This window comes from Desmodus rotundus, chromosome Y (genome assembly GCF_022682495.2).
Source record: "Desmodus rotundus isolate HL8 chromosome Y, HLdesRot8A.1, whole genome shotgun sequence".
NCBI classification, from domain to species: domain Eukaryota; kingdom Metazoa; phylum Chordata; class Mammalia; order Chiroptera; family Phyllostomidae; genus Desmodus; species Desmodus rotundus.
Genome location: NC_092332.1, coordinates 5,289,436 through 5,350,383, shown reverse-complemented (window position 1 = coordinate 5,350,383; position 60,948 = coordinate 5,289,436). Strand labels below are relative to the sequence as shown.

Sequence of the window (60,948 nt, the reverse complement as noted above, 5' to 3'; positions counted from 1 at the left end):
AGATCATGCACCAGCTGGGAGAAAGAACGCTGTGGCTCAGTGTCTTTCAAAATCTCTGCTAATGTTTGAAAAGTGTCAAAATCCCAAAGTTCACTCATCACCCCATTATTCCAGTTTGGGTGTGAATGAAGCCCCTTTATCTGCCAACTTGAACACAGTTGCCTTTCTCTCCTGAAGTGACAGGTTGAGTTCGTTGAGCAGGTTGAACATGTCACACAAGTAAGCAAGTTTTTCGACCCATTCTGTGTCACTGAAATGTGCTGCCAGTGGTGACTGTTCTCAAAGAACTCTCTGGAGTAGCTTTCGTAACTCAGAAGCTCTGGCCAGTGATCCACCTTTAGAAAGCTGCCTCACTTCTCTGTGTAGGAGATGTGTGTGCTCTGTGTCCACCTCCTCACAGAGCTGCATGAACAGACATGAGTTAAGGGCATGTACTTTAATACGGTTGATAATTTTAATCATACCCTGCAAAACGCTGTTAAGTTCCAGTGACAATTTTCGGGTAGCCACACTCTTTGTGGATGACACAGTGCATACACTCACATTCAGAAATGACCTCTGTGACCCGAGTGGTGAAACCACAAAACCATCCAGTCATGGCAGCCACACCATCCCTGCATATACCAACACAAAATGACCAATTCAGTTTTCCTGGTATGTAATCGTTCAAGGACTTGTACAGTTCTGTGGCTGCGCTGAGTTGCCAACAAAAGTGCACATTAACACATCCTCATGCACATCTTCCTGAAAAACGTATTACACATAAACAAGCATCATTGTCTTTCTGTCAACATGAATAGACTGGTCAACCTGGATTGCACACCAGTTACCCATTAATCCTCTCTAACAACTGTGCCTCAATATCCTCTGCTATTTCACCAATTCATCTAGTTACAGTGCAAGCCCAAAGAGGAACACATGCCATCTTTTGAACTGTAGCCCCTCCTGAAAGTTCATGACAAATGTCCTTACCAGAAGGCAGGATAAACACTTCCTCAAGAGTAAAGGGCTTCTTTGCTTTAGCAATGCGGTTAGGCATGAAGAATGATGCATTCAGTGCAGACACACCTGATGAAGTGGTGGCCTCCACTAATTGCTTCTGTTCTTCGCGTTCACGTTTTTTTCTTTTGCAAAAGTCCAAAGGCTTGTCTTTTAGTACAAGGTGCTTGGTCTCCATGTGGTAAAGCACTTTTGAAGGTTAGCTGGCTTGGAGAATGTGAATCACCTGTTGCAAAGAGCCCATAATTTTAAGTAGGACTCTCGGTATTTTCTTTTAAATGCAGCTCTCTTTTGGTTGGCAGTCTTACAGTCTCTTGCTAAGTCATCCTTGCAGAGACAAGAGTGCATTGCAGGAAAGAGGCATGCATGGAAGTGGTAAATAAAATAATGGGCAGGGCATGTGCAGACTGAAATAAGTGTCGGGTTCTAACTTTAAGCCTGCCACCATATAGAAGCTGTGCAATTGAAGTACATCAACTCACCACTATAAAGCCTGGTACCAGATGCAGCTTAATTATCACCTGCCACTCAAAGATAGGGATTCGATAATGAGTCTGCAAGCACCTGATTTATTATAGTCTCTGTGCAGTGAAACCACTCTGCTAATGATAATCTGTATGTGCAGCACTCCCCAGTGCTAACATCACTGCCTCAGCTCTACCTCAGACCATCAGGCATTAGACTGCCCTAAGAAGTGTGGAACCCAGATCCCTCACATGTGCAGTTCACAGTACGGTTTGCACTCCTATGAGGATCTAATGATGCTGCTGATCTGACAGCCGGTGGAGCTCAGGAGGTAATGTGAATGATGGGGGCAACTGTAAATACAAAGTTTCGCTCGCTCACCTACTGCTCACATCCTGCTGTGTGGCCCAGCTCTGGATGTTGTGGAGTTTTCTACACAAAAAAGAAACTTTCAAGAAAGTAGAAATGATGATACCATGAAAAAAAAAAAACCTTCCTGAACTACCGTACAAACTACATTAGTTTCAATTTATGGTTGTCAAATAATTGTTTGATATGGCAGGAGACCCTGCACAGTTTTTGAGCAGGCTGGACAGGTTGACTGTTGGGAGGAAAAAAACCTTTCTATCCCTTTCTAGAACATGGCAACAGGGAGGTGCAGACCTGCCAGTCTAATCTAAAAAAGGAGGGATGGCTCAAGACTAGAAGCTTCAATGCATGAAATTTTGTGGCCACGAGATTAATTTTTAAAGATTGGATTTATTTTTACAGAGCAGGGAAGGGAAAAAGAGAGGAAGAGAAACATTAATGTACAAGAAAAATTTTTATCAGTTGCCTCTCACACACCAGTTGGAGACTTGGCACACAACCCCATCATGTGCCCTGACCAGGCAATCTTTCAGTTCACAAGCCAGTGCTTAATCCACTGAGCCACACCAGCCAGGATGGACTGGGAAGGGAGAGTTGTCCCTTCTTCCCTTCACTTACCTAGGTGGGAACCAGCTCTCCCCATGGCTGAGTCCTGCATGCGACGCTGCATCCTGGGGATGTGTGCCTGGTTGCAGTCTATGACATGCTATGGTGGGTAACAATGACCAAGCAATTCCTCTCCTAATTACATTATCTAAGAGAAATTAAAACATGCCTACTCAAAACATGTATGTTAATATGCCTACCAGTATTATTTAAAATGGTCAAATGTGAAAACAGTCCAAATATCTAACACCTGTCAAATAGATAAACATAATGTGTTGTATCTATATCATGGATTATTCATCTTAAAAATAAAGAATGAATTAGTGGCTATGCTACAAAATGGATGAAGGGTAAAAATATGCTGAGTAAAGACACCAAACAGAAATCACATGTTTTATGATTCCATTCATATGTAATACCCAGATCAGGAAAAATCTAGTCAGAAAGTAGACTAGCTTGGGCTGGGGGGAAAAAGCAGAAAACTACTTGAACAACAATAAAATGAAAATAAATTTTTTTAAAAAGTAAGTAGACTAGCAGTGGTTAAGAAGAGGCAGGGCTGCAGGATACAGAGAAATGAGTTAGAATGGTACAAATGAGATAATATATAGATTCTTTGTTAAGATGGTAAATGTTCTAAAATTGACTGTGATTGTTCCACATAGCTATGAAAATACTAAATACCATTAGATTATATAATTTAAGTGAATGATTGTATAATTATATTTCAATAAATCTGATTGTTAAAAAAGCCTAATATATCTTGAAGTAGAACTAGGCAAATGTGCAACTGTGTAAACGGAGACTTCAATACTCCTTAATAACTGATAATAAATATAGGGACGATACCTGTGAAACTTTAGATGGCCTAAACAGTACTCTCAATCAATGTGACTTCACTGACAGTCAATAATACAGATATCATTTATTGAGAATATATAGCTTAAATCTCCTTGCTCTGGGAGCTAAGGAACAGAGACCCAATCAATGTCACTTCTGCCAGCTAAAGGACAGCTGGTCAGGAACAAACAACAAAAATCCTGATGACAGTCAGCTACACCCAAGATGAAACAAGAGTATCACACCAAAGTATAATCCCAAAACTCCCCTAAAATTCTCACTTGCAGAAAACGGATAAAAAGCCCTCAACACAAACTCAGGGCTGGCTTACTTTACAGCTTGCTTGTTCCTTCCCAGCATGAACTTTTTGCTTCGTTCTTAACACCAAGGGTCCCAAGGAAATTTGCAGTTAGGGGAGCATCAGGCAGCAGCCACTTGACCTGGGCTAATCCCAATTCTGTCTCCAGAGCCCCTTTTTCTTACTTCCCAGTGAGCTAAGAGCTGCTCGAGTTAACCTACTTCTTTCTTATGTTTCTAGGAAGCCAAAATGGAGGCGGCCTACCTACCCTCTCTCCCATACTTCTTCTACCTTAAATCCTTCTTTCGTTTCACTCTCCCCAGCTTTAAAAAACATACTCTCAAAATCACCTGGACTTCTGTTGTGAAATCTTTCCTGCAACAAATCAAATCAAATCTGCCACACTAGTGAAGCAGACCCACTCTTAAGAACAGATTCAGTCATTCAATATATGAGGGCTAACGAAAACTTGTATTAAGTAGAATTATAATTTACTTCTCTTGGTTAATGTTTATATTATCAGTGCACTGTTTTCTTCAAGTTCCTATTTTCTCCAGATGCAGATTAAAATCCTCAATATGCCAATAATGATAACTATTAACTTCAAGTATTTAAGAAAAAATACAAAAGTTCTTGAAACTTAATAGCAGAAAAAAAAATTCATATTAGAATTTACATTATAACCATATCAATGAACAGTTAAGATAAAACATAAAATGAGACCCAGAATATTATTTGGTAACACTCTATTTTCCAAAGAGAAAACTGTTGGGTTTCAGGAATAACTGGTGAAAAATAAGTACAGGGAATCATTGGGAGAGGATAAGTTAAAATCCTCTGTTCTCAGCTTCATGTGCTCCATCTAAGAACAAAGGGGAAAGGAAAGGTTTGTACACTCATGTTCTAAAGGTTTAATTTGAAACTACTATTTGCGTAGAATTTAAAGAGAAGGCAACATAACATAGGAGGTTAAAGGGAGCTGGTTTTCAAAGAGATTTTGTGTCAAGTTTTTATAGGTTCATCAGCCCTTCAAGTTTTGAAAAATTCAAAGACAAATTGTGAAAAAGTATGAAGAAAAACTTTATTTCAAACAGGTTCAATGGTACATGTATTATAAGCAAAGGCTGCGTGTAATTCAAAAACAAATTATGAAAAATATAAGAAAAACTTTAAACAGGTTCAACTGTATGTGTGCTACAAGCAAAGGCTTGTTCTAACAGTTTTATTTCAAAACTGATCTGACACTGTTTAGCAACGATCAATTTTTGCTACAATGTGGATTGAATTCATCTACATACTAATTTTGATATTTATTGTAAATCCTATTTGTTATTCTAGTAGTAGGAACTAACTTTTCTTCACACACACTAAAAAATTAGAATAACCTTACATCCTCTAAGCTGTGAAATGTATTCTCCAGGACTACTTTGAAATTACACCCTCAGGTTTGCAAGAGAAATCTGAATTCATCCAAATGTATTTTTTTAACTGACATTCTTTAGTCATCATCTACTGTTGGCTTGATTGTTACTCCTCTTCTTATCTGACCCCAACCAATTAAACTGGAAAATAAAAATAAAAGAAATCATGAATTATTATTATTTCCCCCCTTTTAAAATCTCACCTGATTACATGTTTATTGGGTTTATTTAGAAAGAGGGAAACATCCATGGGTTGCCTCCCATACATTCCCTGACTAGGGGCAACATGGGTATATGCCCTTTCTGGAGATCAAACCTGCAAACTTTTGGTGTGTGGGGTGAAACAATGGTCCAACTAACTGAGCCACCTGGCCAAAGCAGAAATCATGAATTTTAAATCCTTCTGATTAGTATTACCACACAATGTTGACACAATTGGTTTCACTTCTACATTCTTTAAATTGAAACTTTTTACATAACCTGTTCCTTAATAAAGACAAATCCATATTATCTCCTGCTTTCTTAATTATGTTTTTAGAGACAGAGAAGGGGGAGAGATGGAGAGTTGAGAGAAAAAGAGAGAGAGAGAAGGACATCAATTTGTTGTCCCACTTACTTATTCATTCATTGGTTGATTCTCGTATGTGCCACGACTGGGGACAGAACCCATAAGCAGGCAAATCAGTAGGGCACTCTAACCAAATAAGCAACCCAGCCAGGACAGAGATGCCCATAGCCTTGTACATAAGTTTTGGGGAACATGAACGACAGGAAAAACAAACAAAATCTGCCACCATAAATATGCTCATCTTTGTCAAAAAAAGAATATACCTACCCATTCAGAATTAACAAATAAAGAGTATTTTTGGTCCCCCTAAGAAACCATGACAAAAAACAAAATACATCAACTTAATTAAAAAAGAAACTTACTGTCAACCTTTTTTCCCTTGGTATCCCTTGGTAAATACCTCTTCCATGGTATCTGAGCAGATTATACAACTTTGAAGTGAAATAAGTGAAGAACTAGAATATATAACCTATAAGCAGGTTACTCTCAGTAAGGGATAATAATATCCAGTTTAGTAAAGGAGAGTAAATTGCTAGTTCACCTCAATTTTAGCTTCTATAACAAAGCCCACCTAATGAAAAACAAGAATTACATTTCTAGTAATTATAGTATATAGAGGAAAAGTAGCAAAAATGAGGGAATTGAAGGTTATAGGCCCTTCCTTGTTCTTCCACAGAAATATCAAATAAGATATTGACAAAATCTTTTTTGATCTTCAATCAAAAGCTTTGACTGATCTGATCAACTAAGCAAATGCCACCCAAGAGAAAGCATCACTCGAAAGAGAAGGAAATGTGTGGTGTTTTGCATCTCCAATGCAGCATAAGCAAGAGGAAGCCAGTACATGCCCGATTTTTTGTGTAGAATAGAGAGATAAAATACAACTAATTTTCAAGGTTTTTGGCTTTTCTAGAGCTGCGTAAGAGACTAGTTTCTATCGTGCCTGACTTGAAGTGCCAAGAAAGCCTGGCGTAGTTGCGTATCAGACTGGAGAACTTTGACAGCACAAGTGTAGTACCATAGTGAGTGAAACCTTCAGAGATTGAAGACCACACTATTCTGGGAAAAGAGATGGATTATGAACGGAGGAATGCAGCACAATAAGTACAAAAAGAACCAAAAGGGAGATTTGAAGAAATTAAGACATTTAAAGCACATGTGTATATGCTTTATATACATGTGTATATGTATATATGGGAAAAGCAACACAATTCTAAGGAAGACACATGCACAGAAGTGGCCTGAAAAAGACGATAAGCCTTCATACAGTGTTGATTAGTGAAGATCTATTCCTGCATGAAGTCAATCTACAAAGAAATATGCCTGGGAATTCAACAAAAGAAATCTTTAAAAATAAATCAACGGGCCAAAGAGAACACTACAAAATAAATTAGTATCTTAACATAAATAAAAACTCAACACACCAAAATTTTTTAGTAGCTGCTATGAAAAAGTTGTATGTGTGATACCTTATAAATTATAAACAAGAGTTATACTATGATCCAGTGATACCAATTCTGGATATATATCCCACCACCCAAAACTGAAAACAGGGACATGAACAGATATAAATTTCACACACATAGCAGCATCAAGCAAAAGAGCCAGAAACTGGAAGCAACCAAGTGTCCCTACAACCTAAAAAATGAAGAAGAAATCTGCTGTATACTATAACAGGCATGAAACTTGTGAATATTACAGCAAGGGAAATATGCCAGTGATAGGAAAAATGGAGTTCTTGTTTCATGGGTACAGAGAGTCAGTTTTTCAAGACAAAGAATGGTGAAGATAGATGACAGTAATGGTTGCACAACAACGTAATACAGTTAGTATCAATAAATGATAACCTTCATGTTATATGTATTTTAGAATTAAAAGGAATGTAAGAGAATAATTTAGATGATCTCTTATTTTTTCTAAGTAACATATTTACAAATTTTGAAGCAAAGTGTCAAGTTTTATTTAGATATTTCACTTGGATTATAATTCTGTTATAGTGGGCACATCTAAAAAGATCCTTATTTTTAGAACCTATGCTCATTTAGGCAATGTGCCACTCATACTAAATGTAATGTTCCCTGAGAAAGGTCTTGAAAAGTTTTATATTATTTCTACTTATTTTATGACCATGGCACTCATTTCACATTAGAGGAAGTAGTAAAATCAAATGAGGGTAAACTGCCACAAGGCAGAAGTTACTTAAAAGTTAATAAACATTCATGTGTTTAAAATATTAGGACAGACCAACACTGGACTTCTAGCCAAGACACAGGCAGAGGTACACTTTGCCTCCTGACACAACCAAACCAAGGACAGCAACATATTTAAAAACAACAACCAACCAGATATGCCAGAAAATCGAATTGTATGGAGGTCCAACAACTGAGTAGTTAAAGAAGAAACATTCATCCAGACTGATAGGAGTAGTGCAGATGGGCAGCCAGGGCAGAGAGGACACGTGGCAGGGAGGTGGCTAGAGGACTAGATGACCAGGTGGCAGCTGACAGACTGGAGCATCCCACATTTGTGTGCAGATAACAGGGAAGAACAACTGGGGAGCAACACAGACCGCACAATCCATGGTTCCAGCACAGAGAAATAAAGCCTCAAAACCTCTGACTATAAAAACCAGTGGGGGTTGAGGCAACAGGAGAACCTCCCACCTCACAGGAGAGTTTGTTGGAGAGACCCACAGGGTCCTAGAATGTACACAAACCCACCCACATGGGAATCAGCACCAAAAGGGCCCAATTTGCCTGTGGGTATTACCGGAAGTAACTGAAAGCCAGCAGAGAGCTGAGCAAGCGGTACTGTTTCCTCTCAGGCCCCTCCCCCGCATACAGTGCCAGAAGGCAGAGTCGTCAGTTGGCCCACCCTGCCAAATACCTAAAGCTCTGCCCTTTACTATGTAACAGCTGTGCCAAAACAAAAACAAATGAACAAAAAACAGCCCAAATGAAAGAACAGATCAAAGCTCCAAAAATACAAGTAAGCAATGATGAGATAGCCAACCTATCAGATTCAGACTTCAAAACACTGGTAATCAGGATGCTCACAGAATTGGTAGAGTATGGTTGCAAAATAGAGGAAAAAGTGAAGGCTATGGTAAGTTAACTAAAGGAAAATGTACAGGGAACCAACAATGACAGGAAGGGACCCAAAACTCATTATCAATGATTTGGAGCAGAAGGAAGAAATAAACATTCAATCAGAACTGAATGAAGAAAAAAGAATTCAAAAATTGAGGAGAGGCTTAGGAATTTCTGGAACAACTTTAAATGTTCCAATATCTGCACCATAGGGGTCCCAGAAGGAGAAGAGGAAGACCAAGAAATTGAAAACTTGTTTCAAAAAATAATGAAGGAGAACTTCCGAAATGGCAAAGGAAATGGACTTCCAGGAAATCAGGAAAGCTCAGAAAGTCCCAAAGAGGCACACACTAAAGCGCGCCATAATTACATTACCTGAGAATCTTAAAAGGAACAAGAGAAAAGGAGATAGTTACCTACAAAGGAATGCCCATAAGACTATCAGCTAATTTCTCAATACAAACCTTGCAGGCAAGAAGGGGCTGGGAAGAAGTGTTCAAAGTCATGAAAGCCAAGGACCTACAAGCTAGATTACACTACTCAGCGAAGCTATCATTGAGAATGGAAAGGCAGATAAAAGTGTGTCCCAGATCATCACCAAGCCTATGTATTATATGAAATACAGTATGAAATACTATATGAAATATATGAAATTATATTTTATTATATTGCTACATATAACACATATATTATATGTTAAAGTGATTTATCTAAGAAATAGAAGATCAAAAACTAGTAACAGTAAAATGACAACTAACTCACAACTACCATCAACTGAACCTAAAAAGCAAAAACATACTAAGTAAACAAGAAGGAACAGAATCACAGACATGGAGATTATAGGAGGGTTAACAGGAGAGAGTGGGAGGGTGAAGAATGGGGGAAATGGTACAGTGAATAAGAAGCACAAATAGTACATACAAAATAGACAGGGGGAGGTTTAAAACAGTACAGGAATTGGACAAGCCAAAGAATTTATACACATAGCACATGGACTAGGCAAAGGGAATAATGCTGATGGGAGGAGGAGCACGGCAGAGGGGACTAATGGGGGCAAAAATGGGATAAGTGTAATAGTATAACAATAAAAATATTTTTTAAAAATTGCCAAACAATTAATAAAAATATTAGGAACAAGTTAGATAAATCTAGATGATAAATGCTTAGATATCATCACGGGCATGGTATTCAGGGAAGACTCAATAATAAAGTTAGGAACAGAGAGCCAATTGTGACTTGAATGTTATGGGGACAATGAGAATACATAAGATCATAGTTTAGAGGCTTTGTATGCAAGAAGCAGGAGAAAATATTAGACAGAAGAAGCAAGCTCTTTAAGGATTTAAAAATTGGTGTGACGTTACTACTATAAATTACTGAGGATAAACAGTATGATAACACGTTTTAGAAAAATTAAGTTTGATAAGGCTTATTAATGTCATTAAAAAAAGAAAAACAGAGAGAACCAAGATGGCGGCATAGGTAGACACACTGTGCCTCCTCACACAACCAGAACTGAGAGAAAATCGAAGGGCAACGAAATCCGACACCAAGTAGACAAAAAGGGAACATACATCCAGACCGGAAGGAGGGGTGGAGACAGCACCGGGGCAGAAAGGACTCGCGTGGCCCCAGTGGAACCGAGACTGGCGGAGTGTGGGACCAACGGGGCAGGCAGTCTGACCACTAGCAGACCCTGCGGCCCCACATTCGCACAGATAAACCGAGAGGGCCAGACTCAGAGTGGTGGAGACGGGGCAGGTAGAGAGGCAGGTAATAACCCGCAACCCCACACTCGTGCACAGATAAACCAGGACTAACGGCTGGGAAAGAAGGCGGGGAAAGAAGCAGACCCAGTGACCCAGGGCAGGGAAATAAAGCCTCAGACCTCTGATTGAAAGAGCCCGTGGGGGTTGGGGCAGCAGCAGGAGAGACTCCCAGCCTCATAGGAGAGGTCGTTGGAGAGACCCACAGGGGCCCAGAGCGTGCACAAGCCCACCCACTTGGGAACCAGCACCAGAGGGACCCAATTTGATTGTGGGAAGCAGAGGGAGTGGCTGAAACCCGGTGGAGAGTGGAGCGGGCGCCATTGCTCCCTCTCGGCCCCTCCCCCAAGTACAGCGTCACAGCGCAGCTTCACAGCACAGCGACCAGGGTTACCCCGCCCGGTGAACACCTAAGGCTCCACCCCTTAAAGTAACAGACGCATCAAGACAAAAAAGAAAAAAAAGGCCCAATGACAGAACACTTCAAAGCTCCAGAAAAAATACAACTAAGCGAGGAAGAGATAGCCAACCTATCAGATGCACAGTTCAAAACACTGGTAATCAGGATGCTCACAGAATTGGTTAAATTTGGTCGCAAATTAGTTGAAAAGATGAAGGCTATGCTAGGAGAAACAAAGGAAGAAAATATACAGGGAACCAATAGTGATGCGAAGGAAACTGGGACTCAAGTAAATGGTGTGGACCAGAAGGAAGAAAGAAACATCCAACCAGAAAAGAATGAAGAAACAAGAATTCGGAAAAATGAGGAAAGTCTTAGGAACCTTGAGGACACCTTGAAACGTTCCAACATCCGAATTATAGGTGTGCCAGAAGGAGAAGAGAAAGAACAAAAAATTGAAAACTTATTTGAACAAATAATCAAGGAGAACTTCCTTCATCTGGCAAAGGAAACAGACTTGCAGGAAGTCCAGGAAGCTCAGAGAGTCCCAAAGAAGCTGGACCCAAGGAGGAACACACCAAGGCACATCATCATTACATTACCCAAGATTAAACGCAAGGACCTACATCCAAGATTACTGTATCCAGCAAAGCTATCATTTAGAATGGAAGGGAAGATAAAGTGCTTCTCAGATAAGGTCAAGTTAAAGGAGTTCATCATCACCAAGCCCTTATTATATGAAATGTTAAAGGGACTTACCTAAGAAAAAGAAGATAAAAAATATGATCAGTAAAAATGACAGCAAACTCAGTTATAAACAACCACACCTAAAACCCAAACAAAAGAAAACTAAGCAAACAACTAGAACAGAAACAGAACCACAGAAATGGAGATCACATGGAGGGTTATCAATAGGGGAGTGGGAGGGGGAGAGAGGGGGGAAAGGTATAGAGAGTAAGTAGCATAAATGGTAGGTAGAAAATAGACAAGGGGAGGGTAAGAATAGTATAGGTAATGTAGAAGCCAAAGAACTTGTCTGTATGACCCGTGGACATGAACTATAGGGGAGGAATGTGGGAGGGAAGGGGTGGGCAGGATGGAGTTGAGTGAAGGGGCGGAAATGGGACAACTGTAATAGCATAATCAATAAATGTATCAAAAAAAAGGAAAAACATAAACCAGGTGTCTATCAATAACTAAGTGTAGACTAATGACTGTGGCTTACAATAACATCATTCAGAAGGAAAAGGATAAATTCCGTAACTTATCTGAAAAGCAGTAAAGGGACAAACAGAAATCAAGGATTTACATGAGTGCACATATTTCCCAGTTCAATCTGCTGAAAGGATTTAGAGGCCCAGGGATAATGGTTTCTAAACATAGAAAAATAAATGAGCAAAATCTAGGCATAGGGCAAGTCTAGGAACAGGGCAATGTGAGTGTAAGATGAGATCAGACCTTTTGTGTCAGACAAATAAAGCCATGCTCAAAAATGATGTCATTTCAAAAGTATATAGGAATAAGCTAGGAGAGAATCATAACCCAATAGTAAACATCCATGAATCCATACTTAACAGTATCTCACTAAGTGAATAATGGGGAAAAGGAAGTATCAAATGATAAATGTAGAGAAGTGGCTGAGTTAGAAATAATTTGGCTATCCTGAGGTAAGAATAACCAAGTAGAAAAGAGGGAGGCAGTTTGATGAAGAGCAGTCTACCTACTGAGTATCAAGAGTTGTCCACAGAGATTGTTTTGTTCCAAGTATAAGAAGAGAAACTTTACAACAGAGAAATAAGACAGACTGCTCTGTTGGAAACAAAGCCTAAATGATTAGGAGCGGCCAGATATTCAATGTCTCTGAATGTGATTCTGGGTAAGAACATAACATCCATCATCAAGACAGCATTTTGTCCTAGAATACATAACCTACATTTAATAAGAGAAAATATCAGACAAATTCAAATTGAGGAACATTCCACAAATTAACTGGCTTGCATTATTTAAATTCATATTAAGACAAAGGCTGTAAGAGTCACATACTAAAAGAGACCACAGAAATATAAAAAGGATCAAGGATTGGGGCAAGGAAAACCAATAAAGGACAATATGGAGATAAGTGGCAACGCTGGAATATTATGGAGTGCAGTTTTTACTATTTTATCAATGTTAACGCAACCTACTCAGAGTTTTAGAAAAACCTGTATGTTTATATATGTGCATATCTATGAATAAGAACATATTATAAGTCAAAGAAAACTAAAACTGATTTGGAATAAAATGTGTCTGAGATTAAACAATGAACAACTGTAATAGCTAGAGTAAAAAAGTAAACTGTAGCTTAATCAGGGTTGGACACACAGGTTTCAATCATCCAAATATACAACTGAGAGTTAAACCATGAAAATTATTACAATCAGGGAAAAGTGTGTGTGAGAGTGCACACATGCACATACACCACAAAGATCAAACATACTACAAATATGCTTTTTCTTGCTTAAAAAGTGCAAAGCTGACAAACTTACCGCCAGTGTTTCTCAACTCTTCGGCTAAGGGCAATTTTTTCTCCTACTTCTGTGCACACAGGATTAGTGAGAACTATTTTGCCCAAATCAGCCTTGACTGCACTAACTCTTCCTCCTGTAGACAGGGATCCTATGTTTACCATAAGCACTTCATTCTTAGACAGCTTTTGCACCTAGGGAAGTTAATTTAAAAAAAATGAAGGCTAATATCAAGAAAATGCTTTCCAACATAAAGTGAGAATTTAACAACTACTACTGGATATAAACTATAAGAACATAAAAAAATTCTGCACAAATTACATAGTGACAATATTGGAAGAATAAATATATCGCGGGTGTTAAAACAGAAGTCTCATTTAGCACTGAATGAACATATTCAAGGTCTTACTCTAAAACAAGCTACTAAGTATAGCATAGATTAATCAATGATACTTAAAATTTTGATGAAAGGTTTACAAAATTGGGGGGGGGGGGAAGGTTTATAAAATTTCCTGAAAGGAACAGTTACTCAGTAATTCAATAATTAAATGGGTTCTACAGATCTAATTCCACTCATGTGACATAAACTTTCTGATGTCTGTAAAATAGGGTAACACCTACTACTCGATAATTATTAACTGCTATACTGCTTATACCTCTTGCCTACACTTACAGCCTACTTCTCAAATACAGATCAGTGTTTTTAAGGGATTCAGGTTTCACTAAAAGTCAGAATAAAACAAATAAATCTTTCTTAAAGGAAATCCAAAAAACTGACAAATGTCAGTTTTATGAGCACATGAGTCATACTCAGAACAATCTTTTCTATTGCTTTCTCATGCCTATAATTTCTTCCTAATTTGTAAAGGACTCTATGATCATATACTTAGGATTTAGAGCACTGGAATGTAAAGAATATACATATATTAATATACATTAATATACACACATATCAATATGTATACGCGTGTATACATACATGTGCACACATGTATACACATATACATATATGTATACTTATATACACATATATCTAAGATTGCATATCTGAAAAGGTACAATTTTTAGTACCACATGAATCATCAGTAAAACCTAAAGAAAAACTAGAGAATATAATTTGATGGTGGTAAAGGAGACTTTTTGTTACTATAAAAAGCCCACTGTTAAAGTTAATATAACTTTTGGTACTTAAGACAAAAATGACGATGGAGACACAGACACAAAGACACACACACACACACACAGACATCACTCAGCTGCCTCCTGTACACATCCCAACCAGGGATCAAACCTAGGTTGCATCCTAGGTATGTGCCCTGACTAGATACTGAACCCACAACTTTTTACTATAGGATGGAGCTCCAACTAACTTAGGCAAATGGCCAAAAGTCATTCTTTTCTAAGTGGAATTTTTCTGTTGCTGTTTAATAAAACTACTCTTAAGTAAAATTGCTAGGACAATGACTGCACATTTAAATTTTGGTTAACTGGCACCAAACTGATTTTTAAAAATAAATTATAAATTTATACTTTGTCAGAAGTATGAGTGCTGTCCCTTTGCCAACAAAATCTTGTTTATTAAAGGCACATAGATGCTAGACATAGTGTTAATAATTCTTGCCATAAGTTTTTATCAATTCATTCTTCACAAATTCTCAAATTTGTATGTAACCACAAAATACTATGAATAGCCAAACAATCCTGAAAAAAAGAATGAAGCTAAAGTATGATTCAGTATCATACTTCCTGACTACAGATTATATCACAAAGAGATAAAATCAAAATAGCATGTACTGGCAGAGAAACAGACACACTAACCACTGTAATCAAATTGAAAGCCCATAAATAAAACTACAAGTATTATATACTGGCAAATAATTTTTCATAAAGGAGCAAAAAAAATACAATGTAGAAAAGAAAACCTCTTTAATAAATGATACTGGGAAAGCCTCTGAAGCCAAGGGGGCCAGGCCTGGGGATTTTCCTGGGGGCTCTCTCGGGGCCCAGGTGCCCTCTCTCGCCCAGGGAGTGCCCACGCCATACCTTGACCCCCACACAACACCTGTATCCCACGATAAGCGGCCCTCTGCCTCCATGGGGCTTGGACATATGAGACCAGTGTGCGAGGAACTGGCCTACGTGGCGGAAAACCCGCAGACCCCTCCATCTAGTCACCATCACTGTGAAGATCCCCCTGTTCTTCCATCCGTAAAGGGGTCCCCTTTACGGATGGAAGAACAGGGGGGAGGCCCCCAGGAGATGGCTTTTGTCCAGGCCGGGGCTGGCTGGTTTCAGGCCAAGACACGGAGCCCAGCATGCGCACCCAGGCCCCCCCACCACAAGCCTCCCTTCGGGCAAGCTGCCCACCCTTGAGATATCAGGCCAGGTTCCCAGGGTCCCTGGGCTCGTGACCCGGGAAATGGAAACCCTCCATGACACCCAGAGGACCGCGCAAAAGGATGCAAAAGGATGAAACCAGATCACAGTTTGCCCCCATGTATAAAAATTAACTCAAATCCTAAATATAAGACCCGAAACAATTAATTACGCAGAAGAAAATATATGTAGTAACTTTGTGGATATTGGTCTTAGAGGGGATTTAACAAATTTGAGCACAAAGGCAAAGAAATTAAGAAGAAAAGTTAATAAACAAGTATACATAAAAAAATGGCACTCAACCTTATGGGAGAAAATATTTGCAAATGATAACTTCAGTAAGGTGTCTGAGACATGTGAACAACTGAAGTATCCTTCAATAGAGGGTTACTCTATTTAAGATAAAGAAGATTTGGTACACATATACAATGGAGTATTATTCAACCACGAGAAAAGATGAAATACTGCTATTTGCAACAACATGGATGCGTCTTGAAAGCAGTATGCTAAGTGAAATAAGTCAGATGAAAAAGAGCAAAAACTGATTTCACTCATGTGTCGGATACTAAAAAAGGGCAAGAAATGAACAAACAAAACAAAGAGACAAACGAACTTACAGGTACAGACAACAAAATGGAGGTTACCAAAGCAACAAGGGAAGGGGGTTAAATGATTTCAAATATATGGTGACTGAAAGAAATTACACTTTGTGTGGTGGGCATACAATATAGTACAGAGATTTTGTATAATAAAGTTGTACCACCTAAAATTTGTGTTATTCCAATAAACTTACTAAGAAATTGACTTTATAGCTGGTTGCCATATGAAAAGTTCAAAATTTTCATGTCCTTTTTTGTAATTTTAATTATAAAAGAATGAAACAAAACTGGTTGAAACATTATCCTCTGTGTTTCTGCATTACAAAAAGCACTTACCTTTGCTGCTTTTTTGTCTCCTTCTGTGCGTACACCAAGAAGACGTCTAAGTAGAAAATAGGAGATTTCCAATTCTGTGAATATCTCTGGTAATGCTCCCACTGCACCAACCACCTGCCCCACCATTCTGTCAGCACGGCACAAAGTGGGGTCAATTTTTGTTCCAACTCCTGATTATAAATAAGATATATATTTCCAACTTTTTATTTCTTAAAATATTTACAAAGGTAAAGTCAGTCAAACCAGTACAACATGTATCCATACATTTTAATCTTGGTATATAATGCTTATGCCATATCTATCATACTACATAACCCAAATCATGTACCATTCCATATAAAATCCTTGCCTTACCTCAAAAAACAAGAGCACTGGAAACTAGTGTTGAAAATTTAAAAAAATAAAAGATTTTTTATTAGATTATAAAGGAAAAATGAGGTATCTGCATAATTCAAAATGGAAAGTTATTTGTAAGATATTGTCTTAAAGATCAAAATACACACATTTCACAATAATTAACTTATGGAAATAAAATAATTGTTAATCTTTGTTAACAAGATAAAGTAATACAATTTTAAATAAAATAAAATAAAATAAATCTGTATATAGGTATTGACTCTGAGGAGAATACCTACCAAGAAGGACTCCTGGTGGCTCACTAGACAAAGATTTAAACATGAAACCTAGCAACTGTTCTAAAGAGGGGCATCTCATGCAAATTGCAAATCAGGAAGAAGCCTGAACCAAACTGCCTGCCTATACTGTTTCTACCATCTGAGTCACCCTTACAAAGCAGTTCTTGGACCTATTTCAACCAATAGGATTGAGGCTTTCCCCTTCCCATCAGAGATGGACAAGTTACAGCCCTCCTAGCATTTTCAATGACCAATCAAAACTGCCTACTGGACCAATAAAACTGTAAGGATTTGAAATCCTCATTTACATAAGAATAAACCCAGGGTCAGGAACATATCTTTACACAAGTCACCTCTCTGTTGTTCAGAGAATGTAATTTTCCTTTCCGCGGAAAACTGAAGACCATGTTTCCCCACAGTACAGCTGATACAATAAAGATGTGTCACCACAGTAGAGCAGAGCAAGATAGAACTATCTAGATAGAAAGGAGCCTTGCATGTGGGTAGCGAGGACCAGCCATGCACAATTGAGCTATATCACAACTGATCTGTTTGAACTGAGTAAAGTTTCCTTCTTCACCTCATCCCAAATTGGGGTTCCTGTTGGTGTGGAATTGGTATTAACAGCTGTCAGTTAATTTGACACAGGCTTGTTACATTATTTTACTTACATATTTGTACAATGATATAATAAACAGTTATATGAAAATAATTCCTGAATTTGTTTAAAAAATACAAGGTCATATACAGAAAGCTATTATTGATACAATGCAGAATGTAAATCAAGCAAATAGATAATGTCACTGAAATGGCAGAATAAAATCCCTCCACAACTCTCAAAAACTATTTATTCATTTAAAGGGAAGGCCAGCTTTTATTAGATTTTAGGAGGAAACTGGGGTGGGTTTTTTAAAAGATTTTATTTATTTACTTTTAGAGAGAGGGAAAGGGAAGGAGAAAGAGAGGGACAGAAACGTCAATGTATGGTTGCCTGTCCAGCACCTGCTACTGGGCCCACAACCCAGGCATGTGCCCGCACTGGTGATCGAACTCATAAACCTTTGGTTTGCCAGCCCATAGTCAATCCACTGAGCCACACCAGCCAGGGCAAAACAATTTTTTTAAAAAGCTGCCAAAATGTGTAAATCATTTTCCAAACCCTGAAATTCACACAAAGGCTTGAAGCAATTTGTGGAGAATAGGAAGGAAAGAAGGAAGGGAGCAAGGAAAATCTCTGATTAAAGACCAGCAAACTTTATAACATTTTAACTGGTCCTAGTCCCAGCCCTGTTCACCAGCTCTGTGGCAATATTGTAAACAACATGACTTTGTGGTAAAAACCAATAGGCTGGCAGTCCTCTAGTGAGCAGGACAGGACTAGAGCTCCTTTAAAATCTCATTCCTGAGGATTAGCATTTGTCTGTTATTTCCCTGTAAGATTCCAGTTTGAGGGCTGTCTGCATGCTAAGTGTGAAAAGTCTTTCCACCAAAGAACTAAAGGATACTAACTGGGCAAATAATACATTAACCAAAGCACTTAAAAGAAAGAAGTCTGGATGTTCATGGGAGCTTTGAAAAGCCTGACACATTCCTACAAATCTAAAAGATAGTATGCATGTGTATGTCTGTGAATATGCCCAGGAAACAATTTACAAGGCCTTAAGCTCTCACTTCTACCTCACTTCTACCTTAAGCTAGAAGAGAAGGTAAAGTTGTTAACTTCCTGGATGAATATTGAAGGCAAGAGCCAACTTACACACAGAATAATAATTGTGAAACATTGTTTCTAGGCTCTGAAGAAATCACTCCTTGTTCAATCACTAGTCTAACACCAAACCAAGTATACACTTTATGGGCACACACACAAAAAAGAGAGATTATTCTATTGTTCACAAGCTCACTAAATAAACAAGCAACAACTAGTAGAACCAGCAGCAATAAAGCTTTAGGGGAGGGGAAAATCTAGTTTCCAGAGTTGCCACACTGTATTACTTAAAATGTTTTCAACAAAAAATCATGAGACATGGAAAGTACTAAGTATGGCTCTTATACAGAAGAAAAGTAATTGAAAAACTATTGTCCACAGGTATTAAGAGATCTGAGACGTACTAAACAAATCCTTTATGGCAGCATATTTTAAATGTGTTCTAAGGACTGAAAAAAAACTATGACTCAAAAATCAAAAGTATGAGAATGATTTCTCACCATGTACACATCATCAACAATATTTTATAAGATAATCAAATAAACATTCCAGAGCCAAATAGAATTAAATCACCAAAAAAGCTCAAAAGCAGATTTAAGCAGCAACAATCACCAAATTTGAATATAGTGCAATTGAGATAATTCATTCTAACAGAAATAAAAAACAAAAATGAATAGTCTGAGGATCTATGAGACAACATTGAAAAGAGAAAGTGACAAAAGAAGAAAGAAACAATGGCTGAAAACATCTCAGATTTAATTCAAAAACAGCAGGAAAAAACATTAATCTATACATCCAAAAAGCTCAACAAACTCTAGATAGGATAAACTTGAAGCAATTCACACTAAGAAACATCACAACCAAATTGTTTAAAACAGGAGAAATATAACTCAAAATGCACAAGGGATCCTAAATATTTACAACTGACTTTTAATTGGAAACCACGGCCTCACATAATGAGATGACATTTCAAAGTGCTCTAACATAGCTAAAACATACAACAGAAAGACAAAATCTCTTTATCCAACATTTTCTTCTTTAATGCTAACAGAATCTCTCATGAAATCTTAACTTTTCTTGGCTGTTGGCAGTAAACTTAATATTAAGAAACTAGCCAGAAACAGTCCTTGAAAATGAAAAGTTACTTTTATTGTCAGCCTCAGTGTAAATACAATCTCATGATATGTGATATTTGTAATAAAATTGTAAAAATTCACAAAAAAAGCAAACAAAATAGTGTAAGTGAGAGTACAATGACATACAAGGTCTGACAAAAGTAGATTTATAGTAGTGAGTACATGAAACAGATTATTCTTATATTATTATTTACTATTTATTGTATTACTTTCCATACGAACAACTATAATCCCACTTTTGCCCCATCCTGTGTTAAATGCTACATGATAAAAGTTTGTTATTGTTGAACTTACCCTATACATAAAACCTAAATATTTTTATGTATAAAAGTGTGTTTTTTACAAATGTATAAAGTTATTCTATAATGAAAAATTAAAAACTATGTGTATCTGCCCACTATACCCCTCCATTTTGAGTTAAAATTTCTCACTAGAGACAGTCTTAGGTAATTCATTTCACACAAAAAGTAACATGACTAGGCAGTAAAGAAGCTTATGGATGAAAGTAAGTTTCATACCAATAAGACCCCCTGGAGCAGCATATTGAAGATCATTGTGTTCTGCAAAAAGTGATACAATTTTGGAAAAGATTGGTTTACACATAAGTTTTCCTTCACTATCTTTGGAAACAATACCAGGTCTGACTTCTATCTCCTGGCCCACCTGAAACATATAAGTGAGAAATTAAAATATTTGGAACAACACAATTACCATGTGTGGGTAAATAATCCTTACTGGTAGATTGTTAAACTAAAATGACACTCCTATTTGGGAGAATAATTTCAAAAATTAATTTAAAAAAATTAATAAATCAAGAAGACAGTTATAAAGTAATAACCACAAGCAATCACCTATAAGAAATATACAACTTAAATAAGATTTAAAATACAAAATAGTAAACTAAATATATACATATATTCACATATATAAACTGTATAGGACTGTACTTAATTTTTAATTTTTTTTTGTTCTGGTTAAAAAGAGTTTAAAATTCAGTTTACCTTTAATACTCCTTTTAAAATACTACCACCTGCCACACCACCTTTGAGGTCATCGACCTCACAGCCAGGTTTATTGACATCAAAGGACCTAATAACTGGGGAAAGAGTAGGGAAGGGAAGAAAGAATAAAGCTCTTCCTGTTATTTTAATTAAAAGAAATATTTATTCAAGTGACATATTCTTCAAGAGTAGCCACTTGAGATCTACACCTCAGAGTTGAATTTTGGGGAAGGTATTATTCCCATGTTCTTATAGTCGTATTTTTAGTGAAAAAATGAAAATAGTAATCAGTAAGTGACATGGTTATGTTTTACTGATAATACGGGATACAATGTAACTATTATAAAGAATATAAATATGTATGAATATAATTATGTTAAGGTATGCCTGTTCTGGGTGAAACTATTCCTTCCCCATTCATTCTGAGCCTTAACCAGTGCACACAGGTACTTCAGAATGTGACAATTTGAAGACTGGGCCTTTAGGGGGAAATTCAGGTCAACTGAGACCAATGGGTGGGCCCTACTTGACTGACTATTATGTTTGCAACAGGAAATGTGGACACACCAAAAGATAACAGGGGTGCACACACACATGAAGAAGAAAGATTACGTGATGACAAAGCAATGTGTTGTTGGATACCTACAAGCTAAAGAGAGGTCTCAGAAGAAACCAAATCTGCCAGACTTCCAGTCAAGTTGGAGGTATAGGTAAACATGGCTTGCCTCTTCACATAACCACATCAAAGAATACAACTTAACTATAGAACAACAATCACTCAGAACCATCAGATATCACATTGAATATATTGAGTGGAAGTCAATATGGAATTAAAGAAACCACACCCACCAAGACTGGTTAGAGAGGCAGAGATGCAGTGGCATTGAATGGTCTGGTCCCACATCCCATTTGAGAGGGATATCTTGGGAGCAAAGGGCCCCAGCATCATACCAGCTCCCTAGCCCAGGGTTCCAGTGCTAGGATGATAAACACTGTAATATCTAGCTGTAAACACCAGCGGGGGCTGAGTCAGTAAAGAAATTGCTGGATTCCCAAGGAGTTCCTCTCAAAGAACCCAACTACAGACTCACCTATCCAGACTCTGGGCTCTAGCATAGGATAGCAGCTTGAAAGGCACCAGTGGCATATGGGGAGGAACAGAAGTGTCTGGCATCAAGGCAAGAGCGGGGGACAGCTTTCTCCCAAACAGGAATGCAGGTAGATGCCACTGTTCCTCTTCTGAACCCTCCTCCCACAGAGCCACTGAGCCACAGAGCCAGCAGGTGGGTGCCATAACTTAGACTCCATCAACATGGCTAACACTGTTGGACCCAGGGATTCCACGAGGCTTCACCCCACCCAACTTTACAGGCCCACCCTGCTGGTAACGGTGGCTTTTCCATACGCACACCTGGTCTTGGCTCATGTTCCACATCTTCCTAAATCTTCATAAATAAGAAACAGCTGGTTTCAGCAAGCCCCTAACCCCCATACCACTTGCTAGGTAGCCCCAGGTACGGCACCAGCAGCAGCCATCCTAGGTTCAAAGCTGGCTTCATCTGGGAACCTCCAAGCCCAGCACAAGTAGCAGCCATTTCAGACTGCTTTATAGCTCAGGCAGGGTGGCCCCAGGCAAAACACAGGTAGGGGTGGACCTTGGCCTGCACCTCCAAGGAAACCCCAGGGCCAATGTACTGAGTGGACAGCTACAGACCATGTTAGAGCACTACCACCCTGACCCTGCACAGCTGATCCACCATGAGGGCGGAGGTAGGTGATCAGAGGTCATGGCCAGTCTTTGCAGCTGACTGGCCTGGGTAAATTGCTCCCATTGACTTGCCAACAGCAACTAAGGCTCAACTACAAGGGAAAGTATACTCAGCCCACATGGAGGGTATACCTCAAGTACCCAGCCTGAATGATAGAGGAGGCTGTGCCACTGGACACTTCAGGACACCTACATTTGGGCACACGACCAAAACAGAGTCAAAGCAGCTCTACCTAATACATAGAAAGAAACGTCAAAATGAGGAGACAAAGAAACATGGCCTAAATGAAAGAACAGATAAACACTCCAGAAAAAGAGCTAAACAAAATGGAAATAAGGGATCTACCCTTAAAACACTAGTTATAGGGATGCTGAAGGAACTTAGTGTGGACCTCAACAGCATAAAAAGATCCAGTCAGAAACAAAGGATACACTAACTGACATAAAGAACAATTTATAGGAATGTAAAAGTAGAGAGTGAATGAAGCCAAGAATCAAACCAATTATTTGAAACATAAGAAAACAAAAACAAGGAAATAGAACAAGAAATAAAAATGAATCCAAAAAACTGAGGATAGTATAAGTGTTCCAACATTCGCATCCCGGGGATGCTAGCAGAACAACAGGAAGCAACTGTAAATTTCTTTGAAACAATAATGAAAGAAAACTTCCCTAAGTTGGTGATGGAAATAGACATGCAAGTCCAGGAAGCATAGAGTCCCAAACAAGATGGATGCAAAGAGGTCCACTTCAAGATACATCATAATCAAAATGTAAAAAGTTAAAGACAAAAGAGAGAATCTTAAAAGTAGCAAGAGAGAAGTTAGTTACCTACAGAGGTGCTCCCATAAAACCGTCTGCTGATTTCTCAAAAGAAACTTTGCAGGCTAGAGGGGTGGTAAGTAATATTGAAAGTCATGAAAAGTGAGGACCTACAGCCAAGATTGCTTTACCCAGCAAAGCTGTCAGTTAGAATTGGAGGTAGAGGGCCAAGATGGGGGCGCAGGAAGAACTGCTTTGCTTGCTCAAACAACCAAAAGAAGGAAAACAACCAACTTAAAAACAAAGAACAACCAGAACTGCTAGAAAAACATCTGCATAGAATTCCAACAACAAAACAGTTGAAGAAACATTAAACCAGAGGTAGGAGGGGCAGAGACAGGGAGCGGGGTGGAGAGAATGAAGCAAGGTGGTGACTGGTGACAAGAAGACAGAGGACCCGGCAGGCAAAGAGGCAGCTGGAGGATCGCAAAGGGAATCCCACATTCACACAGAGAGAAGCCTGGGGGAGAGGGCAGAGTGAGATGGACCTCAAAACCCTGGGTTTCAGCATGACAAACTAAAGACTCAAAACCACAGGTGAGGAAAAGATCTGTTGGGATTGTGGCTGCGGGAGACACTCCCAGTCTCACAGGAAAGTATGTTGAAAAGATCCAAAGGGTCCTAAAATGAACACAAACACAACCCACCTGCAAATCAGCACATAAAGGCCACAAACCACTTGTGGTAAGCAATGGAAGTAATGGTAAGTGGGACAAGAACAGAGCAAGTGTCAATGTTCCTTTGCTGACCCTTCCTTCACAGACAGCACCACAATGCACCAAAACGGGTTGCCCAGTCATGGCAAATACCTAAGGCTCCTCCCCTTACAGGTACCAGGTACATTGAAACAAAGAAATTGGTTTCATATGGCCCAAAAGAACAGGTTCAGTAAAAGAACTAAGTGATGAGGGGAGAGTCAACCTATCAGAGGCAAAGTTCAAAACACTGGTAATCAGGATGCTCATGGAACTGGTTTAGTGTGGCTGCAAAATGAAGAGAGAAATGAAGGCTACAACAAGTGAAATAAAGGATAATATACAGGGAACCAACAGTGAAGGGAAGGAAACTGGAACTCAAATCAACGATTTGGAACCAAGGGAAAAATAAGCAACCAACTGGAACAGAATGAATAAAGAAGAATGAAAAAAAATTAGCAAGGTTTAGGAACCTCTGGGACAACTTTAAACATTCCAACGTCTGAAGCACAGGGGTACCAGATGGAGAAGAGGAAAAGCAACAAGTTGAAAACTTATTTGAACAAAAAATGAAAGAGATTTCCCCAATCTGGCAAAGGAAATAGACTTTCAGAAGTCCAGGAACCCCAGAGAGTCCCAAAGAAGTTGGACCCAAGCAAGCACACACCAAGGCACATCATAATTACATTACCCAAGAAGGAAAAGAGGGAATCTTAAAAGCAGCAAGAAGAAAGGAGAGAGTTACCTACAAAGAGTTCCCATAAGACTACTGGGTAATTTCTCAAAAGAAACCTTACAGGTAAGAAGGGGCTGGAAAGAAGTATTTGAAGTCATTAAAGGCCAAGGACCTACATCCAAGATGACTCTATCTAACAAAGCTATTATTTTGAGTGGAAAGGCAGATAAAGTGTTTCCCAGATAAGGGAAAGTTAAAGGAGTTCATCATCACCAAGCCCTTATTATATGAGATGTTAAAGGGGTTTATCTGAAAAATAGAAGAGAGTCAAGAACTATGACCAGTAAAATGATAACAAACACACAACTATCAACAACTGAACCTAAAAAAAAAAAAAAAAAAAAAAGACAAAAACAAAGTAAACAGCTAGAACAGTAAGAGAATCACAGAAATGGAGATCACATGGAGGGTTATCAGTGGGAAAGGGGAGGGCGGAGAATGGGGGAAAGGGTACAGGGAATAAGAAGCATAAATGGTAGGCAGAAAATAGACAGGGGGAGGTTAAGAATAGTATAGGAAATACAGAAGCCAAAGAACTTATATGTACAATGCATGGACATGAAGTAAGGGGGGGAGGGGGGAATGCCAGTGGGAGGGTGTTTGCAGGGGGAGGAGCATAAGGGGGGAAAATGGAACAACTCTAATAGCATAATCAAATATATTCTAAAAAAGTTAAAATTCATATTTTATTCACTATTCTGTTACTCATTCAATCTTGCACTGCCAATACAACCTTGGAATTAATCTATATCAATATAATATAATCACTTTCTTTTTACCCCACTAAGTTCAAATAACAAGTTGCCCTTGGTTCCCATAACTTATTCCATATTTTAAAATTCCAAGAAGTATATGAAGACTGTATATATTATCACCTCTATCCAAAGAACAAATTAATAATATATGTCTCTATAAGTAAATCAACAATGTGAAAAAATTGAGTCAAAAATTAAAAGTTAACAGGTTAAAAACTTACCAATAAGTCGGGGTTCTGATATAAAGTCTCTTACAGGTACTGGAATTTTCTTTACAATATACTCACAGACAACTTCAATATTATATTTTAGCTGAGCAGATATTGGAATAATAGGAGCTCCTTCTGCTACTGTACCTATACGACAAAATTAAGAATAATCAAAATGCTACAAATTGTTCTGCCCATCTATTACATAATATAATTGCTATTATTTAAAAAGCAATATACAAAAGTGTTCATTCTGTTTAGAAAAACTATAATATTTTGTTTTTCCATCTAAATCTGAACTTTGTGAGGTTAGATTAATACCCATAATAAAAGAAAGGAATAAATACTTGTGCTACTGGCAAAGAATCTGCTTAAAAGACTTCCATTAAAATGTAATTTAGGCCCAGATATATGTCAAGAGAAAATTACAGACCCATTGGTAATCAGAAATTGTTGGTGCACAGCATTTGCTGCATATTTATTAAATGTCAAAGAAGCTGATCAGTGAAATGAACCAAATAGATAAAAAATTTTACAGGTACGCTCTTTCTTTTCTATATGATGTGTGCCCAATACAGTTCGTATTTCTAACAACTAAAAAAGACAAGATATTGAACATCAAAAAATATGCACCATGTTTTTCCCAAAATAAAAATAGTACCTTTTAAAAAAAGGGACACTACAAAGATTAAAGAACTCATTGTCAGGTTCAGTTCTGGGAATAGGCAGTCATTGAGAAGAAAAGAAGTCAGAATAATTAGAGAGCAAACCAACAAAAAAGATGCTTCATTTACTTCACTATGCCTGGGAAAATTTTAAAAACATGCATTAGGTGCTCCATTTGGCATTTCCTCTACACAAGGATGACATGACATACTTGTAAAATCTTCCATGCTACTATCTATAAAGATGTTTTATTCATATACATATATGAATACATATTTTAAAGAATTGTATTTACCTTTGGCAAAAAAAACCCTCAATTGGTAACATTTAAAAAATACAACCTTTCCAGGTAAAATGTAGTTTCAGCACACCAAATTCAAAAACAAATTTCATTTTTATCAGATGGCTAAAATAAAAAAGTTATTAAGTAGTTTTACAACTGATACGATTTACTAGTTTTGATGATTACATTAAAATATATGGATTAAATACCTCTAAAAGTAATTCAGATTTTATTAAAAACTAGACCTTACCTTGTACAAATGCAAGGATTTGTTCATATTGTTCTTTAGCCTGACTTTCTTTTACCAAATCAATTTTATTTTGTAGAATCAAAATATGTTTCAGTTTCATAATTTCTATGGCAGCCAGATGTTCAGAAGTCTGAGGTTGAGGACAAGATTCATTACCAGCTAAATTGATAATAAAGGATAAAATGAAATCAAGGAAAATGAGTAATAAGAACTAGTTGGCACCTAAATAAATACTTTTACATATTCTACTCAAAGCAAATTCCTGGACACCAATGTCAAGTGTCTTTATATCCTTTTGTTTAAACTCCATGACTGATTTCCCTGGATTCTCCCAGGCTTTTAACTACTATTTTGTACCCTTAAGCACAATGTTTAGAATCAAGAAATTTGGACTGTGAGGAGTCTACTCATAGCTTTTCCTCAGGCATAACATGTACCCTTCTGGTTCTATCCACTCTTTAAGAAATTCCAGCCCTGTCTAGCTTCAAAATAATTCAGACATAATAGTGCTTCATATAATCTATAAATTATAATTACTAAATTTTAAGAGTAGATAGCCACAAATATGGACCCTAATATCCTTATGAAATCCTTCCCTTTAATGTGGAATAGATCTAATTAGTTAACACCAAAGTATTGCAAAAGTGATGAGATGTCATTTGTCAAGTTAAGTTCCAGAGACTCTGGCTTCCAACTTGAAAGCAGTTTGTCTCTTTCAAAATGTCATGTCATAAAACAGTTGGGCACTTTATGGACCAGCCCATGTGAGGGGAAAGCAAGGTTTGAGTGAACTTATACATCCAAAGTAGCAGTATTTTTGCTGATACATATCTAGACCAAGGGAAATAAAGGAAAAAATAAACAAATGGGACTATATCAAACTAAAAAGCTTCTACATGGCTAAAGAAACCATCACCAAATAAAAAGAAATTGTCTGTATAGGAGAACATATTTGCCAATAATCATCAGAACAGAATTTGACCTCCAACATATATAAAGAAGTCATAAAACCCAATACCAGGAAGACAAAAAAACTTAATTAAAAATGGGCAAAGGACCAGAATAGACACTTCTCCAAGGAGAACATACAGATGCCCATAGACGTATCAAGATATGCTTAGCATTACTAGCGATCAGATAGATGCAAATTAAAACCACAATGAATGAGCAAAGGACCTGAACAGACACTTCTCCAAAGAGGACACACAGAGGGTCCAGAGACATATGAAAAGATGCTCAGCATCACTAGCCATCAGAGAGATGCAAATTAAAACCACAATGAGGTACCATCTCACACAGGTCAGAGTGGCCAGCATAAACAAATCAACAAACAAGTGTTGGAGAGGATGTGGAGAAAAGGGAACCCTCGTGCACTGTTGGTGGGAATGCAGACTGGTGAGGCCACTGTGGAAAACAGTATGGAGTTTCCTCAGAAAGCTAAAAATGGAACTCCTTTTGACTCAGCAATTCCACTGTTATACACTAAGGATCCTGAAACACCAATCCGTAACAACCTATGCACCCCAATGTTCCTAGCAGCACATTTTACAATAGCCAAGTGCTGGAAGCAACCTAAGTGCCCATAAGTAAGTAAATGAAAGTGGAATACTACACAGCAGAAAGAGAGAATGAGCCCCTCCCCTTTGCGACAGCATGAATGGAACTGAAGAGCATTATGCTAACTAAAACAAGCCAAGCTGTGAAAGACAAATACGATATCATCTCACCTATAACTGAAACCTAATTAACAAAACAAGCAAGCAAAATAGAAGCAAAGACATTGAAATAAATAACAATTGACAGTAACCAGATAGGAGGGGACAGAGGGATAATAGGGGAAAATAGAGAACATGTATGAAGGACACATGAACAAAGCCAAAGGGGATGACTTGATGGTGGGAGGCAGGGATGGTGGGAGCCATGGTGGGGTGAAAATGGAGACAAATGTACCTGAACAACAATTTAAAAAAAAATGAAAAGAAAAAAAAGAAACAAATGAGATATCAGCTCAGAAGTACCACAGTGACCTTCATTAATAAATAACAAGTGCTGGCTAGGATGTGGCAAGAAGGGGGCCCTAATGCACTCTTGGGAATGCAGACTGGGCAGCAACTGTGGAAAAAGGTATGGAATTTGCCTGTAAAAATTAAAAATGGAACTTCCTTTAGCCTGGTGATTCCACAGCTGGGATTATATCCAAAAACTTCTGTGTCATCAAAAGAATCTACATACCGAATGTTCACAGTAGTGTTATTTACAATAGCCAAGTGCTACAAACAGTATTAAGTGCCCATCAGTAAATGAGTGGATCAAAAAGCTACGGCACATTTACACAATGGAAAGCTACACAGCAGAAAGAACTCCTATGTTGTGCAACAGCATGATGGAACTGGAGACTATGGAACTGGAGACTATTAAACTAATTGAAATAAGCCAGTCAGTGAAAAACAAATACCATATGATCGGACCTATAAGGGGACTCTAATGAATAAAACTAACTAACAAGCAAAATAGAACCATAAGAAAAAGTATAGCTTGTATAGTGAGGCATCTGGCCTTGCTTAAAAAGCAGTCTTGGCAGTTGTCTTGGGCTTCTTAAACATAGTCATATAACCCTTAGCGGACTGTCCTTATTCAGGGCATGATTACCTACAACAGATTTGAGATGTGGCTGCCATATGAGTCTTTGAATAAGATGCTGGCAAGCCGGAAAGACTATTTGGTTCATTTAATATTCACATGATTTTAGAATGGGGCACTGGGACCATGAGGGTTCAGTCATTCAGAGACTAAAATTTACCACAGTTAATCACTCACTTATGTCTGTATAATACAACCTTAATAAACTGTGAACACTGAAAATGTGACAGTAATCCCTGCCTTTATAGAGGACAATGAAAGCTACATGTTTGAAAACCTGTTGGACCCTGCCCTAAGCACATCTTCCTTTAGCTGATTTTAATCAGCATCCCTTTTCTACAGTAAATCATAACTGAGTATTCAGCTTTTAGTGAGATGAGTCTAACAAATTATAAGTTAATGATGGTTTAGAGAACTTGCTGAATATGCAGTTGAGACAGTGCCCTCTTAACTTTACATTTGGCCCTAAACTCCATGTGGCCTCCAATAACAAAATCTCTTTAACAACTTACATATGGAAGAAAACAGTCCTAGTTTTAAAAATATCCATGCAGGCTGACTTCAGCTTTTCATATGAATGTTTGAGATCTCTATCTAAAGAAAATCACTATGCTTCCCCACCCCCACAGGCCTTTTGTGGTGGAGCACCCGCCTCCTCCAGCCCCCTCCGTGCTACCTAGGGGCACCGTGAAGACTGCCCAGTAGAGACATTCAGTAAATGGCATACCTTCCTCTAAGAACTGGACAAAAGTGCAAGAAAAATCTGAACAGATTTGGCCAAGCCAATACTATTGAAACCAAGAAACACATTATTCAGACCTCATGAGTTGTATGTTCTCCCTCAACTCGTCCTTCAGATTTTTCCTGGCTTTACTCTAAACACACAGTCTTCCCAAACAATGTGAAATCAATCATATTTCACTCAGAAAAAATAAGAGACATCATAAAGGAGAAATATCACTTGAATAATGTAAGAAAACTTATACAAACTTTTGGTAGATGTCAGCCTGGAATTATATATTTTATACAAATATAAGACAGAGTTAAGATACCTATATACAAAAAACATTTGCAAACAAGGAAATAAAAACAAGAGAAAAACAGAGGGTACAACAAGAAACCCACTTCCGAGGAATTACAATGGTCAGTGAAGCTAAAAATACATCCCCGAGGCGTGCCAAGACAAAAAAAAAAAGGCCCAAATGAAAGAACAGATCAAAGCTCCAGAAATAATTCAACTAAGGAGTGAACAGATAGCCAACCTATTGGATGCACAGTCCAAAACACTGGTAAGTAGGATGCTCACGTAATTGAATGTGGTACAAATTAGATGAAAAAATGAAGGGTATGCTAAGAGAAACAAAGGAAAATGTACAGAGAACCAATAGTGATGGGAAGGAAACTGGGACTCAAATCAACGGTGTGGACCAGAAGGAAGAAAGAAACATCCAACCAGAAAAGAATGAAGAAACAAGAATTCACAAAAATGAGGAGAGGCTTAGGAACCTCCAGGACACCTTGAAACGTTCCAACATCCGAATTATAGGGGTGCCAGAAGGAGAAGAGGAAGAACAAAAAATTGAAAACTTACTTGAGCAAATAATGAAGGAGAACTTCCCTACTCTGGCAGAGGAAATAAGACTTCCAGGAAGTCCAGGAAGCTCAGAGAGTCCCAAGGAAGCTGGACCCAAGGAGGCACACACCAAGGCACATCATAATTACATGACCCAAGATGAAACAGAAGGAGAGAATCTTAGAAGCAGTAAGAGTAAAGGAGACAGTTACCTACAAAAGACTTCCCATAAGACTGTCAGCTGATTTCTCAAAAGAGACTTTACAGGCAAGAAGGGGCTGGCAAGAAGTATTCCAAGTCATGAAAGGCAAGGACCTACATCCAAGATTACTGTATCCAGCAAAGCTGTCATTTAGAATGGAAGGGCGGATAAAGTGCTTCTCAGATAAGGTCAAGTTAAACGAGTTAGTTCATCATCACCAAGCCCTTATTATATGAAATGTTAAAGGGACTTATCTAAGAAAAAGAAGATAAAAAATATGAACAGTAAAAATAACAGCAAACTTAGTTATTAACAACTGCACCTAAAACAGAAACAAGAGCAAACTAAGCAAACAATTAGAACAGGAACAGAAACAGAGAAATGGAGATCACAGGGAGGGTTATCAACAGGGGAGTGGAGAGAGAGAGGGGGAAAGTACAGAGAATAAGTAGCATACATGGTAGATAGACAGGGGGAGGGTAATAGTATGGGAAATGTAGAAGCCAAAGAACTTACATGTATGACCCATGAACATGAACTATGGGGAGGGATGTGGTGGGGGGCAGGATGGAGTGGAGTGAAGGAGGGGAAATGGGACAACTGTAATGGCATAATCAATATATATATTTAAAAAAAAAGAAAATCATTACATTGGTATTGCTGTGGGCGGCCCAGAGATATTAAAAATGAACTACCCTCCCATACTTCTATATAATAATTGTAAATAAAAACAACAGCACTACTGTTTTTATTGTTAGTGCATGAAAAATGCACTATTGACATAAAAAATTTTCTTTTGCATACTATGATAAGAATTCTCAAAGTATCAGCCCCAATTTCATAGGCAGACATGATTGTTAACCTGGATTTATTTACCATGTATGGCCAGTAGACCCTTTAAATATTTCATCTGAAACTGATTCTGTATTGATTTGCTGAACCACTTCTGATTATTATTTACCTATCAACAGAAGAGCTGCATCCATCACTGCTGCACCATTCAGCATAGTAGCCATCAAAATGTCATGGCCAGGACAGTCAACAAAGGAAACATGTCTAACAATCAAGATATAACAATCAGATTTGACATCAGTTAACACTTAAATATGCAAGTAAATATGCAAGTCACAGGATTATTAAAGTTAAACCACCTCAAAAATAATCTTCCTATGGCTATATAGCTAGATGCTACCAGAATTTTGGAGATTACAAGTTGAAATTAAAATGATTAAAGATTATAAAGTAGATAAAAATTGGCTATGAGCACTTGTAACTTACCTGAAGACAAGGCTCTAATTACCTTGGGAAAATAGCCAATCTAATTAAAGTTAAATATGAGCTTTATGAAACATATGCTAATGAATTAGAGGACAGTGTTAATTTGCCCAACGTATATGCTTTTCATGCATTTTTCCCTATTTTCTACTTGCATTATTTTTCTGAATATTTACTTTTAACTGTTAAATTTTTTAGTGTTCTTTCTGTATACTTAGTCTGTTATTGGAGACATGATTTGAAAACAGTTATCTGCAGGCCAGTTGCTTGTCTTTTGACCCTTTTAACAAATTTGCTTTTAAAGAGTTTACTTATTTTTAGAGAGAGGGTAAGAGGAGAGAAACACCAATGTGTGGTTGACTCTCACACGCCCTGCACTGGGGATGTGGCCCACAAGCCAGCTATGTGTCTGACTAGAATCGAACCAGCGACCTTTTCCTTCACAGGCTGGTGCTCGATCTACTAAGCCACATCACCTAGGGCAATCCTGTTAAGAGATCTTTAGCAAAGCAATTACTTTTAATTTTGATGACCTGTAACTTTCCCATTATTTGTAATTTACTGCTGTATAGCATAATACATAAAAACACCTCAACAAGTCTTAGATCCTTAAATTTTATTGCTTGCATTTTCTTCTCAAAGTTATAGTTCTATTTGATTCTTTTAATCCTCAAATGTGTGTATATTTTGAGCATTCAGACAAAACATACGAGAACCTGCACATCTCTATTATAGCTTAGGTTTAAATAATTGGCCTTAAATTTACCTTTAAGTATATTAATATACACTTAAAAAGTTATTAAGAAACTATTGCAAACTAAATTTCTCTTTTTAAAACACTTTTGATTTTTGCAAACTAAATTTCTTAGTGAGAAGATGTTCTTCAAGATTTCTTACCCACATTTTGACAAAAATGCATGCGCATCAAGCTTAGGTTTAAGTTATTATTTAAGATCTCCACTAAATAGTTCAACAAGCACAAGACAAAAAAGTATGTTTAACACAAAAATAATCACCTGACCAATTTGAAGTTCCCTTTGGTCCCTGGAATGTCTGTAGGAAACTCATCAGGTGTACTACTTCCACAGGATCTATAGCATTCTGGCCGAGGACAACTTGTATTGTCAAGTTTATAAATCTAAAAGTTTCAAACAGAAGACTGAATTTATCATTTGCATCTTTGATAACTGAAGTAATATAATTTCTACTTCCATAGTACATCATGTACCTTGGCATTAGCATACCCAAGTTTGATTGTGATATTTCTTTCTAACTCATTTTTAAACCTGACAGTGTGAACTCCAGAAATAGCTTTGACAACTGTAGATTTTCCATGAGCAACATGACCAATTGTACCTACAAAAAAAAAAAATATATGTATATATATATGTATATATGAATGTGCATCCAATTTCACCAAGTATTTCATTATACTTAGAAAAACAAAAGCTACAACACACTGTAGATATTGTGCTTGTCAGCAGGCTAGAGCAACCTACTGTTCCCAATATGTAAAATAAGCTATGCTTGTTTATAGGAACTAAGGCAAACTAGTATCAGTTAATCACAGTATCTGCAGACAGCTTAAGTATCGAACAAGCTTGCTCCAGATTGCTTCCCCACCTCTGGAGAAGTTGTCTTCATTAACCACCTGAAATTCATACCCTAAGGGAATAATGTACACAGCTAGCCACAATTTGGGCTTTGTGATGAGGAGTTGGTGAGAATGTGTATACACCAATTCTTCCTTGAAGTTGCTGCCTGCCAATCCCATCTACCCAATTAGTTGCTTTTAAAATTTCCACGGCCCTGGCACAGTGGCTAACTTGGTCGCAGCATCATTCCCTACACCAAAAGGTTGCAGGTTTGATCCCTGGTCTGGGCACATGTGGGAGGCAACTGATAGATGATTCTCTTTCACACTGATATCTCTCTCTTTCAAATTATCAATATTCCCTGAGTAAGGAATTAAAAAAAAAAAAAAAAAAGAGGCTAAAAATCTCTCCCAAGCCCTAACCAGGGAGAAAAGGTGCTTTCAGAGCATGGGCTCACCCTTCTCCATTTGTTGACTGAAAAATAAAGTATTTCCTCTGCTTTACAGTTTCAAGTTGCACTGGCCAGAAAGACCATGCTTTACACCTCTGTCATGGAAGGGTGGGTAACAATCTGTAACTAATAATGTCATTTTTTCCTTTCATTTATCATCTTCTATACAAAAGTTTTTCTGAAACATAATTTCAGAGAACTTGCTATGAACCTGACCACCTTGTACAAAAACCATATTTATGCCACCCCAGAACTAAGCAGGTCACTTTAGTAAACTTAAAAAGTTATCAAAATTTTCTTTAACTACTATGGTATGCATATGTTCCAGGAAATAATTGGGCCTTCGGCCAGCCACCTGCAAAACCAATGAATAAAGCCAAAAGTACTGGCTCAAACAAATAAAGGTTAGGCATGAAAAATGTAACCCACTACTGTGCATGTGCCAACTTGATGCTAGCCTTTACATACTACGCCAAAACATTCATCATAACAATGCTTTCTAGAATAAAAATATAGAAGTTTACATGCTGTAAATGAATTTCACTTTGTGTGGCAGCCACTCTCAATGTAAGGTCCTGCTGACCAACGAATGAACCCAAGCCTTGAATGGTCTGGCTCAGTGTGTAGGACACCCGTTCCACAAGCCAAAAGGTCAAGGGTTGGATTCCTGTCAGGGAACGTGCCTGCATTGTGAGTCAAGTCCCTAGCTGGGGGTATGCGAGTGGCAACTAATGGATGTTTCCCTTTCATATCCATTTTTCTCACTCTTTCTTTCTCCCTCCCTTCCACTCTCTATAATAATAAATAAATCTTAAAAGAAAAAAAGTGAAGCCATGTTCAGTTAGGTAACATATTTTTCAATTTGCTGTTAGCCTCCAAACAAGCTCACATGCCATTAAAATAAATGCTAACTGAAATATATAGAAAATTTTGTACAATAAGTTTACAGTACTTAGAGTGAGGTATATACGTATGCAAATCCAATACAAAAAAAGAGAAATCCATAAAAATCAGAAAAACCCTTAATTACAGCAAATAAATATACTTTAAAGATTTATGTATGACTTATAATTTTTTCATAACTTACACTCTGCTGTTTGAAGAGGCCCTAAAACTTACAAAGATGGCAATTATGAAAAAGATTTCCTTAGTAAAAGCTACCATATTAAGAAAGAATTTTACAAACCCTGTTTTTAAATTCAGTCTATGCATGTACACCTGAAACTAAAACAAAATAGTGAATGAGTTTAGTTGAACAATAAAAATAATCCTATGCAACAAACATTTCACCTCTTATATTTCTGCTACATGTGCACACAGCATACTGCCTTTTCGTTATCTGTGCATTTGCACCATACATACTCTGTAAAACAAGAATGGAACACATTGTTTCCTAAAAAAAATCCAGCAAGTGCTCATCAGTGTTCAAATTTATTCACTATATATGTGTCCTCCTATATTCTGTTTGTAGCACAAGAAATTAAAATTCATTGTTCAAGAGCAGAGAAGTCAACCTTTCAGAACTATAATTCTACTGCATGCAACCACTTATTCTTACCTATGTTAATTGTAGCTTGTCTGCTGATAACTTCCTGAGAGAGTGGAGTCAACTTGGTAACATCCTGCAATAAAATATTTAAAAACTAGAGCAGGTAAAATAAACCAGAATTTTAATTTCATATTTAGTAATTCTGCTGCCCACCATCTATTCAGTTTAGTTCTTAACATAAATCACCTTTTGTGTATAAGCAGTCTTTGTATTCCACAGAAGAGATCCTCAGTGCAAAAGACTGTTTGTATTTGCAAAAAAGATTATCATCACCTCTTCCATTCCCATTTACTGTAGGTGGGAGATCTGAAAGGTCTAGGCTACTAGTGGCAAACACAAGGCTGGGGCCTACTGCAGCCCTCCACCTTGTTTTATCCAGCAGCAGTGAGCTCCTTGCGGCTAGTTAAGTAGTTACATTTATACAATCCTAAAATTACATTTGGCCCTTTGAAGGCAACCTCGAGGCTGATATGGCCCCCAGTGAAAATGAGTCTGACATCCTTGGTCTAGGCCCCAAATTTTAGAATTAGCGCGGGGGAGAGCTTGTAACAGTTCCTTCGCAGATCTTTAACGGTAGAAAATTTAGTATGTTTAACACACGCTTTTCTGAAACCTTCACAGGTAAAAATCTCAAGAACATTTACTACCATTAACTTTGCAAACAATCATCTCCTAGTGGCAAGCTCCACGATTTTACATCCTCACACAATAGCAAACGTACTCACGTGTACATTGTACAGGGAAGGCTGTTCAGCGCTCAGCTCCCAGACAAACCCATGCTCATGACAGCACTGCTACGGTCTGGTGTCAACGCCCCCAAGGAGGCCTTGAAATCCTCATTCCCCAGTTGTTTTTCTATAGCAAATTCTTACCAAGGTGGCGAGATCCTGACGAGAAAGATGCGGCTGTCCCAAAGTCACACTAGCCTCACAGCCCGCCATCTTGTCCGAAGAGGAAGAAAGTCGCCTTAGCTACTGCCTGACCCTAAGCAGGCCCCGTAGTGCAGGCGAGAAGGGTAGCGCAAAAAGGCGGAAAGGAAGATGACTTGTGCAGCAAGGGATTACGGTTAACTTTTTTAATGCTACCCTGCAGACTGACTCCAAAACAGAAGGCACAGACGTGTTGCTTTTTTGTGAAGGCAATGAGAGGGCAGCCCCGTAAAAGGCCCCTTGCTAAATGGGTGATAGAACTGTGCTACAAACAGAGGAGAGATCTCCTTTTCCGGCTCAGATGGAGAGAAACTGGGGATATTGACACAATGAAGAGGGTGGTTTGTTGTTTACTGATTTCCGTAAATAAGGAGACGCCAGCAGCCGCCTGGCCCACCTGTGACCAGACGTTGGCCCCAAGGCGGCTACACGCACAACTGGCCACGCTGAATGCTAGGGCTGCTTAACCTAAGAGTGACGTAGGGTGTGAAGGAGTTCACAAAAACGTTAAAGTGTACCCCTGGCTGATGTACCTCAGTAGCTTAAGTACCGGTCTGGGAACTGAATAGTCACCAGTTCGATTCCCAGTCGAGGGCACCTGCTAAAAGCCAGGAAGATCAGTGGATTGCGTTTAAGTGCACTGAAAGCTATGAAGATGAATAGTTAAGGCCCAGCCTACTTACCACTAAGGATAATTGGATAGGGAAAGAAAGTCCTCTCCCTATTCGTCTAAGAACCTTGGGCTTGAAAAGATAGGGGAGATGCTCTTTGAGGTAGCAGTTCACCACTCTAGGTTGTGTGGCACTTGAATTCTTAAAGAATTTTTTTTTAGATTTTATTTATTTTTACAGACGAGAAGGGAGGGAGAAACATCAATTTTCTCTGCCACAGCCCCATTTGTGGGCAGGCACGTAATCCACTGAACCACACCATCCAGGGCAAAACCTTTTTTGCACCAGCATCTGCCTTATGAACTTGGCTTTCATTGTGGCAAGCAGCTGAACCTGCTGTTGTTTGTTTGGTTACAGTAGGGCAGGTACAATGTTGCCTGGGAGTTATGTCGGGTAGAGTTATTCTGTATCCTAAGGTTACTCTTACCACCAATGGTCACAGTAATGGTTACGCATTGAGATAGTGAATTTACTCCACTCAGGGAGGTGGTGTTAACTCCACAAGAGTATCCTGCCATTTGGATGCCATCCATGTGTGGAGTAATTACCCTGCCTTCTGAGGGAAGCTTTATTAACATTGGGATGCTGGACTTTGCTCAGGCAGCTGGACTCAACTCCACATGGATGGTAGGTGTGACACGTATAGCCATTTTCTCAAGTCAAGTGAGGCCTAACTGTGTGACGTTCTCTAACCTTAGCTAGCCTTGCCAGAGGTCCCTCTTTGTGTCTGTTCATACAAAACATGCCTAGTACCTCTCACCTTGAGTGTTAAACTTATCCTATAACTTTTTGTCTTCAGTAATCACATTGCTGACCTTTCCCCCTGCCTTTCATTTTTGCAGCAGCCCTGATTTATTAAGAGGCCTAGTAGGAGGGTAGCCACCCTTAGAAGGGAAGAGATAGTCCCTCTTAAGCCAAGCATTAGGCTGTTAGGGACTTTAACAATGAATAAAGATAGAGCATTATGGTACCATTTAGAAAAAAAAAAGAGCCCAGCAGGGGTTACAGAAGATCCCCAGTAACCTTTATATATCAGCTGGGTCAGCCAAACTGAGACAGCATCCTGGGTGCCAATCCTGTTAGTCTCCTCTAGGAAGATCATAAATTGGGCAGGAGAGGGCACACAAGTTGAAGGAAATATTAACAAATGTGTAATCAAGCACAACATTACTTTCCTCTTCTGTAGTTTCATTTAAAATTATGACCCAATTAATTTCTTATCTGATTTATTTACTTATATCCTTCTGGCAAAAGGACACATGGGCATGATTAATTCCAGCAAAATCTCACCCTATCAGCTGAATTGGGGCATATTTTATTAGCAAAAATATATGTTGCTCCATAACATACCCTAATTTGAAAGTAAAATGTTCTGATTTAAAACTGTGCATGGGTGATTATTTATTCCTACCATTAGTAGAGAAGGTTTACTCCAAGGGAAGAGACAACTTAGTTGGGTATGGTTAACAATGGACAGAGTAGCTCCACTAATTTCCTTTTTAGATTGTTTATTGATAGTTTGTAGAAATGCATCAGACTTTGTATTCTATTTTTCTTATTAATTTTAAGAGGATTTTTTATGGTATGTGTATAATTATTACAGTTCTTAAAATATAAAAGCATATATTGTCTGCTAATATAATTGTACCTTTTTCTTTCCAATTTGTGTTCATTTATCCCCCCTTCCTTTCCCTGCCTATTTTCTCTGTCTGGAAATGCAGTACTACTATTTTGAATAGCAATGGCAAAACAGGGATTCTTGCCTTGTTCCTAATCTTAAATTTAAAAAATGCAGACTTTTTTCATTGAGTGTGAGTTTTTCATAAATGACTTTTATTAATGGTGAGTTAGTTTTCTTCTATTTGTTGTTTGTTGAGAGTATTATCATGAAAGTATGTTTTTAAAATCTCTCTGGCCCTGGCTGGTGTGGCTCAGTGGACTGAGTGATGGCCTGCAAACCAAGGGGTCACTGGTTCAATTCCCAGTCAGGGCACATGCCTGGATGTAGGCCATGTCCCCAGTTAGGGGTGCCCAAGAGGCAACCACACATTGCTGTTTCCATCACTTTCTCCTCCCTTCCCTTCTCAATAAAATGAAATAAAATATTCTTTCTGGACAGAAGATGGCAGCAAAGTTGGTGGAAGCTGAGCTCACTTGTTCTTGCCCCCAACTTCCATTATTGGCTGATTTTCAGACAAATAACCTGAACAATTGATGGAATGTTAGGTTATAGGAAGTTTGGAAGCTAAGGAATACAGAAGACACTTTGCAGTGAGAGGTAAGAATATTTTATAGGTTGAAGGGGAAATATTCTATGTACGGCACCTGCAGCCATGGAGAGACAAGTCAGAAATTGCAGCTTTGCAGCTCCATTGCCTCCAGGGCAGGGAACCCCAATACAAGTCACCTGGGAGTGACTTGGCAGGATATACAAAGTCAGGGAGATCCAGGCTACACACACAGAGTGAGCAGCACGTGTGTAGCTGCAGTGCCAAAATAGTAACCAGGAGGGAGCTGGAAAGAGAGAGAGGGACTCTATATCCTAAAAGAATCAAAGGCAGCACCTGGGTTGGGCAGAGGCAAGCTGAGGCCTTCAGTGACTATGACATTTATGACTTTTTGGAGGGGTGGTGTGAGTGGAGAATCACAGAGTGACTCAGTACAGTGGTGGGTGTGCCACAGAGAGAATTTTTAAAAGGGGAGACGAAGTGTGCTGCCAAGGACAAGATTTAAAGTACAGCTTGCACCCACTAAATATAGCTGGGTAGAGAGATCAGAAGGTTACTTTACAGATTGGACCTGAGGTGGTGCCCAAATACTGTAAATGACATGAGCACCCTTCCCCAGCATCTCTATGTCACTGTGGATTCTTTGCCTGCTGGTACATATTAGGAATTATGTTTCTCAATGCCAGAGTTTGATAAAAGGAAAGCAATTATTCAAAAGTTGTACATGTTAGGTCGGAGTCGCTCAAGAAACCAGACAGATGCAGTGAGCCAAGTAGCAGGGTTTATTAGCAGGGAATAAGAGGGGAAAGTGGGACCAACCAAGGGAGGTTGGGAGCCAATGAAGGGAGGATGAGACTTGCTCATTTGTTCTTAGGGCAGGGTTTTTAAGCACAACAACCCACGAAAGGTAACTGATTGGCTAGAGCTGGCTGCTGGGTGCCATTTCTGCTGACCATTGTTCTTGATACATCTTGTCAGGCTCAAGTTAAAGCTGCATCCTGTTACGCTGGACAGGCTGACCCCAGGCCCCAATCTTAGCTGGGCATCTGTTTGTCCTGAGTAGGGTCGGCAGGCAGTTTCCCAGGCAGGCATTTTCCCAGGCTGTGCTTTTCCCACCTGGTGATTTTCCATTCCTCCTAGGCCTGCCTATGTCTGTCACACATGTGGTGACAATTCAGGGCAGACACTGACAAAGTCTAGTGCAGTGAACAAGAGATTCTGCCACCACTTTGCAAGCACAAGCATGGCTCTGGCTAAGCAATCTGCACCTCTCCAAACCGTGCCTATAGCAGATGCAAACACATTTGCTGAAGCAAAACTTTCAAATACAAAAGCACTTGTTCTCCAGAAAATCCCTCATGTCACTGAAAGAGAAATTCTGAGAAAAGCATGAAATGCCATCTTTCCAGATGACCAGCTGTACTCTGAGTTGACCTCTTCAAACATAGAGCAGCACATGACACCATCTCCCAAGGGTGTCAATTTAGTTTCCTGAGGGAGAGAGCTGACTGAACTGTCATAGTAATAAATTATTTAGGACATTATAAAAATGAGAGAGAGAGAGATCTTCACTTTGGTCATAATTTTTGTTGCTTTTCAGAGTCAGAAGTTATGGGTACTCCTTTTCCAGTCACTGAAACCTTGGGGAGGGGTGGCCAGGTGTGAGGCTGGGACCACTTATCCTCCATGGACCACGTATATCCACAGTGGAAAAATGCCTTTTCCAAGGCAGGCCTAGGAGAAATGGAAAATCACCAGGCGGGAAACTGTAGCCTGGGAAAATGCCTGCCTGGGAAACTGCCTGCCGACCCTACCCAGGACAAACAGCTAGGATTGGGGTCTGGGGTCGGCCTGTCCAGCGTAACTTAACATGAGCCTGACAAGATGTATCAAGAACAATGGTCAGCAGAAATGGTACCCAGCAGCCAGCTCTAGCCAATCAGTTACCTTTCGTGGGTTTTTGTGCTTAAAAACCCTGCCCTAAGAACAAATGAGCAAGTCTCAACCTCCCTTGGTTGGCTCCCCACCCTCTCTTCATTGGCTCCACTTTCTCCACTTTCCCCCTTGAGACCCAACCTCCCTAGGTTGGCCCCACTTTCGCTCTTATTCCCCACTAATAAACCCTGCTCCTTAGCTTGCTGCATCCATCTGGTTTCTTGAGCTACTGCAGCCTAACAGTATTTTCCCCATCCTTATTAATCTGTTGCTTGTTTAGCATAGATATTGCAGTTGTGGCTATTTTTCTTCAATTTTCTTCTTATTCATTATTTTATTTAAAAATCATAGGTGACTTCCCCCCATCTTACTACACTTTCCCTTCTTCCTGTCCTTGTTTATTTGAGTTTGGAATTTTATCTGTTAACCTGGATTCCAGCCTTACTCTTACTATATCATCTCCCTCTGTCCTCTCAAAATCATTTTTCTTGGTGGATGACATTTCATACTCTCTTTTCTCTTTCTAATAAAATACAGGCCAATATCTCTGATGAATATAGATGGTAAAAATCTCAACAAAATGGTTGTAATCTGGATCCATCAATATGTTCAACATATCAAATACCATGATCAAGTGGGATTTATCCCAGAGATGCAAGGATGGTATAACATTCACAAATCAATAAACATAATACATCACATAAAAAAAGACTACATGATCATATTAATAGATGCTAGAAAATAAAACATTTGATAAAGTCCAGCATACTTTAGATAAAATACTCAGCAGAGAGGGAATAGAGAAAGCATACCTCAGTGTAATAAAGGATATAGATTAGAATCCTAGTGCCAACATCATACACAATAGTTAAAAACTAGAAGCATTTCTCTTAAGATCAGGAGCGAGACAAGTGTGTCCACTTTCACTACTGTTATTCAATATAGTCCTGGAAGTTCTAGCCATAGTGATTAGACAATAAAAAGAAACAATGACATCCAAGTTGGAAAGTAGGAAGTAAGACTATCATTATATGCACATGATATGCTAATATACATAGAAAACATTATAGTCTCCAAAAAACCTACTCCACCAAATAAGTGAATTGGGCTAAGTAGTGAGATATAAAATCAATATTAAAAAATCAATGGCATTCTTGCATGCCAACAATGAAGTATCAGAGAGAAACTAAGAAAAAATAATCCCATTTACTATAGCCACAACAAAATAAAGCACCTATGAATAAACTTAATCAAGGAGGTAAAAGACTTCTATTTAGAAAACTAGAAAACACTTAAAGAAATTGTGAATAGTACAAATAAATACAAACATATACCCTGATCATGAATTGGAAGAATTAACAACCTTAAAATGTGCCTGCTACCCAAAGCAATCTATGTATTCAGTACAATTCCAATTAAAATATCAATGGCATATTTCACAGATATAGAACAAATATGTCAATAATTTATATGGAACCAAAAAAAAAAATCCCTGAACAGCCTCAGCAATTCAGAGAAAGAAGAACAAAGTAGATCAGGGATCTACTATATCAGGGATTCCTGATATAGTTGAATATGAGGGCTCACAATACCTGATACTCGACTATACTACAAGACCACTATAACAAGATAGCCTGGTACTGGCGTAAAAACAGACACATAGATCTGTTGGACAGAACGGACAGCCCAGAAATAAACCCAATTCTCTATGTTCAATTAATATTTGAGAAAGAGCATGAGCATACATGAGAGTAAAAACAGCCTCTTCAGTAAGTGGTGGTGGGAGAAGTGGACTGGTACGTGCATAAAAAATGAAAGTGGACCACCAACATACACCATACACTAGAGTAAACTCAAAATGGATAAAGGATTTATAAGTTGTGACACCATAAGAGTACTATCAGAAAACAGGCAAAAAATTTCATGTATCCCAAATAGGAATATTTTTGCCAATATTATCTGCCATGGCATGGAAAACAAACAAAACAAAAAACAAATGGGACTATATCAAAATAAAAACTGTATGGCTAAAGAAACAGTAGAATGAAAAGGGAACCAAACATATGGGAGAACGTATTTGCCAATGGTACATTAGAGAAGTGTTTGAACTCTGAAATATATAAAAACCCCTTATGACTCAACAGTAGGAAGACAAACAACCCAATTAGAAAATGGTCAAAGGACCTGAGTAGATACTTCTCTAAGAAGGACATACAGAAAGTCCATAGACATATGAAAAGATGCTCAATATCATTAGCCATCAGATGCAGTTTTAAACAGTGAGATAACATCTCACACCTGTCAGAATGGCTATCATTAATAATTCAACAAACAACCAGTACTGGTGAGGTTGTGGAGAAAAGGAACCCTCATGCACTGTTAGTGGGAATACAGACTGGTGCAGCTATTGTGAAAAACATGGAATTTCCTCAAAAAGTTAAAAATGGAACTGCTTTATAACTCAGCAGTTCCACTGCTGGGAATATATCCTAAGAATTCTGAAACACCAATTCAAAAGAATTATGCATCCCTATATTCCTACTAGTGCTATTTACAGTAGGCAAGTGTTGGAAACAGTGTAAGTGCCCATCAGGAAGTGATTGGTTTAAAAACTGGTACATTTACAAAATGGAATATGCAGCAGAAAGAAGTTCTACCTTTGGCAGTAGCATTGATAGAACTGAAAACTATTATACTATGTGAAATAAGCCAGTTGGTGAAAGGCAAACACCATATTACCTAACTTAAAATGAATCTAAGGAACAAAATAGACTAATGACAAATAAAAAAATTAAAAAAAAACCCACTGGAGAGGAAGAAGGTAGAGGTGTAATGGTGGAAAGAAGAGGAAGGGACTAGTCAAAAAATGTGTATGAATACCTGAAGAAAAGGACAATTGAGAGCTGTTGACTGTGGGCAAGATGGGTCAGCTGGTGAATGGGGGCAAAGGGATAAAAAAAGAAATTGGGAAAAATGTAATAATAAAAATTAAATATTCTTTTTTAATTGAGATGATGTGGGTTTTTTTGTCCTTTTATTAGTATCCTGTTTTACATCAATTAATTTTTGGGTCTTGAACCATCTGGCATTACTTGAAAAAATTATTTTCACTCATTTGTGATACATATTCCTTTTTATTTCATATGCTGCCAAATTTGACTTGCTCTTATTTTATTCAGGATTTTTTCATCAATATTTATTGGGGATAATTGTTTCTTTCCTTTTCATTTGTTTGCAGTATCTTTGTATGGCTTGGTATTTGTATAATTATAACCCCTTTAGACTGAAGTAGGAAGTTTCTGCCACACTCATTTTTGGGGAAAAATGGGTGTTAGTTCTTTAAATGCTTGGCACAATTTATTAGTCAAGCTGTAAGATTAAAGATTTTGTTTGTCAGAATTTTGATTACTGACAATGTTTTTACTAGTTATAGATTAATTCAGATTTTCTGGGTACTTTTTTATTTTGTGGTAGGTTTTATGTTTCTAGTAAAACAGTAATTTGTCTATTTTATCTAGGTAATTCATTTTGTTGTCATAATTATTTTGGGTTATCATAGTGTTTATTATTTATGGATTTAATTTTGCATATTCTACAGTAATGTTCATACTTCATTTCTGATTGCATTTCATTCATCTTTAAAGGTAATTTGATGCTTTCCAAAGAACCAATTTTGGGTTTTATTAATTTTTCATTATTTTTTATTTCTATTTCACCTACCTATTCTCTAATTTTTAATTTTTTTCTTCTATTAACATCGGGATGTTTTTTCTTCTCTTTCTAGTTCTTTAAATTGTAAAGTTACATTGTTGACTTGATTTTTTAAAAATTATTTTATTACTGCTCAATTACAGTTGTCTGCATTTTATCCTTGCCCCTCCCTGCACCCCATCCAAATTCACTTTCCTCCCTTGCTTGCATCCTCCCCCTTGGTTTTATCCCTGTGTCCTTTTATTTTTTTTAATAATTAAAAAGCTGCTTTATATTGTTTTTTTTATTTTTTATTGTTTTTCAATTACAGTTGTATGCCTTTTCTCCCCATCCCTCCACTCCACCCCAGCTGAACACCCATCCCTCCCCCACTTCCACCCTCCCCCTTGATTTTGTCCATGTGTCCTTTATAGTGGTTCCTGAAAACCCTTCTCCCCACTGTCCCCACCTCCGTCTCCTCTGTCTGTTGTTAGATTGTTCATAACTTCAATGTCTCTGGTTCTATTTTTTTTGCTTTATTCTTTTGTTGAGTATGTTCCAGATAAAGGTGAGATCATATGGTATTTGTCCCTCACTGCCTGGTTTATTTCACTTAGCATAATGCTCTCCTGTTACATACATGCTGTCACAAAGGGTATGAGCTCCTTCTTTCTCTCTGCCGTGTAGAATTCCATTGTGTAAATGTACCATAGTTTTTTGATCCACTCATTTGCTGATGGGCACTTAGGTTGCTTCTAGCACTTGGCTATTGTAAATTGTGCTGCTATGAACATTGGGGTACATAGGTTCTTTAGAATTAGTGTTTCAGGACTCTTAGGGTATAATCCCAGCAGTGGAATTGCTAGGTCAAAGGGCAGTTCCATTTTTAGTTTTCTGAGGAAATTCCGTACTGCTTTCCACAGTGGCCTCACCAGTCTGCATTCCCACCAACAGTGCACTAGGGTTCCCTTTTCTGCGCATCCTCTCCAACATTTGTTTGTGGATTTGTTTATGTTGGCCACTCTGACCAGTGTGAGAGGCTACCTCATTGTGGTTTTAATTTGCATCTCTCTGATGGCTAGTGATGCTGAGCATCTTTTCATATGTCTCTGGGCCCTCTGTATATCTTCCTTGGAGAAGTGTCTGTTGAAGTCCTTCTCCCATTTTTTAATTGGGTTGTTTGTCTTCCTGGAGTGCAGTCCTGTGAGTTCTTTATATATTTTGGAGATCAGGCCCTTGTCTGAGGTATCATTGGCAAATATATTTTCCCATGCTGTTGGTTCTCTTTGTATTTTAATGCTGTTTCCTTTAGCCATACAGAAGCTTTTTAATTTGATGAGATCCCATTTATATATTCTTTCCTTTATGTCTCTTTCTTTAGGGGTTGTATCAGTGAAGATACTGCTGCGTGCAATGTCTGAGATTTTCCTGCCAACTATTTCCTCTAGGACTTTTATGGTGTTATGACTTATATTTAAGTCTTTTATGTACCTTGAATTTATTGTTGTATATGGTATAAGTTGGTGATTGAATTTCATTTTTTTGTATGCCCTGTCCAGATCTCCCAACACCATTTGTTGAAGAGGCTACTTTTGCTCCATTTTATGCTACTGCCTCCTTTGTCAAATATTAATTGACCATTGACCATAAAGACTTGGGTTTATTTCTGGGCTCTCTGTTCTGTTCCATTGGTCTATGTGCCTGTTTTTATGCCAGTAACAGGCTGTTGTGATTATAGTGGCCTTGTAATACAGTTTGATATCAGGTATTTTGATCCCTCCTGCTTTGCTCTTCTTTCTCAAAATTGCTGCATCTACTTGGGGTCATTTATGGTTCCATATAAATTTCTGAAATGTTTGTTCTATAGCTGTGAATATGTCATGGGTACTGTAATAGGGATTGCATTGAATCTATAAATTGCTTTGAGTAATATGGCTATTTTGATGATTTAATTCTTCTAGTCCATGAACATGGTCCATGAACATGCTTCCATTTGTTTGTGTCTTCCTTAATTTCTTTCTTCAGGGTTGTGTATTTTTCTGAGTATAGGTCTTTTACCTCCTTGATTAGGTTTATTCCTAGGTACTTTATTTTTCTTGTTGCTATGGGATATGGGATATTTTTCCTGATTTCTGCTTCTGATGTTTCATTGTTGGTATAGAAGAATGCCTTTAATTTCTGAGTATTGAGTTTGTATCTAGATGTTTTGCCAAATTCATTTATTAGGTCAAGTATTCTTTTGGAGGAGTCTATAGGATTTACTATGTACACTATCATGTCATCTGCAAAAAATGACAGTTTTGTTTCCTCCTCTCCAATTTGGGTGCCTTTTATTTCTTTTTCTTGTCTGCTTGCTGTGAATAGAACTTGCAATACTATATTGAATATAAGTGATGAAATTGGACAACCTTGCTGGTTCATGATAGTAGGCAAAAAGCTTTTAGTTTGTGTCCACTGAGTATGATGTTGGCCATAGGTCTCTCATATATGGCCTTTAATATGTTGAGGAATGCTCCCTCTATTCCCACTCTGCTGAGTGTTTTTATCAGAAATGGGTGCTGTATATTATCAAATGCTTTTTCTGCATCTATTGATATGATCATGTGATTTTTGTCTTTGCTTTTGTTTATGTGGTGTATTATGTTTATTGATTTGCGAATATTGTACCATCCTTGCATCCGTGGGATGAATCCCACTTGATCATGGTCTATGATCTTTTTATGTATTGCTGGATGAGGTTTCCCGGTATTTTGTTGAGGATTTTAGCGTCTATGTTCATCAGCGATATTGGCCTGAAGTTTTCTTTCTTTATGTCTTTATCTGGTTTGGGGTTAGGATGATATTGCCTTCATAAAACAAGTTTGGGAGTCTTTTTTGTCTTGAATTTATGAAATAATCTGTGGAAGATGGGGGCTGGTTCTCCCTTAAATGCTGTGCAGCATTCTCCTGTGAAACTGTCTGGTCCAGGGCTTTTGTGTGTTGGTAGCTTTTTGATTGCTGTTTCAATTTCATCAGGTGTATTGGTTCATTCAGGCTTTCTGATTCTTATTCACTGAGTTTTGGAAGATTATATTTTCTAGAAATTTTCCATTTCACGTAGGTTTTCAAATTTCTTGGTAGACAGTTCTTCATAGTAATTTCTTCAATCCTTTGTATTTCTGTGATATCAGTTGTAGTCTCTTGTCTTTCATTTCTGATTGTGTTTATGAGTCCTCTGTCTTTTTTTTTGATGAGCCTGTTTAAGGGCTTGTTGATTTTGTTTATCTTTTCAAAGAACGAGCTCCTGGATTCATTGACCCCTACAATATGTATTAAGTCTCTGTGTCATTTAATTCTGTTCTGATCTTGGTGATTTCCTTCCTTGTACTTGCTCTGTATTGTCTTTATTGTTTTTCTTAGAGGTCTTGTAGGTATAAGGTTAAGTTGTTTATTTGAAATGTTTTTATTCTTTTTAGGTAGGCCTGTATTGCTATGAACATCCTTCTAAAGACTGTCTTCCTTGTATCCTATAGGTTTTGGATTGTTGTGAGTTCATATTCATTTATTTCTAGAAACGTTTTGATTTCTTCTTTGATCTGATTCCTCACCCAATCATTATTTATAGCATGCTATTCAATCTCCATGATTTTGAGCGTGCGGGGTTTTTTTCCTTGAAGATGGTTTCTAGTTTCAGTCCCCTGTGATCAGAGAAAATGCTCGATATGATGTGAATTTTTGAACTTGTTGAGGCTTGTTTTGTGTCCTATCATGTAGTATATCTTTGAAAATGTGCAATGTGAATTTTAAAAGAACGTGTATTTTGCTTCTTTGGGATGAAAGGCTCTATATTTATCAGTTAAGTCCATTTCCTCTAGGGTATTGTTAAGTGACACAATATCCTTTTTGATATTTTGTTTGGAAGATCTGTCCATTTACGACAGTGGGGTGTTAAAGTCCCCTACTATAATTGTGTTGCTGTCAAGATCTTTCTTGAAGTCCTCCAAGATTTTCTTTTATGTTTTGGGTGCTCCTATGTTGGGTGCATATATATTTACAATGTTACATCTACTTGGTGGATTCTTTCTTTGAATATTATGAAGTGACCTCCTGGGATACCCTTTATGGCCCTTCTTTTGAAGTCTATTTTGCCTGATATGAGTATTGCTACACCTGCTTTTTTTTCTTGTCCGTTTGCTTGGAAAATTTGTCTCCAGTCTGTGTAAGTCTTTTGTCCTGAGATGGGTCTCTTGTTAGCAGCATATGTGTGGGTCCTGTCTTCTTATCCATTGAACTATTCTATGTCTTTTGATTGGAGCATTTAATCCATTTATGTTTAAGGTTATTACCAATAGGTAGTTATTCATTGCCATTTTTTCCTACCTGTGTTCCTCTCTCTTTCTCTTTTCCTTCCTTTCCTTAAAACAGTTCCTTTAGCATCTCTTGCAGAGCTGGTTTGGTGGAGCTGTATTCTTTTAGACTTATTTTGTCTGGGAAACTCTTTATTTGGCCTTCTATGTTGATTGAGAGCCTTGCTGGGTAAAGTCGTCTTGGTTGCAGGACTCTGGTTCTCATTACCAGGATTATTTTTTGCCATTCTCTTCTGGCTTGGAGTGTTTCCATTGAGAAGTCAGTTGCTAACCTTATTGGGGCTCCCTTGTATGTTACTCCCTGTTTCACCCTTGCTGTCTTTAAGTTCCTCTCTTTGTCTTGGAATTTTGCCATTTTAATTATGATGTGTCTTGTAGTGGGCCTCTTTGTGTTCCTCTTGCATGGGACTCTCTGTGTTTCCTGGATTTGTGTGACTTTTTCTCTCCTCAGATTAGGGAAAGTTTCCATCATTACTTTTTCAAACAGGTTTTCTATCCCTTGCTCTTCTTTTTCTCCTTCTGCTATTCCTATTATACAGATATTGTTACGTTTCATGTTGTCCTGCATTTCCCTTATTGCGTCTTCATTCTTCCTGAGCCTATTTTCCTTGTCTTGCTCTTTCTGGGTGTTTTTTTCTACTTTGTCCTTTAGCTTGCTGATCCGATCCTCTGCTTCATCATGTCTACTTGTGATTCCTTGTACTGTGTTCTTCAATTCAGAAATCGTATTCTTTATTTCCTCTTGGCCCTTGTTGATAGTTTGTATTTCCTTTTTCATGTTAATATAGTTTGCAGTGAGTTCATTGCAGTTTCCCTGTATGTTCTGGTAGTTCTCTGTGAGCTCAGTGAGCTTCCTGATAACCATTGCTTTGAACTCAGTATCTGATAGTTGACTTGCCTCTTTTTCTGTTAGCATTCTTTCTGAGGCTTCCTCCTTTCCTTTCATTTGGGGGTTGTTTCTTTGTCTTCCCATTGTTTGTAAGACTCTTCTTGTTAGCCTCTGCTTCCTAAATTGATCTATTCTCACTGCCTGGGTTTATGGTATGAACTTCTATGGTATAATGCCAATGGGATTCAGTGGTGCTGTCCCCTTAATCTCCTGTGCTCACTGGTCTTGAGCTGACGTTTATGGGTGTAACACAGTCTATCTCTGGTCTTTTCAGTACTCCAGGATTTATTGTCTCACCTGTCGGAAAAAGAGAAGGGGGGTGGGAAGAAGAAGGATAAAAGAAGGGCAGGAGGGTAAACGGGAATAGAAAAGGAGTGGAAGGAAGGAAGAAGGAATAAAGAAAGATCGGAGGCAAGATAAGAAGGAATTTTAACAAAAAAAAAAGTATAAAGAAAAGAAGGCAGGAAGATGGAATAAAAAAGGTAAATGATGGGAGGAAGAAGTAATTAAAAAAGAACGAAGGACAGAAAGGAAGAAGGAATTCAGGGGGAAAGGAGGAAAGAAAAAAAAAAGTCTTCTGCTGGCTTTAAACCAGTCAGGTTAGTTCTGCTGGTCTTCCTGTCTGCTGGGAGGGGGTGGCTGGAGGGATTGGTTTCACTTTTCTCCCTTCCTGAGCCACACTCTTCGCTGTTTTTCAGCCTTCAGTCCAGTTCCTCATGGTCCTTTTGTTCTCCCCTAGGCCTTTAGTACACCAGTTGTGCTGTCCTTGAGTTGTACCAATTAGGGGCAACTCACACTCCATGTTCTTGCTCTTTGCTGTCTTAGATGCTATGGGCTCTCGGTGCTGCTATGGGGTAGTTCAGCCCCTTACTGGGTCGCGTCTTTCTGGGGAATGCAGTCTCCCCTAGCCCTGCAGCTCCCCTCTACTGGGTGTTTTGCTTTCCTCCTAGAGAGCCGATAGGCCCTGCAGGGCTCTGTGCGCAGGGGCTATGTAGGAGTCGTTCAGAACCACCGCTTTTAGGTGTGGTCCCTTGCAGGCAGCCAGGCCGTTGATCAGCCCATCTGCTGCTTTGGGCCTGGGTCGTGCCTGACCTGCTGGTCAGCTGCTCTGGGCCTGAGTTGGGCGGCCAGCTTGTCTGCCGCCCTGGGCCTGTGCGTGGGGCAGCTAGCCTCTGCTCCTGGTACACACCCACTCGAGGTTTCTGGTGTGGGCGCCCTGCCGGGGTTTCAGGTGTGGGCGGCCAGCAGGGGTTTCAGGTTGGGCCCCCACTCCGCTAATCTGGGTGCGCGCAACTGGGCTTCATGTGAGAGCTGGGGCTGCTTATCCCCTGTTCACCGTCTAGGGGCTGAGGGGGGAGGGACACCAGAGGCTGCGGAGAGTTCTCTAACTGTTGAGAACTAGGAAAGAGGGCTAGACAATTATAAGCATTGCTAAGCAGAAAACCTCTTGAAGGTCACTAGAATGGATAAGGAAGAGAAACAAATCGTCATCCGAAATAAGCTTATCAACAGGAGACAGACAGATAGTTCCTCCTGAATCCAGAGCAAAACTCCTCCAGAGCCAAGAGCTATGCAGAGATAACAGCAACTCCCGCTTTTGTAACTTGCTTGCTTGCTTCTCACTGTATAAAAGAGCTAGCCTGTGAGCGTTCGGTGAGGCTCTCATCTGCAGCTCTTCTGAGCACCGTGTCTCCGGGACACATCGAGAGTCCGCCCCTGCGCAGGTTAAAAGAATTGGCCATTAAAGTAACATCTCTGAAAACGTCCTGAAAGTCTCCGAACATCTGTTTCTTGCGTCAGTGGGTGCAACACTAACTAGCTGTTGAGTGCCTCTATTTTCTTTTTCTTTTTGAGAAATCTTCCTATCAAGCTCCCCTGGCCTAAACAAGCACCTGGCTGCTCACACAGCTCAGCCTGGCTCTCTCCCAAGAATCCTGCAGCAGACCCTGCGCCCAGGCTAGGGCTTCAGCCGCCCTGATCCCTGTGCAGGTCCCAGGGACCTTATTGTCCTTAATCACTCTTCTTACCCTCATATCTTTCAATGTCCTCTATCTTTGGTCTCCGATCTTCATATATGCTAGAATACCATTGGCTGTTCGCTTTGCTCCTCAGATCAGCTAGGTGTTTCACTGGTGTTGAGGGGAAGTGGACTCTGCTCCCACCTATCTCGCCGCCATCTTCAAAACAAAAAGTCCCCACTCCACCTTCCTGCTCTTTGCTGTCGTAGATGCTAGGGGCTTCCTTGCTCCTTCAGGGTAGCTCAGCCCCCTAGTGGATGAAGTCTTTCTGGGGACTGCAGTCTCCCCTAGCCCTGCAGCTCCCCTCTGCTGGGCAATCTGCCTTCCTCCTAGAGAGTGAGTAGTCCCTGCAGGGCTCTGTGTGCAGGGGCTAGGTGGGAGTTGTTCAGAACTGGTGCTTCAGGTGTGGTCGCCCATGGGCAATCGGGCCACTGATCTGGGTGCACACTGATCCCCAGGTTTGTGCCTGTGCACCTGGGCAGCCGGGCTGATCAGAGTGCGCACCCACTTGGGGTTTCAGGTGAGTGCTGGGGCTGCTTATCCTGCGTTCACAGTCCAGGGGCTGAGCGGGTAAGGGCGTAAGAGGCCACGGCTGCTGTGTAGAGTTCTCTAAACAGCTGCTGAGTGCCTCTATTTTCTCTTGTTCTTTTTGAGAAATTCCTCCTATTCAAGTCCCCCTGGTCCAAACAAGCACCTGGCCTCTCACACAGCCCAGCCTGGCTCTCTCCCAAGAATCCTGCAGCAGACACTGTGCCCTGGCTGGGGCTTCAGGCGCCTTGGTCCCCGGGCTGGTCTGAGGGACCTTATTGTCATTAAGCACTCTTCTTACCGTCAGATCTTTCAATGTCCTCTGTCTTTGGTCTCTGATCTTCATATATGCTGGAATACCGTTGGCTGTTTGCTCTGTTCCTCAGATCAGCTAGGCGTTTCACTGGTGCTGAGGGGAAGTGGACTCTGCTCCCACCTATCTCGCTGCCATCTTCCCAATCAATCCTAACAGAGTTTAAGAGGGCAGTCCCTCACATTGTTGAATATCTGAGCATAATCCAAATTGTTCATTTGCATGTGCAGATTTCCAACAATATGTTTAAAAATAATTGGGTCTTTTCTTATCTAAGTACCAGACTCTTTTATTTTTAGTGGCCTTGTAATATAGTTTGATATCAGATATTGCGATTTCTTGTACTTTGTTCTTCTTTCTCAAAATTGCTGAGCCTATTCAGGGTCATTTGGTTCCATATAAATTTTTGAAGTATTTGTTCTATATCTGTGATATGTGTCATTGGTATTTATTTGTTTTTTATATTTTATTAATATGCTACATTGATTATGGTATCCTGGTTTTCCTCCTTTGCACCCCTGTACCCAGCACACCCAAATTCCCTTGGGCAGTCCCGCCACCATTGTTCATGTCCATGGGTCATGTGTATAAGTTCTTTGGATTCATTTCCTATACTGTACTTTACATCTCCCTGGCTATTCTGTAACCACCTATTTGTACTTCTTAATCCCCTCACGTACTCACTCATTTTGCCCCACATACCCCTCCCATCTGCCAACCTTCTGGTAACTAACTTATCTTCTTTTGCTTTTAATACTGTCTTTAGCTTTAACTTTGACCTTTGGATAATGGCGTGTCTTACAGTGGGCCTCTTTGCATCCATCTTATTTGGGACTCTGTGCATGTCTCTTTCCCTCACCAAATTGGGAAAGGTTTCTTTCACAGTTTTTTTTAAGATAGATTTCCAATTTCTTGCTCTTTCTCTTCTCTTGTGGCACCCCTATGAGGCAAATGTTGGAACTCTTAGAGTTATCCCAGATACTATCTATTCCATCCTTATTTTTTTGGCTTCTCTTTTCTTCTTGCTGTTCTTCATGGTTGTTTTTTGATTCATTATGTTCCAAATCGTTGATTTGATTCTTGGCTTCATCTACTCTACTGTTGATTCCCTGTAAACTGTTCTTTTGACTGGGTCTTTTATATGCTGCTGAGGTCCTCACTAGGTTCTTTGAGCATTCTTATACTCACTGTTTTGAACTCTGCATCTTATAGATTGATTATTTCAATCAATGTGTTTAGCTCTTTTTCTGAAGTTTTTATTGGTTCTTTCATTTGGGCCATTTTCTTTGTCTTCTTGTTTTGGCAGCATCCCTGTGTTTGTTTCTATGTGTTAGGTAGAGCTACTTGGAGTCCATGTATTGGTAGTGTGGCCAAAATAGTAGGTGCCCTATTATGGGGTCTTGGGGCACAACTATCACCCAAGCTGGGTCCTTGAGGTATGTCCTACATGTGGGCCAAGTACACCCTCCTCTTGTAGTTGAGCCATGCTTGCTGTTGACAGGTCAATGGGAGAGATTTAGCAAGGCCAGTCAGATTAAATGATTGGCTGTGACAATTTACCATTAACCTCAACCATCCATGGGGGATCAGCTGTGCAGGGACAGGGTGGATGTGGTCTGTAGCTGTCCACTAGGTGAGCTGGCCCTGGGACTTCCTGGGTGTTGCAAAGAAAATTTAGCCCTCACTTGTGATTTGCCCAGGGCCACCCAACATGTGGTATAAGCAATCAGAGATGGCTGCTACTTGTACTGGGTTTGGAGATACCCAGGTGAAGGCAAGCTGTGAATCTAGGCTAGCTGCTGCTAGTGCCAAAACTGGAGTTTATGGAAGCAATCTGTTGCTTGTTTGAGAGGATTTAGGAAATTGTAAAGCATGAGCCAAGACCAGCCACTCATATGAAAAGCAGCTTGTATGGTTCCAAAAGTTGCGTGGAGGGGAGTGTCTAGTACAATTCTGCATGCATTACTTGATGTACCCTCACTAAACAGCTGATTGTGCAAGTCTCACTTTGGAAGCCTGTCTGCAATGCCATATTTTGAAACATGAAGCAGTCTACCAGCTTCACTTGTTTACCAGTACTACCCTGTAGACACTGTGTATGCCATCCTCCAAAGACAGCAGTCCTTTTCCCTCATATGAAGGAATCCCTCTAGTTCTGATCTCTAGATTGTAAGAGTCTCTGAACCCAGGGATACCTAAGATGACAACCTTTGTTAGGAAGAAGAAATTGTAGAAAATAATACCTTTGTCTGTTTACCCTTCTAAGATTACAAGGGTCCAGAATTTTGAAGATAGTCAAGTCAGAGAACTGGGGAGTCACCCCCACTGGCCAAGATGGAGGTAGGGGGAGGTTCTTACATTGAGCACCACCAAAAGCTTGAAAAATGAATGGACAGGGCCCAAGCACAGTGAAAGCTAGAAAGATGAAAGGATGGGGCCCAAGTGTGCAAAAACTAGAAATATGATTAATTTTTTTTAAAGCCCTCTCCTCCCTGTCACTGTAACAGTGTGCTAGAGTATGAACCCACCGTTCTGCCAGGTTAATTACCATGTTAAAAAAAAAAAACAAAAACCCTTTCCTTTTGCACCAGCACCCATCTATCTCATCAGTTTGGTTTTTGTTCCATCAAGCAGCTGGACTTCTGTTTTGTACTTTTACATATCCCTTTGGCCACATATTGCTCTTGCCCTTTAAACTATGTATCTCTATATTTCACATGGGTTTCTTTATATTTTTCAAGAAGACATTTAGTTGGATCTTGTTTTTGATCCAGTTTAAAAATCTGTCTTCTAATTTCTGTATTTAAAACATTGACATAGAGGCCTGCTGCAGGACTCCTGGGAGAGACCCAGGTTAATAGCTCCCTCCCCTGCCAAACAAGGCTTGGGCAGCACTGAGAGAGACTCGGTTGCTTGAGGTTGCAGGGAAGGAAATAAGGACAAAGTGTGGTAAACCCACGGAGACCATGGGCGCCAGCCACAGAGAGTTGAAAGTTGGGCCATGTGGGGCCCTGACCTGGACAGTCCTGGTCTAGCTGGAGAGGTGGGCTGTGTGAGAGGACAGGCCCTTCCTTGTATGGAGTGGCAGGACTGAGCAGGAGGATTTTCTCAAAAAGAAAAAGACCCTCGGGCAGTTTGAGGAATTCTCCTGCAGCAGCAGCTGCAGTGTCCACTCCACCCGTCTGCATGGAGCTCCCAAAGGGCTGTAGGGGACATTGAGCCCAAATCCTAAGTCCCAGGGAATGGGGGGAGAGTGCACACCACACTGAGACCACAGGCACCAACTGGGGAGTGTGCAAACCTCAGGCAGACCAGAGACCACAGGCACTAACCATGGAGATTGCAACTCAGAGAGACATGAGACCAAAGGCACTGGGGAGAGTGGGAATCAAAGAAGGCCCCTGTGCGCACACACACACCCATAGCCCAGAGGAGGGTGAGTGCCTGAACCGGAGGTGCTAGAGAGCTGGCCCGGAGGCTGCCTGAGTTGGCTACAGCCAAAAAGGCCAGCAAAAATGGCTTGACCGGCAGGAGTAATTCTTTATTGTTATTTTTTAATTCTTTTTTCTTTCTTTTAACACTTTCTTCCTCTTTCCTCCTTTCTTGTTCTACTCCTTCTTTCTCTCCCTTTATATTTCTTCTTCCTTCCATCTTTTTTTTTTTTAATCCCCACAAGTGAGACAACAAAATCTGGAGCTCTGAAAACACCAGAGTTGGACGCAGAGAGGGGACATCCCAACAGTTGAGACAGTGAAACAAATTTCACTTTGCTACTCCAGAGAACTTGCAAGATATTGTATATTCATATTATTATTATTATTTTCTTTATCATTACACCACTCATTTTATTAATATTTTTGTATCTCTCTTCTTTCTGTTTGGTCTTCTTTGCTTGACTGGTTAATTTGTATTGTTTGACTGGTTTCCCCTTGTTCTCTCTTTCACATTGCATTGCTAATTAACTGTCTTTCACTTCACTTGGGTTCCATTAGCACACTACTCTAGGACCTACACTCCCTATTCTAGTTATCCAGATCACATAGATTCTGTGATATGATTGTTGCTCCATTACTATTGTAAATAATAGCTGTTGCATACATCTGTAAATAATACATAGAAGTTCTCCCAGATCTCAGCCCACTTCACTGTTTCCTGAACTTTATTACTGGTGTGGTTAAATCTATTCTCTCACACATTACACTTATTTTCTACCCTTTACTCTCACTTTAACACATAATCTGACCTCCCTCAAGCTCACAGCTTTGTAGATCCAACTGCCAATCCTTCCCTTCCACAACAAGAGTCTTATCTTCTTTCTGCCTTTTCAAAAAAGTGGCTAGGTGGATGAAATATCACATATATCTATATCTATATCTATCTATATAGATAGATAGAGATAGATAGATAGATAGATAGATATCTACTAGAGACCTACAGTCAAAATCATACTCAATGAGCAAAAAGTAAATACTTTTTGACTACTATCAGGGACCAGCAAGGTTGTCCAATTTCACTACTTATCCAACATAGTATTGCAAGTTTTACTCACAGCAAGCAGACAAGAAAAAGAAATAAAAGGCATCCAGATTGGAAAGGAGGAAATGAAGCTGTCACTGTTTGCAGATGACATGATAGTGTACATGGAAAATCCTATAGACTCCACCAAAAAACTACTAGACCGAATAAATGAATTTGGCAAAACAATGGTTTCTTAAAGCAGGGCCCGCAAGCTGCAGCTGCCACCCCTACACTGAGGGGTTGGACAAAACACTTATGGACCGTCCTCTGGGCTCTAAATGAGAAGGGTCAGAGTGAGGACCTAGCTCCAGTGGGAGCACTGCTCCACTGGACTGCTGCTCCTATTCAGCTGCACGTACAGACTAAGGATGCCTTGCTGAAATCAGGCATGGGAAAATGGGAATATTCTCTTGCCTGCTCTAGAGGGCCTGGAGTGGGGGCAAACAGCCACTTGGATATGTCCTTGGGAAATAAAAGCCCTTCACAAGCATTGGGTGACTTTTGTTGCCCCTTGGGGTCAACATGTGAGAGAAACTTACAAATAGTGCCCTGGGTGACTGGGACATGGCACCTAGCCTTAAAGGTGACATATCCAGGGCCAGATCACGAAATGCTTCTTTGTAGCACCTCTGTGATTTCCCTATGGTGCATTATGAGTTTTCCCCTGTTGTTGCAAGTAGATGCCGAGCCCCCGGTTGAGGCATGAAAGGTCTGGTGTTCATGCTCAGGAAGACCCCCTCTGCCAGCCACTGTCTTATCAGCTGACCAGAAGCTGGCTTGAATATTGCCTGAGGGTCGTGACTTGCATTTACTGGTGCCTATAACTGTTCTGTCTTTTTGTCCTTAGGGTGCAAAGTAACTCCTTAGTGGGCTGGGTTCACACCCATGCCTCAGTGGCTAACCAATCAGCATGCTGGGTCAGCACTGAACTCCCTCTGAGAATGTCAGCTGGCCTCCCATGGTGCATCTCTCCTGCTTCTTTCTCAAATTGGACTTGGCTTCAGAACCAGTGGAATGGTGAACATCCCTTGTGGAGTGCTACCTGGGCTGACAGCTATGCTGGGGTGAAGCAGCTGTATGACTGGCCCAAGCCATTAAGCGGCTATTCTGTATGGGATGGCTTCGGGTGGCTCACAACTGAGGCCATGAAGCTGGCTGGACCAGCTCCCCTTTACATTGAAAACCCCAAAGGACAAGGCCAGTTGGGCTGGATTCCAACAGGGCTGTGCTAGATTCTTGAGCATTTCTGGGAGGCGTGGGATGATGCATGGGCTGCAGTTCCTACTGGAGCCCTCTGGGTGTGTGGCTCACATGGACAGCCTTACCTGCCTGGAAACTGGACTGATCATTTTATCTGGGGATGGTGCTATTTGCCTGCTTGAGTTCAGAAAACTCTTGTAATCCAGCCAACAAATTGGGGAGTGTTTATAGTGTGACACCAGGTAAAGTATATTCCACGGTAAATCCATTAGCTTTTTCTACTCAAGCTGTATCTGTACAGCTTTGGCTTTCCGCACTGCTCATTGAATGCTTAATGAACCTGGACCTTAACATGAGGAAGTATACCAATTAAGAAAAGTACCCTTGCAAAATTATATGGCTTTAGATATGCTTGCTGCATTCCAAGGTGGGGTATGTGCCCTAGTATGGGCAGAAGGCTGTGTATGAACCTGATGCCCACCACAATGTTAGTCAAGCTTTACTGACATTAGCTACTGAGACCCTGTGCCATTGAACACCTGACAGGCAATCCTTTGTGGGAATGGTGGGCATCCCTAACCACTGAATGACAGTGGGTTCTTGCTGTCCTGGGTGTCAGCACGTGTGTATTGCTTGCTTTTTGCTGTAGCCTCTACTGCTGTTGTGGGTATGGGTACAGGGCTTTGCCTTCCTCACCAAGAGAACCTCATGGAAGACACCTCATGTAGATTGTGCAGTGAGGAACCCAGAAGGGGTGGATTGTAGGGTAAATAGAGGCAATCTGGCTTCCTTACCCTGGTGGCTGAGTAGCTAAGAGAAGCAGTTTTCCCATAACCTTGAAGGGGCCTGATAAGTAGTGTTCTCATAGCCTTGAGACAGATAGGCTCAGATAAACTGTTGGGTCAGATAAACTGTTCCCATAACATAATGTGGGCTTGCATGTGAAGAATTATGCTATGTTATATCATTTTCTGGGGGGAAGCTGGCTGTGTTTGCCTCTAGTACTTAAGGCATTAGTGGCTTCTCACCAGAGACACACAACTTGCAGCATGTGTGGCTTGCTCCCCTGTGAATAAAGTCATGTCAAGCATCCCTATGGCT

General features: G+C 39.4%; 1 protein-coding gene across 3 annotated transcripts; it reads right to left on the bottom strand.

Annotated features, from left to right (window-relative positions):
- Positions 1-4,639: 4,639 nt before the first annotated feature.
- Positions 4,640-37,537, bottom strand: LOC139440595 (eukaryotic translation initiation factor 2 subunit 3, X-linked-like). 3 transcript variants are annotated; one of them, XM_071220424.1, is made up of 12 exons: positions 37,455-37,537; positions 36,592-36,655; positions 34,216-34,343; positions 34,004-34,125; positions 32,674-32,768; positions 27,298-27,456; positions 26,111-26,245; positions 21,114-21,208; positions 20,631-20,775; positions 16,637-16,806; positions 13,347-13,519; positions 4,640-5,139 (listed from the first exon to the last, which is right to left on the bottom strand). In XM_071220424.1, exons 1-12 carry the CDS (start codon positions 37,521-37,523, stop codon positions 5,076-5,078), a joined length of 1,419 nt encoding a protein of 472 aa, XP_071076525.1. In that variant the 5' UTR covers positions 37,524-37,537; the 3' UTR covers positions 4,640-5,075. The 3 variants fall into 3 exon arrangements, with proteins under 3 accessions (XP_071076525.1, XP_071076526.1, XP_071076527.1); XM_071220425.1 differs by lacking the exon at positions 21,114-21,208 and having other exon boundaries at positions 20,631-20,672; positions 37,455-37,529; XM_071220426.1 differs by lacking the exons at positions 20,631-20,775; positions 21,114-21,208 and having other exon boundaries at positions 37,455-37,529.
- Positions 37,538-60,948: the final 23,411 nt, after the last annotated feature.

Coding starts and splice junctions, on each gene's coding strand:
- LOC139440595 (XM_071220424.1), bottom strand. CDS start 37,523: ATGGCGGGCTGTGAGGCTAGTGTGACTTTGGGACAGCCGCATCTTTCT. Junction 32,769..34,003: donor GGGAACTTCAAATTGGTCAG/GTGATTATTTTT, acceptor CTTGATTGTTAG/ACATGTTTCCTTTGTTGACT. Junction 26,246..27,297: donor AATCCTTGCATTTGTACAAG/GTAAGGTCTAGT, acceptor TTTGTCGTATAG/GTACAGTAGCAGAAGGAGCT.